The sequence below is a fragment of the Mytilus galloprovincialis genome, chromosome 7 (assembly GCF_965363235.1).
Source record: "Mytilus galloprovincialis chromosome 7, xbMytGall1.hap1.1, whole genome shotgun sequence".
NCBI lineage: Eukaryota > Metazoa > Mollusca > Bivalvia > Mytilida > Mytilidae > Mytilus > Mytilus galloprovincialis.
Genome location: NC_134844.1, coordinates 35,533,490 through 35,591,412, shown reverse-complemented (window position 1 = coordinate 35,591,412; position 57,923 = coordinate 35,533,490). Strand labels below are relative to the sequence as shown.

Here is a 57,923-nt window from a genome sequence, read left to right as displayed (position 1 = left end):
GTCCGTGTGCTCGTTTTTTCGATATAAGCCATTGAAAATTTGGCGGGAAATAATTCTCTCTAGACTTTTCATATGTTTAACATTGACACCTTTTCTCTTTCAAACAATGAAAAAATGACAAGGATTTTATAAGATTTTCAAAGAAGATATTTTAAACTATGATTAATCAAAAAATGGACAAAAAAGTAGGGGTTAATGGGCAGTTTGTTTTAATTGCACTACATGGATAAAACCTGAGGATTCCGAATAGCTGACAAAAATTTAAAAACATCAGAAGCGAACTTCCTTAAATATCGAATATGCTTGTTGCTCAGTGTGAGCCAAGGCTCCGTGTTGAAGGCCGTACATTGACCTATATGGTTAACTTTTATGAATTGTTATTTGGCATTCACACCACATCTTCCTATATCTATTTGATGAATTAAATAAAGGATTTGTAAACACCTCCACCTTGAGCAACAGTCGTAATTCACCCAGTCAAACCCTTTTTAAAAAATCGTGTGAGGCAAGTTCATAACTCTGTTATGTTGAATGTGTGTTCTTATCTATCGTAAATCAATTTTATGTGTTCGTATTTATCCTGAGGTTTACATGTTTAAATGTACTATTATATTATTTGTTTATGTAACATCTGTCCTGAGTGTTTTTTGCATTTATTTTTACTGTACTCCGGTCACGTAAAAGTTGTCATTTTAGCGCTATTTTTATATTTAACATTTACATATATGCGGGAGGTTTGACCAGCCAGAAAACTAGGTTCATCCAAACATTTGTTCTAAAAATGTTCTGTACCAAGTAAGGAATATGACAGTTGCTATCAAACAATTCAAATAATTCGTTGACGTTTTTTTTTTTTTTTTGCACTCTATATTTCTGTTGTTCCGTTGTTTTTCTCTTCTAGTTGATGTGTTTCCTTCGTTTTTTAGTTTGTAACCCGGATTTTTTTTTCTCTCAATCGATATATGACTTTTGAACAGCGGTATACTAATGTTGCCTTTATTTGTTCCTGATTATACTTATACAACAATACATGAAGTCAGTCTTCATTCCCGAGGGTATCGCCAGCTCATTCAAGTTGTTCGAACTGTTGCGTAAAATTGTTAATTTATCATAGGGGGTATTTTGAAATAAATTAACTGTTTATAAAAGGTTGAAGAAATTGAAAGACTTAGATATTTCTACCTTCAGATATATATAGCCTCCGCCGTATTTTGCACAACACATCTGAATGTTTGGTTTTCAATGTCCTCTAAATAAAGGCAACAGTAGTATACCTCTGTACTCATAAATCAATAGAGAAAAAAAACAAATCCGGGTTACAAACTAAAACTAAGGGAAACGCATCAAATATAAGAGGAGAACAACGACACAACAGAAACACATCATTAAAATGTAACAAAAGACAGCAACGAGCTATAATATAACAATGGCCATTTTCCTGACTTGGTACAGGACATTTTACGCAAAAACTTTGTATTAGATTTTCCAACTGTTTCCATTAGATGCCTGGCGTATCAACTTATAATCTTGGTACCTTGATTTGATTTTATGAGGCTTATGGTATTCCAAATATTCCGACCTGTTTTTTATTATCATATGAAGGAGATTTCAGTCATACAGAAACGTCTAAAGGAAAACGAATACAAGCTTACATTATTCTTTAACATCATTATTTAGTGTCTTGTTGAACGAATGTATCCATTCCAACTTGAAATAAAGGATACACCAGATAGTTGAGTCTTACATCTAAAATTTGACAGTGATTGTCGGTTGAGAACAAAACTTTACGACAGAAGAGACGATTTCAGCCTCCAAATTGGTAATTCAATTTCTGAGCAGAAACGTTCCTCCTTATTCAGCAAATGGAGTATATATCTATCAGTTTGTTCATATATTTCAGAGCTAGCATTTATGCAAAGAAAGAGTCTTGCGTTCACAATTTAAAGCCTGGTATCTGTGATTTTGGAATTTCCTATCATGATTTCTCTGCTTGTTGGTTACATGAAAACAGTTATGTTAATGGTTAAGTTAAAGTCATTTGTTAAAAAAAACATTTCTAGACTTATTTGTCACATGAAACATTTGTGAAAGCCTTTTCCTCAAATCTTCCCATTTCAATGCTTTAGCATCTAAAACCAACTTTCTGTACACACGATTATGTTGATTACCTTGAGTATCCAACAATTGGCTAATTTAGATCAGGCTAACTTAACCTTTTTCAATCGATAAATGACTTTCGAACAGTGATATATGCTATTGTTGCCATTTTTTGCATAAATCTGCACACAAAGCCAATAGAAAAATTGTACTTCACTAAAAATTTGAATTCGTGGGTTACCTGTACACACGAAACCACGAAAATTTGTATCCAACGAAAACTAATGAATCCACAGTATTTGCTTTATATCAATCAAAATGATAAGAAATAACACTCTGGAAAATTTTGCAATTATTAATCTTGGTAAAATGTATCTAATTCCACATAACATATGGAAAATACATTGCTTTGTATCGTTTCTTTTATTTCCTAAAATTGAGAAAGGAAATGAGGAATATGTCAAAGCGACAACAACCCGACCACTAGTATATAACTGATATATTTGAACAAAAAATAACCAGTTGAAACTAACTGACAATCAGAACATTATTAAGACTTGTTTTTTTCCCGTTAACTAAGGTTTATGCTGATCCATTAAAGAGGTAAATAAAATATATAATTTTATTGAAATTTATATAATGAATTAAGTACAAGTTATTTTTTACGTAATGATAATACCACGTGTACCAAACAGTCCAAAAACTCAAAAAGAGTTACTGCACTTGCGCCAACAAATAAACCAAGTGCTCCTCCAACATCGCCTGAAAATGTAATAAATTGATAGAAATATATAACATTAAATTAAAATATTGAGAAATAGATATAAAACTTTTTTTATATGTATTTGAGTTTGTAGGAAACGGGACTTAAACATTGATTTGTCGCAAGAGACTGGAATGGCCATGTAGCGTATTTTTTATTTGAATTTTTAGTAAATCTTTTAAATTAAATATGTCAGGAAATGATTGATATGAATGTGAAAAGTCTAAATAAAAATCTTGATGATTTCAAACTTATTTTATATAACATTATTTTGTTTATTGTGAGATTCGTCTTGCTCTGTCTTTAGTTTGTTGTATTTTATGTACTGTTGTTTCCTAAACGTTATTTTTCTCTTTTTTCCATTGTTTTAAGTTTGTTTTTGACTTCTGAGTTTTAATATACCTTGGTATGAATTTTGAAAAGAACAAAACCCATTGTCGGTACGCTGAATTTCGATTGTAATTCCGACTTCCGAAAGTAGCAATACAAAAATCTGTTTTTTCTTCTTAACATGCTACTTAATGACCGCAAGAAACCTTTAGTCAAATGAACGTAACATTCCATAAAGTTTAATAAATTAATTGATTGGAAACAAATTGTATTTTAACGTTTAGTGCAAATCAGTATTTTCATCCATTAGATAAAATACTTAAAATGAAAGAAACGTTATCAATATATTTCTAATTATCATAGAATCTTATAAAAAATAGTGTTTTGGTATTTAAAAAGCTTCTGTCTAAATTGAAGATCTAAATGGAAAATGGAAAACGAGCTTAGTCCTTTCATCAATAAATTAAGAAGAAAAAAACGTATTTTATTCTTAAATTATATGATAATGTTAAAAAAAAAAAAATAATAATAAATATAGTGTTTTGACATAAAAAAAAAAAAAAAAAAGCTTCTGTCAAAATGTTTGTAAAATTCCATTTAAGTTTGACAAAGTTATCCATGACCGAAAATTGTTGACCTGATACTGTATATAAATGTTGAATGGAAAACAAGCAGAGTCCTTTTATTGATACAAACAAAAAAAAACGAAAGGAAAAACATATTTTCAAATTTTGCTCTAGAAACCGTTTTTTGTTATAAAAAGCTTCTGTCCAAATTTCTTATAATTGCATGCAATGTTCAATGTGTAACGCGTTTTAATGATATGTACTTTAAATGCAAAACAAATATGTTACAGATGTGTCATGCTGACCTTGGCTAAACATTGAAATCAAATATCCTTGAGAAAGGTGTTTCTCCAATCCTTGAAAATTGGATCATACAAAATGAATGAATCCATAGTATATGACACCTTTGTATTTTTTCATTTGTTTTTCAATACTTTTATTTTGCAAAATTATAATCAACAATCAATGTATTTGCAGAATCAAGGCAATAGTAGCTTATCGTTGTTCAAATCGATTAGTTCGATCAAGAAGGAAAAAATCGAGGCAACAAATTGTAATATAGAAAATCGAATGAACACCAGATTGTGATTTCCAAAATTCTCATATAATTGGAATTGAAATGACCTGCTTGTCATATAATAGGGACGATAGGTCGTTATTATTTAACCAGGTTCAACTTGCACTTTGATTTACATTAGCAATTGTATTAAGTTTGGAATGTGACTGTCAATTATTTCAATCATTTGACTTCCTTTTAAGCGACTTATATATGGTGTAGTATGCTTTCCTTTTTTCATAGGTTATTTCAACACTTGATTCAAATTGTATTGCATGTACCTAAAGCCTTTTCTAAGTATAAATACACTATTTTCCATCTATATATTTATATAACTCATAAATCTAAAACAAACTGACAACGCCATGGCTAAAACTGAAAAAGACAAACAAACAACAGCACACATGACACAACATAGAAAACTAAAGAATAAACAACACGAAAAATACACAGAAAGAACATTGAAGTCCATTTCCATGATTCACTGTTTACATGTGTAGTATATGATTTAGGGACTTTCACTCAGCCATACGTTATTATCATGGGACCTGTTATATTATATAGACACTTGAACAAAGTCCTCTTTCATATTTTATGAACAGGTCCCTATTTTACGTATTGTCCTCGTCAAAAAGTCCTTATATGATAAATATTTGAAAAACGTCATCTGTTGTTACCTCTATTTGGATACTTACAAAAAAATGCCCATAAATCATAGGCTTCTTGTTGTTTTATTTCCATAAAGCTCAGCTCTCTGAAGAAAATATCTATTGGCAAAAAATTGGTCCTGCAAAAAAATAATATAATAAATTCGTGTTGTGATTTACAATTAAAATAATCGTCAGAACTTGTGTGGTGTCCCGTAAAGGTGGACAAATGGCGATATGATGTACTGCTGAATTGTATTACATATTTGACATGATTTTGAACAAAAACGTTTCTTATATTTGTTTTTGTTAAATCTCCTTTTAATAGTAGTAGGCTGTACATCATAGTGATTTGAAGTATTCAAAACTGAACAAATGCATTAGTCAATTCGTCAAAAATATAATACTTAATTCACAAAAGAAACGCCATGTAGCCACACAATAAACGTTTATAGTATACATTGTAAGTCTAAAAACTTGGACTTGAGAGATATATTGCACATACAAAACTTTCAGTGTTGAAGAAAAGAACGCCTACAATATTTCTTCAACGTTTTATATCATATAGAATTATCAAGAAAAAAACATTAAGGGACCAGACCCAATTATATAGCTGCATATATGGTTGTAATCACATTACATGTAGTTTCGTTATAATTCAAAACTTTGACTGTGTGTCAATAACTGAGAACTTCAATATAGAATAAGACTGCACTTACTAATAACATGACATGTATCATAGATATGTAATTATCAGAATTTAATGGCTTCTTTTTATAATATATTAGGGTTGTGATAGAGTTGATTATATGCACATATTAAATGTGAAGTTTAATAAAAATTAAGAATAATAAATAAAAATAATAGTAACAACTAATAACTTATCTTAAAAAAGGAACATATCAGTCAAGATTAACATATATATAAACGATTAATTAAAACCATTTCGCTTTTATGTTTTGTTCACTAAATATCTAAACTGATTTAGAAATCATTTGTAAAACTTACTTGTTAAAGTAATCATCAATTCTCGTTTGCTTCTTGAATAAATTCAAGTCTTCATATAAATCATCAAATCGTTTTTCTAAATTTGAAACACCATACACGACATCACTTGGTCTCCACCACCATTGAGCTAAACTGAAAATGTTACCAGATCCTCCATATCTAAACCCATTTTTAAAATATGTGAAATGAGTTTTTGAAAAAATGGATTTGTTCACTGAATTATAAAACGTCTTCATATTTTCATCGTATTTGATCACTCTCCAGATATCGGCTATTGGCTGTTTATTTTCGGACAATTTATCATATACAGTATTTTGTATTCTTTTCAATCCATCAAAATCTGATACAATTCTAGCTATGCTTAATTTGGTTAAGCGTGATTTTCTATACAAATCATCTTTAGTAATATTCGGTTTGATCAAGTAGTCTTGTAATAACAGTAAAAACTCTGTTAAATCAGGCTTCTCTACAAGTTTTGTTTTGAATTGGTTATATTTTTTCAAAACAAATTCCATTGATTTTAAATACTTATCTGTCAAAGAGGTGAAGTTTTTATAATTTGTTTTTAATATTTCAATTGGTCTATCAAGACATTCCTTATAGAAAACACGTTTATTGTACAAGAAAGCTTTACAGTTGTCTTTGTAATTTTTACTGACTTTAGACATGCGCTTTTCATTCAGATTTCCAGACTCCATCACGCTCTTAAGCAACGACAAGTATTCATTTAAGCTCACACGTACACTTTCAATGTCTCCATTTACTGCTGACGAATATTTCTGAGAATATTCAATATAATGGCGCATGGAATCTCTTAGTAACTTTTTTGGGACAATAAACATATTGTAGCTCTCGCTATAGTTTTTAAACGAGTAATGAAAAATAGGTTTTCCTAAGCTATACGAATTGAAAAGTGTTGATATGTTATCAGCAGCGTTGTCAACATTTTCCAATTTGCTTTGAAGAAACAGCTGTGTTGGGTAAAATAAAACATTTGATTTGCTCTCACGATTCTTCACGGATAAGGACATTAACGTATTTTCAATAATTGATCGGATTTCATTGTATCCTTGACACACATTTGATATCGTTTCTTCTTCCATTTCTTGACGAGCCAAAATAAAATTATATTCTAGGTTGTATATCTGAAATAAAAACAATTCTTTCATCTTTTCTATACATTTCCGATCATACTCTAGCATATTTGAGAACTTTGTTTTCCATTTATACATAAGCATGTCATGACCAATCATCAGTTTATAGTTTTTATACTCCTGCATAAAGTTGCTACGTATTTGATTGAATACTTTTCGTCTGACTATATTCTTTCTGTGTTTTATTTCAACTGCTTTTTGCACTTTGGCTTGTAAAGTGAGATTTCCTTGTATTTCAGTGCCACTAGAATGAATACTTGTTTGTTTATTTCCATCATCTTCTTTTTCCACGGTTGACGCATAAGACATCAACGGTTTATATAATCTGGCGGAACAAGGTGCAGGGCAGTTGCAATGCAAATTGTAATCAATGTATGCCAAATCTGCAAGCAGAGGTAATCTAATAAACACATTTATTATCTTAAGACTCAAAGGACATTTATTAAATCCACGCTGTATTTTTTTTGTAATAATTATCTATGTTACTTTCATCTTGATATTTTATAGTGCCCTGTTCAAATAAATTAAAGAAAAAACAAACACTCAATAACTTTACTCTAGCACGACGCTTACTTTACTCTTTAAGAAACTGCCATTTTTGTCGATTCGAGCTTTTCATGTGATATAAGTTAGGCTATCATTCATTGTATTGGTTAAAAAGTAAAATCACAAAAATACTAAACTTAGAGGAAAACCAGTTCGGAAAGTCCGTAATCACATGGCAAAATCAAATAACAAAACGCATCAAAAACGTATGGACAAGAACTGTCATATTCCTGACTTGGTACAGGCATTTTCAAATGTAGAAAATGGTGGATTAAATTATTGTGTTTAGTAATGATTTTTGTTTGTTTGTATGAGATTTTTTTTTTATCATTTATTATTTGTCAGTGTTGTTTCAATTTATTTAAGCTTTTTTTTTATAAAAGATAACGTTCTGATTTTATATACAATGTATACCAAAACAACTTATGAAATAGGAAAACAAAACACTATAATAATATAAGTAATTTATGAATGTGTAATCATGATATTAACAGTATCAAATTTACTGCTAGAGATTTGCATTTCTAGAATTAATTTCCTCTTCAGTGATGCTCGAACCCAAAATACTCAAATCCCAAATTTAATGTAGAAACATTGAATGGTTGATCAAACCAAAGAAAGACCCGAAGTATAGCAAATTTCAGTAAGGTTACCCACTCTCGTTTTCTGCAGCAATATTTTAGTGTTTTAGCTTATACAGTTTTCAGTTGAAGCACTTATGATAGGAACCAATTTGGTTATATATTGATTGATTAAATATATACTTAATAGTTCCAACTTGGTCTCTCATAACTCTTCATCTTGTGTTTTATTATGCTGTTTTGTTGCATATTTTATATCTTGGGAGACTGTAATGAAGTTTATGTCTCGTCTTGTCTATTTAATAAATGACTGTAATATTTTTTCTGTCTATGAAGAAATGACATAAAAAATGTGGTGCACACTTAATAACCAGCAAAGCGGGTTATTATAAAGTGTGCACCATATATTTTTTTTTGTTATTTCGAATAGAGGGATACATCATTTCTTTATTATTTAATTCTAAATTAAATTTTAACCCGGAGTAAACCCTAAAAAAACGTGGATGATGTCACGGTCACATGACTAAATTATGTCTATAGGCTAAAAAACAAATCAACGTCGGCCAATCAGAAGACGTGTTACATTCAAAATTAATTATCTGGTTTGATTATCTAGTAAGTATGAATAATTGAAATTGTGCGATTGTAAAAAGATCAAGTGAGCAGTGATTAAAATTGTTGTTAATTTAACAATTACAGATTAAAGAAAATCGTAGATAAAACTTTGTGAAAAACAAATATGAAAACTTTTCTAATGTCAAGTGAGAAGAATGCAAGAATACTGTTTAAGAAAAATAAAATTTTCATTTGTCAGAATATAATTTGTGTTCTTTATCTTCCGATGCAGGAATGCAAATTCATATTCGTTATAATGATTTAAAAGTGGAGATGCAAAACAGGCAAAATTCAATCATAATATTACAATTTGTTCTTTATTACAATTCATTATACTTCAGTATATATTATTCTTATTAGAATGTTTGCTATATATTCATATTGATATCTTGTTTGACAATTAGTTCTACAAATATTGGATGTCTAATAGCTTACTATTTAACAACTTACCATATTTTTTCTGATAACAATGCAAGTACTTTTTAATAGAACATGGCTCGATTTTATCTGAAATATTACATTATGTTAGAACTAAAGCATAACATACACACACATTAATAAACAACAGTTGTGTTTTTAAGAATAAAAAAAACCCTCATATCTGTACATTAATACATAGGCTAGCTATGTTTTTCAACATTTCTATTTTCTTATCCAAAAAATCACAAAATCCATAGTTACTACATCATGTACATGTGGTGCATATCTTTAAGTAAACAAATATAAATATAGAAAAATGCCAAGGAATATTGGCAAAGGATTGTCGTGAATTAGTTTTTATCTACAACTATATTCCTTGTTCTCTTTAGAATAGTTGTCCGATTGAATAGTTTGTTTGAATTTTACTTCACTTATTTCACAAGGGATAGTTATTGTGTATTTGAATGACTTGTATGTACCATAAGCCTAGTCTTTGGTCGTTATAAAGCCAACCGGCGTAGATAAAAACTTCACTATGTCAGTAAATCCGTGTTTTTCAATATCTTAAGTCTTCTTACATTTATGAAATAATACTAGTTTCAGTGTGTTTGTAATGTTTGAATTCTTCATATTGTCAGAAAAACATCTTCTGTACCTTTTTATGGTTGATATTATGTGCTACAGTTGAGTACGGATATTTTGAAATTTTTATTGTAGCTACAATCTAGTTATATTCCCCCAAGGTTTGACGTCGACTTGCAACGAATAACGCGATGGGTACCACTTACTAAACGGGAACTGAACATCCTCACGGAGTTCACAACCGTTTTTTTGTGGAGTTCATTTTGCGTAACATTACTTGTATAAGTTGTGTAGAGTTGGCCGTTATTTGACTTTCTTTTTTTATCATTTTGCCAAAGGGCTGTCTTTTTGTATTCTACTTGTAGGGTTCCCCCCTTTTATTTTGTATCTAATGCTTTTTTATGAATATCACTGCAATATAAAAATAACACAATTGTACCAACCATTATCTTTTCAAACCAGTTAAAAAATGAATGTGAAAACTATTTCTTAAAGTCAATGCAATATACATCTTCAATATATAGTTTACAACATAGAATATCAAGAAACGTCAAAGTGACCATCATAAATGTTGATGATGCCTATGTAATCATTCTTAAGGACATTTCAAAATTTAAAAAAGAAAAAGCCACATCCTTTGGATATATATCGATCATTTATCAAGCCTTTTTAATGAGGTCTATATTGTGCTTATATGTTAACACACCATCATACTTTCAAAGGAATATAAAAGAAGTAACAACAAGAAAAAACAAAAGGATATTTCGTTCTACGATATTCTAGTAAGTAAAAGAGAAAAAAAGTGAGGTCTATTTACTTTGAACATGTTTTCCAGAAGAAGCATGCACAGGGGACTCTGCTGGTACGAATTCTGGTTCCCCTATATCTATATCTTCTTCGTCATCTTCTTCATCATCTTCTTCATCAAAATCTTCATCATCAGAATCTTCATCATCAGTTGGCGATTTCAAATCTTTTCTGACACTCCCAGTTGGATGTTTCGGTTTAACTAAAAAAAAATAGAAAAGAACTGGTATGATAAAAACAAATCATGGAAAAACTGCTTAAAAGACATCAAGTGAAATTGTTTGTGATTACAAAATTTCTTTACTCTCCCAATTTTGTGTATCAAATGATGTCTTTTATACTTGTCTTATCAAATTTAAATGCATACAAAAGTAATAAGGATGTACATTTTGTATTAAACACAATATATGACTGTGGCTTTCAGTTTTGTTATGGTACACCGTCTCCGATAAATTAAATACTAAACAAGAATGTGTCCTCAGTACACGAATGCCCCACTCGCACTATCATTTTCTATGTTCAGTGGACCGTGAAATTGGGGTGAAATCTCTAATTTGGCATTAAAATTAGAAAGATCATATCATAGGGAACATGTGTACCAAGTTTGAAGTCGATTGGACTTCAACTTCATCAAAAACTACCTCGACCAAAAACTTTAACCTGAAGCGGGACAGACGGACGGACGAACGGACAGACGGACGAACGAACAGACAGACGGACGGACGGACGCACAGACCAGAAAACATAATGCCCCTCTACTATCGTAGGTGGGGCATAAAAATACCCCAGCACATGGACTTCCCTAATGACAAATACACCGGCAGGGAAAAGAAAATCTCAATACATCGAAATTGGTGAAAAATACCAAGTCTCTAACCCAATCAAACTACAGTATTATCACATAAGGTGGAATAATAACTTACTACTTTTGACTTTATCAGGTATTAATCAGTAAATAATTGATAAGATACTTCAAATATTGATATATATATGCGTATCATGCGCTTAGCACTGCTATATATTATGGTATACAATTGTCCGTCAATACTATAAAGGTAAAACACAACTATAATACTTCTAACCTGAACACTATATTAACTATCAACTTTAAAGAAGTTTGCATTTTTTTTCTTTGCCATTTTCTCATAATTGATAATGAAGTTGACAGAATTCAAAGATTATAACAAATAATGTTTATAATTAGTTTTTATGATCAATATTGATGTTTGAAACAATTTAAAATACATTTTGTAAACTGAGCCAAAAAATGGGAAATCACTCTCAACATATTTCTTTCAACAGTTTGATACATTGGAGACAAATCAGAATTTGTACTTTATCATGCAAATTTTTTAAATTTATAAAAATTATAAGCCTTATTTTTAGATGAGTTTTTACAATAATGGGAATATGGTTTTCTAAGCGGAACAAGGTGTTCAGTGTTCTGATGGTGTTGTTTTTTCCTAGAGTTAAATATTGGTTTATCTTTAATTTTTGCCGAGGATTAATTTTAGGGTTTTCTGAATTTCTTTCCCCAATGAGTTACATAAGGTGTTCCTTGTTTCTGAGAAAGTTTGCGGATTACAATGATGAAACCCTCATTTTAAGTCGTTGTTGTTCTATCTTCGGTGTGCAGTTTTTATGCCATTTTGTAGTTTCAGAGTGGCTATAGTTCAAGTATGATAGAACGAGGTACTATGAGCACAAGGGTTTCTAACCATTCAAGAAACCGGAAATTGTGGATGCTTTATACTCTTTACATGACAAATCTGTCGTTGATACAGCAAATTTCTTGTTTTTTTGTGATAATAATCTTATTTCGTTGAAACAAAACACTGATTCGATCAGATACAGAAATACAGGGTTTTTTTTTAATCGATAACTGTTGTTGAGTTTGAAGGATTGATATTTCAACACACTCGATTATCGAACGGAAACTTATTGTAAACCCTTACTGGCCAATATTTATTTGTATTCGTATGAAGCAGAATTCATTCAGAAACTTCTAAAAGACGAAAGGAAAAATCAACTTTCGGAATTCTTAATTTTGGCTTTCAGATATATTGATAATGTCCTTCAATGAATAACAAATATTTCAGTCAGTACTTATATCTCATATATATCTCAGTGAACGTGAAATTATGGATATTACTGATACTGGAAGGACTAATTCATGCCCTGGTCGTTTCCTTAATATCGACACCGATGGACGACTTCACACTAAAATTTATGACAAACGGGACAATTTTAACTTCCAAATCATAAATTCCCTTATTCTAACATTATACGGACCTTTCTAAACATGAGTGAGAACCTTACGCTGGAACTGCTACAACAAAGTTATAACTCTTAAGAAGGAAAGGTTAAAAATGACACTCCATAAATTATTTATTGACACAATCCACGCATTGATTGATATATTCGATATGTCTGTGACTTAACTATATAATGACAATTTTACCACGTCTAAGATCGTGGTTTACCATTTATGTCGTCTGGTCTGCCAAGTACCGATCGTGACATATTCAATTTGACTGGTTTACAGAATTCGCAATGTTATAAGACTTATTTTGGTATACATCCAACATTCACGTTTTCAGTTATGATGTTTCGTTTGCAAATCTCGTTAGATATTGTGCTTTTTTCTTATCGTTTGTGGTTTGAATTCTTTTTTCATTTTCTTTATGTATATAAAAGTGAAGATATCTAATCAGCTAGTTCATTTATATTATTTTAAGCTTAAAGTAACTATATGCACATGATGTATTTGATTTAACACAGTTTTGATTTAGAAGAAAAACCGTCATGAATGGAAAATACAAATAATTGCAGCACTACAAACACAATTCTATATAAACATTCGAACAAAAGGGTTAGAAATTACAGAAAACAACACCATTAAAAACATAATCCCAATTTCACATTCTATTTTTAGAAATTAACATGTGACGTCACGTATTGTGGCGTTGATACCTTTGTGTGTAACACGTTCATAATTTATCATGATGTTCTTGTGTACTGTTGTTTATAACTGGCAGGTGTTTTTTGTTATTCTGTGAAGTGGAATTCTTTATATGGTTATATAAGCAGAATGTTTGGCTAGCCATAAAATCAGGTTCAACCAGCAATTTTATTCTTGAAATGTCTTGTCCTAAGTCAGGAATATGGCAGTTTGTTATCAACTAGTCCGTTTCTATGTATGTTGGCGTTTGTTTTTGTAAAAGTTAAGTGGTTCTGTTGTTCCGTTGTTTTTCCCTCATCGTTGATGTGTTTCCCTCGGTTTTGGTCTGTGATCGGATTTATTTGAGGAAATCGATTTGTGACTATAATTGACCAGCGGTATACTACTATTGCATTGATATACATATGCCTTGAACATTCTATTGTAATATGATGACTTATTGTAGATTTTTATTGAAACATTTGTGTTGATTTTATTTTCTGTTATGTTTACTTTAAATATATATGAGAAGATTCTCTAAATAATCCCATTAATTCATCTTGTTATTTTGATCCAGGAAACTGGTTTACCTTTTATATTGGCAACAATACGCGCGTCTGGCGTAAATATAAAATTTTAATCCTGGTACCAAAACTTTTGTGAATAAACAGAAAAATTATTGTCTGTTCTTCCAAATGTTTTGTTCAATAGGTGATCATTCCTAGAAATGATATGCAAAATACAAAGTTTGGCCAATAACACCAAGAAATTAGACCATACATTATTATGCATATGAATGTGTTATGTTGACCTGTTCTGATTTTAAGTAATCTCGTTCCTTTGTTGTTTTTATCAATTTTTTTTAACTATTTAGTATTATGTAGAAGCAAGCATGGTCAGCAACCCAGCCATTATAGTTTGAAAACAAAAGAAATGGGATTGTCCGTCTATCAAAAACAACATCCGAAATTGAAATGTGCAATTTTATATGATTGCCATAAGTTATAAATCTACCAGATTTAATTTTTTATCCAAAAAAAAACAGACAACGCCTCACTTAAAAGCTAAACACACTGTCTATATTTTAACCAAATTGTCAGATATTGATAATTACATTTTCAGACTTTAATAATAAACCTGTTCTCCAAAATATCTTTATAATACGAGTGAAAATGTCTAATTTGGGCAAAAAAAATGTATTATTGCTTAAGACTAAGTCTAATGTCAAACACATTTACTGTTTCGCTTCTTTCTGAATGGTATTGAAATTTGAGCAACAGCCAAATTACAAACAGGTTAATTATATTAGGAAGTTATAGGGTCGATTCACAGACACCATTTTTTTTAAATAAAGCTTTTTATCATAATTTCACAAAATCAAAAAAAAGCCTTATCGATTATGATTTTAAGAAGCTCCAAATCATTTAACCCCAAAAATTGAATAGTAATGTACATGTACTTGTCTTATCTTTTGGTATCAGGTAATTGCTACAACCACATTGTTGTTCCGCAACTCTACTTAAACATTCAAACAAACAGTCATCCTTTGTATACTCTCTGCTGTAGTTGAGAGGTTTATCCTTGCAATTTCCATAAGGTTTTTGTAAACTCTCGATCTGCAAAAAAATCAAAGTTTAAGTATATCAAAATTAACCAGTGAAAAAGATTTTCTGAAATGAATACAATAAGAAACATAATAAATGTAATTGAATTATTGTCATTTCTTTGTGAAATTAGTTATATTAAAATAATTGTTTGTAGGCTTACTGTGGTAATGGTTATATTGCCTTTCCATATACAATTTGTAATACTTTAAATTCAGAAATTATTGCGATGTTTTTATTATTGTGAAAAATGCGACAGGGTCATAATCGCAATAATTTAAACTTGCATTTTCAAATTTTTTATATGAATTAAACAGGATATTTTTCAATATCGCAAAAATTACAATCGCATTTTAGTATAAAATTACAAAATCGCAATTATAAATGCACGCAATAATTTCTGTATTTACAGTTAATGTTTTTAATGGTTATTTTTTTGTTTGCATCTTCGTTTCTTTTTTCTTCGGGTTATAAAAACCTTTCCTGCTTTGGTGAATCTCAGAAAGAAAAGAAAATATCATCATTATTATCTTGCATGCAGTTTTGGTAATCTCTGGGATCAAAGATAGCAATAAATAAGTCAACATGTAGGGGTAATTAAATGTAATATTTACATAGAACCAGTGGGTCAATATGTTTGTTAATTTATGAGATTATGAATACTCCGATTCCGTTGAATTACTAACCATTGTTTTGAATTAATTTGTGTGGAGGCATTCAAAATGCATATGGTTATTTAAAATAATAGCAATAATGATACTGATGTTTATCTAATATAAAAAAAGATGAAAGGACGGAAAGACGGATAAAGTAAACATTAATTGCCCCAGTGGCTACGGTGGGGGCATACAAAAGATTATGTTTGTTTAATGGACTCATGAAAAGGGTAGCAAAGTCTGACTTGTTTGACACGATTATTGCTCTAAAATTTTATGTTTGATTTCAGGAAATTAAATATGTTGTATATAATCCGTATAGAATAAACTCCTTACTTAATATATGTATTACATGCTGATTCTATAGTGAACAGTTATTTTGTACTTACGACTGTCAAATCTACTCCTATCATAGCATACGAATGTGTTGGAACAGAAATCCCAAGTTCCTTCACTCTTGGTATGTCGGTGTCATGATGGGCAAGTAGTTTAATACCAGAAGCTATATTTGGACCGTCCATGTGTTCATATTGCTCCGTATTCAAAACTAATTTTAAGCCGTTGTCTGATCCTGCAAGCAAGAATTATCTTGATACAGTATAAATTAAAACGTATGGTGTAAAGATATAATTAGATTTCATATATATTACCATGAATTTTACTTTTTGTGAGTAATTTTAAATTTACCAACATGTCTAGTTCTCTAATAATTTATCATTCAGACTAATCAGCAATGTCGCATGAAAACAACATTATCTTAAAGAAAAAAATCATTAAAGATTACAAAATGCAGATATTTTCACGAAATTCTAACTTTAAAAACAAATGAGCCACGTAGTGAATAGGCTTAAATCAAAATATTCTTTGTACAAAGTAAACATACCTGTGTGCCATGATCGCAATTCGCGATAGTGTCTTAATTTAGAATTTTTGTCTGGCTTAAAGGTAAAACAAAGCCCTTGATCTGTTAATATAGTTTTAAAATCTTTAGCGCTACATTTTTTACCAGCAAACCTGCAACTATAAATTAAATTGCAACATTTATTAATACAATTATGAAATAATTTTATAGTTTTGCACGACGAGAATTCATTATAACATAAAAGGTATGTATGATTATAGTTAAACACATATAAAGACAACAGTAGTAAAACGCTTTTTAAAAGTCGTTAATCGTTTGAGAGAAAACAATTCAAGGCCACAAACCAAAACCGAGGGAATTACATCAATTACAAGAGGTAAACAACGGAAAAACAAAAACAAACGCCAATGCAACATACATAGAAACGAACTATTCAATAACAACTGACATAGTCATGACTTGGAACAGGACATTAAAAAAACAAATGAGTGGTAAAACCTGGTTTTATAGCTAGTCTAACTTCCCGCTTATATAACAATGAGTCGTATATAATTATAAGCAAGAGGATATCAAAACACACAGGTAAACAATTTTGTGACAAAAGTCAATTGAACAGATAAAATCATTGATTAAGGTCTATAAATCAACAACCTCAACACTTTAAATTGTATTGTGAAAATCGTTCTTGACCTCTATTTAATCATAGGAGACAACATACTTAAATTTGAAAAGATTTCAAATTATTATCAAGTTATTGCACGGCCAACGCTCTGAGTATCCTTTTTAGCTCACCTGGCCCGAAGGGCCAAGTGAGCTTTTCCCATCACTTGGCGTCCGTCGTCCGTCGTCGTCGTCGTCCGTCGTCCGTCGTCGTCCGTCGTCGTTAACTTTTACAAAAATCTTCTCCTCTGAAACTACTGGGCCAAATTAAACCAAACTTGGCCACAATCATCATTGGGGTATCTTGTTTAAAAAATGTGTGGCGTGACCCGGCCAACCAATCAAGATGGCCGCCATGGCTAAAAATAGAACATAGGGGTAAAATGCAGTTTTTGGCTTATAACTCAAAAACCAAAGCAGTTAGAGCAAATCTGACACGGAGTAAAATTGTTTATCAGGTCAAGATCTATCTGCCCTCAAATTTTCAGATGAATCTGACAACCCGTTATTGGGTTGCTGCCCCTGAACTGGTAATTTTAGGTAATTTTTGCTGTTTTTGGCTATTATCTTGAATATTATTATAGATAGAGATAAACTGTAAACAGCAATAATGTTCAGCAAAGTAAGATTTACAAATAAGTCAACATGACGGAAATGGTCAGTGGACCCCTTTAGGAGTTATTGACCTTTATAGTCAATTTTTAACCATTTTTCGTAAATCTTAGTAATCTTTTACAAAAATCTTCTTCTCTGAAACTACTGGGCCAAATTAATCCAAACTTGGCCACAATCATCTTTGGGATATCTAGTTTAAAAATGTGTGGCGTGACCCGGCCAACCAACCAACCAAGATGGCCGCCATGGCTAAAAATAGAACATAGGGGTCAAATGCAGTTTTTGGCTTATAACTCATAAACCAAAGCATTTAGAGCAAATCTGACAAGCAATAAAAGTGTTTATCAGGTCAAGATCTATCTGTCCTGAAATTTTCAGATGAATCGGACAACCTGTTGTTGGGTTGCTGCCCCTGAATTGATAATTTTAAGGAAATTTTGCTGTTTTTGGTTATTATCTTGAATATTATTATAGATAGAGATAAACTGTAAACAGCAATAATGTTCAGCAAAGTAAGATTTACAAATAAGTCAGCATGACCAAAATGGTCAGTTGACCCCTGAAGGAGTTATTGCTCTTTATAGTCAATTCTTAACCATTTTTTCGTAAATCTTAGTAATCTTTTACAAAAATCTTCTCCTCTGAAACTACTGGGCCAAATTAAACTAAACTTGGCCACAGTCATCATTGGGGTAACTTGTTTTAAAAATGTGTGGCGTGACCTGGCCAATCAACCAAAATGGCTGCCACGGCTAATAATAGAACATAGGGGTAAAATGCAGTTTTTGGCTTATAATTCAAAAACCGAAGCATAAAGAGAAAATCTGACAGGGTTGAATTGTTTATCAGGTCAAGATCTGTCTGCCCTGATGTTTTCACATGGATCGGACAACCCGTTGTTAGGTTACTGTCCTGAATTGGTAATTTTAAGGAAATTTTGCCGTTTTTTGTTATTATCTTGAATATTATCATAGATAGAGATAAACTGTATACAGCAATAACGTTTAGCAAAATAAGATCTACAAATAAGTATGCAAGACCAAAATAGTCAATTGACCCCTTAAGGAGTTATTGCCCTTTATAGTTAGTTTTTAACATTTTTCATAAATTTTTGTTAATTTTTAGAAAATATTTTCCACTGTAATTACTGGGCCAAGTTCATTATAGATAGAGATAATTGTAGCAACAAGAATGTTCAGTAAAGTAAGATCTACAAACACATCACTATCACCAAAACACAATTATGTCATGAATTTATACGTGTCCATTGTTTAATATGCACAAGACCAAGGTGAGCGACACAGGCTCTTTAGAGCCTCTAGTTATTGTTATCAAGTTATAGCACGGGCAACGCTCTGAGTATCAATATTCATAATTGTTATCAAATTATTGCACGGATAACGCTCAAAGTATCACTTTTCGCTATTGAAAGGTCTACAACTCAACAACGGTAAAAGATAAAATCGTGAAAAATCGAACTTGACCTTCATTTAGTCACTGGGAATAACATGTTTAAATTTAAAAAGAGTTCGTCAAAGCTTTATGTTAATGAACGGACACTGTTTGGCAGCCGTCTGCCGTACATCCCAAAAACAGTAACCGATTTTCCTTGGGAAATCAGTTTGAAAACGGTTACACAATATCAAGAATGGGACGTTTACAATAGCGAACATAAAATACTGCAAATCTTTGTTGGTTGTCAGTTGTCCGATCATTGGATCAGTTTCCATTAGTTCATGGATGTCAACAAATATGTTAAGGGCATACGATACAGTTTTGATCCCGTATTTAGATTCTGATAAAAATTTCCATATAGACTATTTTTAACCTGATTAAATCAAATAGGTAATAAAAAATTTACCTTCATGTGCTATTTTTTGAGTAAAATGAGGTCGAAATTTTGTATATTTGCTCAAAATCCGGATTTGTGACAGGATTTTCTCTTTCGAAAGAAAGACATAACTTTTTTTGTTTTAAAAGATAAACACAAATTGTTTTTTGTTTAATAATTTTTTATTTCTGAATCTTATAAGTATCATTAAAATTTATCTATTTTTTTATTCAGAAATAACTCATATTTATCAAATGTTCATGAATGTAGAAACAACATTATTTTTTGTTGTATATTTATCTTTTTTTTTAAATTGCACTATTTACGTTTTCATGAAAATTGGCACACATAATCTTCTCGCGTAAACAAACCAAATGGCATTTTAAAAAAGAGGGGTCCATGCACTCGTTTTCAAGTTAAATAAGTTTGAATGATAATAATCAGTCGAAAACTTAATCTTTTCCCAATAAGTCATAGTTTGACGTCGCAAAAATAACAATTTACGTTAACAACGTCATTACCTCCCCTGTAACTGTATCGTTTGCCCTAAAAACTTAATCAAGATAAACTTATCATATTCACACTGAAACATTTGAAGGCAAGTGTACCAAATCTTCAACTCAAAGTTGGCTATATTGTAATAAGTAGTGTATCCTGCGTGAAAAACCAAGGTGTATATTTTGATCAACATCTTGCGATGGAACGGCAAGTTTCTGCCATAGTAAAATCCTGTCATTTTCACATCAGTAATATTGGACGCATTCCCAGCTTTATAACAACAACCGATTGACAGACATTAGTGAACAGTCTAGTAACATCCAGACTTGATTATGTGAATATTCGCTGAACGGTATCAACAAGACTACATTGAACAGATTACAAAAAGTACAAAATACAGCAGCTCGTCTAATCACCAGGGGCCTGGTTTTCGAAAGTATCTTATGTCTAAGACATGTCTTAGATGGTCTTAGGACATGTCATAGTCGTAAGATATGTTTTCGAAAGTGTTCCAAGTTACGATTTGTCATAACTTTTGTCGTAAATTTAAGACCCCTCGCGACATGACTTATGAAGGTCATATGATTGTCAACTAAAATTTTAATTACTTTTCATGTATAATTTCATGTTCATTGCAATAAAAATATTAGTTGTGGTTCTCAGATAGCTAAATAGTAAAGGTGTTTTTTCTCAACTACGTTAATTAACAGACATTTGAATCTCCTGCGACATACAATTTGGATTTAATTTTTTTAACTCATGGTTTTGTATAATAAATATACATATTATTTCGTTCCTAGTATATTTAAAATAGTACTGTATTAACGTATGTGCACGGGCATTTCGTTAAACGGATACTCGATGTACCGAATCTAAAAATTATTCACAGTTAAATAACAATGCATGTATGATAATACACGAAAGCGAAGTTCAAGATTTATTATATATTACAAACTAAATTTAAACAAAATTTTAATTATCAACTCATGTTTCAATTCCTTTTTGTATAAAATTTCATGTTCATTATAATAAAATAAATAAAATATTCGTAAATATTAAGAATGGTAATCATTTATATGTTCATACTTTTCATTTTCATTTTTATTTTTTAATCATTATTTAAAATAATAGAACATAATGTTCACTCATGACAGACATAAGAGCATCATAGCTATGACTCTCTTAAGACAGCTTTGATTTACATCCTATGACATATCATATGATAGTCCTAAGATGATCATAAAATATGTCCTAAGATATATCTTATGACATATCTTATGATACTTTCGAAAACCAGGCCCCAGGACAAGAAAACATGAACATATTACGACGATACTCGCTGATGTACCTTGGTTATCCGTCCAATACAGACCACAATACAAAATACTGACTTATGTGTATGGCGTTGTCCCTGATTACATTCGAGAACTAGTCAATTTAAACGTGCCAAACCGATCTCTGAGTTCAAGCTCTACAAAACTACTTAGGTAGCAATACACAGTTAGGAGTTTAGTTTCGCATTTTGGCCCCTGTGGATTTTTAAAATAGGAAAGTTATTGTGTAATAAAATTCATTTTTAGACAGATGAGTGCTAATTTAGCCTTCAAAGATGGTTTATAAGTTCATCAAGATTATTTTTTACATGTTTTATGGACTGTTTTCTGTTTGACAATCCGTAATTTCATAGCTAGACCGGCCATCGGTCCAGAAATTAATGTACTGTTTACAAAGGTAAGCGGAAGAAGGGATCCCGTAGACCGCCCTACGTCACGAATCATGAATTATGCATATTCTATGTATAGGCTATTTTTAAACGATTCGGAAAATACTAATGCTAAAAATAGAATTTTCTTAACATGTAAAACTATCTTAAAAAAACGATGCAAAATCATCAACTTTCACGGAGAGTGGTAGAGGGTTATTTTCGTGGTACGTGATTGGGTTTTTTAAATTCACGTTCAACGTGTTTTTACTTTTTTATTTTACGTTCAGTCGTGCAAAACAGCGAGGTGTTCAACATGTTCTGATTATGTAATTTTTATACGTGCATGACGTGCTTCGTGATTCAAATGCTTATTTTGCGTGCTCAGTATTTTTCAAAAAAAAAACACTAGACAGGGATCGTCATCATGGACAAGAACGAAATTGATTTAATTTTGTTTCCGTGATAAGAAATGATAAGGCGGTAAGACCAATGATGTTGTTCCTTTATTGCATTTTAAAAGTTCAGAATATCTTTATATACTTTTTTAAAAGCTGTAAATTGTTTATATCATACACGTGTACACACTAAATAGGGAATATTAAGTAAAACCGAGAGTTCATATATACAAGAGGACAGTGACTCAGTCACAAAAGGTTCACCTTAAAAGTCTTTATTTTTCGTGCAACGTTCATGACAGAAATTATTTCACCTTCAACGTGAAATGGTGTCTTAAATAGGAAAATGTTCCGCATTACAGTAGCATATATCATTGTGCCCTCATTAAGCAAATACATATTCCTTTTTAAGTTATATATGATATTTCACATATATATGACACACAATAGTCAGTGGTGCCTTAATTATCAGATTATGTTGTAAAGACTTGCAAATGTCCCATGCACGTGATCCCATGGCTTTGAATATACTATGGAGTTAATAATATTTTTATTATCTGTTTAATGGAGTACTTTGATGAAGGCAAATTGAAAAAAAAACATGTAGCTAACAAGTTCTTAGACACGAGACATTACCTTTACGGGGTGTGAGGGGGTGGTGGTAGTGGGGGTGGGGGTGGGGGTGCTGGTTCCCCTGTTATTTGTTTATAATGAAGCTACATGTTCTATTAGGGCGTTCTACGGGATCTTCTGGGCGGTCTACATGATCCCCTGTTGTCTGAACATTATATATAAACTATAGAACGTTCTATAGGATACTCTATTGTTTGTTTTTGAAGTATCTAATAGAGGACTTTTTACGGGATCCCTTGGTCGGTCTGTGTGATCCCCTGCTTTCTCAACATTATGTATCTACTACAAGACGTTCTAAAGTATCCCCGTTGTTTGTTTTTCAAGTATATACTATAGGGCGTTCTACACGATCCCCTGGTCGGTCTACGGGATCCCCTGTTTTCTCAACATAATATATCTACTATAAGACGTTCTATAGGATCCCCTATTGTTTTTTAATCAATTATATCAAAGGGCGTTCTACAGAACGTCCTATAGTACCTATATTATGTTGAAAAGCAGGCATTCCTGCAGACCACCCATAGTTTCCTGCAGACCGCCCAAGGGATCATATAGAAAGTCGGGCCAATAGTATAAACATGAAAAACAGTCAACAGGGGGTCTTATAGAACGACCTTTAGTAGATATATAATGTTCAGACAACAAGGGATCCTGTAGACCGCACAGGGGATCCTCTAAGACCCCCTGTTGGTTGTTTTTCATGTTTATACTATAGGGATTTCTATATGATCCTTTGGGCGGTCTGCGGGAAACTTTGGGTGGTCTGCAGGAATCCCTATTTTTCAACATAATATATGTACTATAGGACGTTCTATTAGACCCCCTGTTGATTGTTTTTCATGTTTATACTAAAGGGCGTTCTAAAGGATAACCTGTTTTCTCAACATTATGTATCTACTATAAGACGTTCTATAGGATCCCATGTTGTTTGTTTATCATGTATATTCTAAAGGGCGTTCAATAGGATCCCCTAGGCAGTCTAGAGGATCCCTTTTTGTCTGAACATTATAATATAAACCATAGAACGTTCTATTGAATATCCTATTGTTTGTTTTTGATGTATCTACTAGAGGACTTTTTACGGGATCCCTTGGTCGGTCTGTGTGATCCCCTGCTTTCTCAACATCATGTATCTACTACAAGACTTTCTACAGGATCCCCTGTTGTTTGTTTTTCAAGTATATACTATAGGGCGTTCTACAGGATCCCCTGGGCGGTCTACAGGATGCCCTGTTGATTGTTTTTTTTATTTTTATATTATAGGGCTTTCTACAGGATCCACTGGGCGGTCTACAGGATCCCCATTTGTTTAAAAATATATATCTACTATAAGACGTTCTAAAGTATCCCCCGTTGTTTGTTTTTGATGTATCTACTAGAGGACTTTTTACGGGATCCCTTGGTCGGTCTGTGTAATCCCCTGCTTTTTCAACATCATGTCTCTACTACAATACGTTCTACAGGATCCCCTGTTGTTTGTTTTTCAAGTATATACTAAAGGGCGTTCTACAGGATCCCCTGGGCGGTCTACAGGATGCCCTGTTGATTGTTTTTTTTATTTTTATTTTATAGGGCTTTCTACAGGATCCACTGGGCGGTCTACAGGATCCCCATTTGTTTAAAAATATATATCTACTATAAGACGTTCTAAAGTATCCCCCGTTGTTTGTTTTTCATTTATATACTATAGGGCGTTCTACAGGATCCCCTGGGCGGTCTACAGGATCCCCTGTTTTCTCAACATAATATATCTACTATAAGACGTTCTATAGGATCCCCTATTGTTAGTTTATCAAGTATATACTAAAGGGCGTTCTACAGGATCCCCTGTTGTCTTTACATTATATATCTACTATAGGACGTTCTATAGGATCCCTATATTGTTTGTTTATTATTTATATACTAAAGGGCGTTCTACTGGATCCCCTGGGCGGTCTACAGGATGCCCTGTTGATTGTTTTTTTTTATGTTTATATTATAGGGCTTTCTACAGGATCCACTGGGCGGTCTACAGGATCCCCATTTGTTTAAAAATATATATCTACTATAAGACGTTCTAAAGTATCCCCCGTTGTTTGTTTTTCATTTATATACTATAGGGCGTTCTACAGGATCCCCTGGGCGGTCTACGGGATCCCCTGTTTTCTCAACATAATATATCTACCATAAGACGTTCTATAGGATCCCCTATTGTCAGTTAATCAAGTATATACTAAAGGGCGTTCTACAGGATCCCCTGGGCGGTCTACAGGAGCCCCTGTTGTCTTTACATTAGATATCTACTATAGGACGTTCTATAGGATCCCTATATTGTTTGTTTAATATTTATATACTAAAGGGCGTTCTACTGGATCCCCTGGGCGGTCTACAGGAGCCCCTGTTGTCTTTACATTAGATATATACTATAGGACGTTCTATAGGATCCCTATATTGTTTGTTTAATATTTATATACTAAAGGGCGTTCTACTAGATCCCCTGGGCGGTCTACAGGATGCCCTGTTGATTGTTTTTTTTTTATGTTTATATTATAGGGCTTTCTACAGGATCCACTGGACGGTCTACAGGATCCCCATTTGTTTAAAAATATATATCTACTATAAGACGTTCTAAAGTATCCCCCGTTGTTTGTTTTTCATAAGATACTATAGGGCGTTCTACAAGATCCCCTGGGCGGTCTACAGGATCCCCTGTTTTCTCAACATAATATATCTACTATAAGACGTTCTATAGGATCCCCTATTGTTTGTTAGTCATGTATATACTAAAGGGCTGTCTAAAGGATCCCTTGGGCGGTCTAAAGGATACCCTGTTGTCTTTACATTATATATGTACTAAATGGCGTTCTATAAGACCCCCTGATTGTTTTTCATGTTTATACTATAGGGCTTTCTATATGATCCCTTCCGGGCTTGGGCGCTCTGCGGGAAACTTTTGGTGGTCTGCAGGAATCTCTGTTTTTCAACATGATATATGTACTATATATAGGACGTTCTATAAGACCCCCTGTTGATTGTTTTTCATGTTTATACTATAGGGCGTTCTAAAGGATCACCTGTTTTCTCAACATTATTTATCTACTATGAGACGTTCTATAGGATCCCATGTTGTTTGTTAATCATTTATATACTAAAGGGCGTTCAATAGGATCCCTTTTGTCTGAACATTATATATTTACTATAGGACGTTCTATAGGATCCCCTGTTGTTTGTTTATCATGTATAGACTAAAGGGCGTCCAATAGGATCCCCTGAGCGGTCTACAGGATCCCCTTTTGTCTTTACATTATATATCTACTATAGGACGTTCTATGGGATCCCTATATTGTTTGTTTATTATTTATATACTAAAGGGCGTTCTACTGGATCCCCTGGGCGGTCTACAGGATGCCCTGTTGATTGTTTTTTTTATGTTTATATTATAAGGCTTTCTACAGGTCCACTGGGCGGTCTACAGGATCCCCGTTTGTTTAAAAATATATATCTACTATAAGACGTTCTAAAGTATCCCCCGTTGTTTGTTTTTCATTTATAAACTATAGGGCGTTCTACAGGATCCCCTGGGCGGTCTACGGGATCCCCTGTTTTCTCAACATAATATATCTACAATAAGACGTTCTATAGGATCCCCTATTGTCAGTTAATCAAGTATATACTAAAGGGCGTTCTACAGGATCCCCTGGGCGGTCTTCAGGATCCCCTGTTGTCATTACATTATATATGTACTAAATGGCGTTCTATATATAAGACCCCCTGTTGATTGTTTTTCATGTTTATACTATAGGGCTTTCTATATGATCCCTTGGACGGTCTGCAGGTAACTTTGGGCGGTCTGCAGGAATCTTTGTTTTTCAACATAATATATGTACTATAGGACGTTCTATTGATTGTTTTTCATGTTTATACTAAAGGGCGTTCTACAAAATACCATGGGCGGTCTACAGGATCCACTGTTGTCTTTACATTATATATCTAGTATAGGACGTTCTATAGGATCCCTATATTGTTTGTTTATTATTTATATACTAAAGGGCGTTCTGCTGAATCCCCTGGGCGGTCTACAGGATGCCCTGTTGATTGTTTTTTTATGTTTATATTCTAGGGCTTTCTACAGGATCCACTGGGCGGTCTACAGGATCCCCATTTGTTTAAAAATATATATATCTACTATAAGACGTTCTAAAGTATCCCCCGTTGTTTGTTTTTCATAATATACTATAGGGCGTTCTACAAGATCCCCTGGGCGGTCTACAGGATCCCCTGTTTTCTCAACATAGTATATATACTATAAGACGTTCTATAGGATCCCCTATTGTCAGTTAATCAAGTATATACTAAAGGGCGTTCTACAGGATCCCCTGGGAGGTCTACAGGATGCCCTGTTGATTGTTTTTTTATGTTTATACTATCGGGCGTTCTACAGGATTCCCTGGGCGGTCTACAGAATCCCCTTTTGTTAAAAAAAATATGCATCTGAGATAGGAAATTCTATAGGTTCCCCTGTTCTTTGTTTATTATGTATATATAATAGGGCGTTTATGATCCCTTGGGCGGTCTGCAGGATGCCCTGTTTTCTCAACATTATATATCTATCATAGGACGTTCTATAGGATCCCCTGTTTATTGTTTTTCATGTTTATACTAAAGGCCCATCTGCACGATCTCGTGTTTTCTGAGCATTATATATTCTTCAGGATCCCCTGTTTGATTTGTATGCATCTAGGATAGAACCTTCTATAGGTTCCCCTGGCTTTTTAAACATGTATCTACTTTACGTATATACTAGAGGGCGTTTTATAGGATCCCCTGTTGTGCAATAGTCGTGTATCTGCATGCTGAAGGGCGTTCTACAGGATCTCCGGGGCGGTCTTTATAACAACCTGCTGTTTGTTCATTATGTTTCTAGTATACGACGTTCTTTAAGATCCTCGGGGCCGTCTTTATGTTCCCCTGTTGGTTGGTATTGTTTAATAATCGTGCATCTGCTATAGGGCGTTCTTTAAGATCCCCGGGTCGGTCCATATAATCTCTAAGTCGGTCTATAGGAGCCCTGTTGTTTGTTCATAATGTATCTATTGGAGGGCGTTCTACAGGATCCCCTGGGCGGTCTATAGGATTCCCTGTGGTTTAATAATTGTGTATCTGCTATAGGGTGTTCTATAGGATCCCGTTGTTAAGTAATCATGTATCTACTAGGGAGCGTTCTATGGGATCCCTTGTTGGGTCTATAGGATCACCTGTTGTGCAATATTCGTGTATCTGCTATAGGGCGTTTTATAGGATCCCCAGGGCGGTCTATAGGATCACCTGTTCGTTGTTCATGTATCTATAACAGGGTGTTCTATACGATACCCTGGGCGGTTTATAGGATCCCCGGGTCGGTCTTAGGATCCCCTCTTGTTTAATAGTCGTGCATCTGCTATAGGACGTTCTTTGTTATCCCTTTCAAAGGGGGCATATTATATTGTTATTGTTCGTTTCTTTTTTTTTCATTTCGTTTATAATATATCTTCTTAAGTGTATAGTATATCTTATTGAATTAATAAGATATCTTATAAAGTAAAAAAGCTATCTTTTAAAGTTGATAAGATGTCTTATAAAGAGTAAATTATATAAAATATCTTATATATTATATATTATATGAGATATCTTGTATATTATATATGAGAGAGAGATTTCATATATCATTTAAAATATCTGATATATTGTATGAGCTATTTTGAAGTTAGAATAAATAGTAAAACGGCTTGACAGTACATCATCAATATATCGGAAAGGGATATTAAAAGACGGGTCAATTTCTTTTCTCCTGTCTGTACAAATCCATAAGAATACGAAAACAAATAGAATTGCCATTGCTATTGCGAGCAAAGGCGGATGTCACACTGTTGTCAAGTTGCCAGACGACCTTGCCATTGCTAGGTTACCGTCAGCAATTTTGAAATAAAATTTATACTAAAAAAACACAACTACCTACTGCTAGGTACATGTAGTTCTGAGGATTATACAAATTGTTGACACCTACTTTGTATATTGAATATAATGGTTCTATGCTCAGGAATACTAGAATTATATACAAAAAACATAAAAAAAAATACTGTTGACCAGTGTTTATAGTAATCGAGACCATCTTGGACCATCCCCTTATTAAAAAGCACAACTTTATATAATGGTTTACATTATGCCATACTTCCATAAAGATGAATGTGTCTATCCTTTTCCGAGAATTTGTCAGGACAATAAAATTATTGGGAAAAAGAAAAGAAAAAGAACAAAAACAACCAATAACAATATGCCCCCTCGACCTTTGAAAGGGATAACATAGAACCCCCTTTAGCAGATGCAAGGTTATTAAACAATAGGGGATCCTATAGACAGACACAGGGATCCTATAAAACGCACTATAGAATATGCGCTATTGTTAAACAAAAGGGGATCATATAGACCGCCAAGGTATACACAATAGGGGATCCTATAAACAGACCCGGGGATCCTATAGAACGCACTATAGAATATGCGCGATTATTAAACAAAAGGGGATCTTATAGACCGCCCAGGGGATCGTATAGAACAACCTGTTATAGATACATGATGAACAACCAACAGGGTATCCTATAGACAGCCCAGGGAATCGTATAGAACAACCTGTTATAGATACATTATAAACAAACAACAGGGGATCCTATAGACCGCCCCGGGGATCCTTTAGAACGCCCTATAGCAGATACACAATTATTAAACCACAAGGGATCATAAATAACGCCTATGGGAGCATATATAACGCCCTCTAATAGATACATGATGAAAAAACTACAGGGCTCCTATAGACCGACCCTGGGATTTTATGGAACACCCTCTAGAAGAAACATGTTGAACAAACAACAGAGGATCCTATGGACCGACCCGGGGATCCCAAAGAATTCCCTATAGCAAATATGCGATTATTAAACAATACGGGGTCCTATAGACCGCACAGGGGATCCTATAGAACAACCTGTTATAGATTCATGATTAACAACCAAAAAGAAGATCCTATAGACCGCCCCGGGGAACCTATAGAACGCCCTATAGCAGATACACGATTATAACACAACAGGTGATCCTATAGACCCAACAGGGGATCCCATAGAACGCTCTCTAGTAGATAAATCTAGTGAATACATGATAACCAAACAATGGGAGCCTATAGACCGCCCCGGGGACCCTATAGAACGCCCTATACAGATACAAAACTATTAAACCACAGGGGATAATATCGACCGCCCATGGGCGCATATATATAACGACCTCTAATATATACATAAAAAACAAACAACAGTCTAACATATAGAACGTCCCATAGTAGATATATAATATTCAAACAACAGGGGATCCTGTAGAGCGTCCTTTAGTATGAATATAATGTTCAGACAACAGGGAATCCTGAAGACCGCCCAGGGGATACTGTAGAACGCCCCTTAGTATATACACGATAAACAAACAATAGGGGATCATATAGAACGTTCTATAGTAAGTATATAATGTTCAAACTACAGGGGATCCTGTAGAACGACCTTTTGTATATACATAATAAACAAACAATATATGGGATCCTATAAAACGTTCTATAGTAGATATATAATGTTCAGACAAAAGAGGAAACTGTAGAACGCCCTATAAAATAAACACGAACAACACCAACAGGGAACCCTATAGAACGTCCTCTTTTAGATATATAACGTTGAGAAAACAGGAGATCCTGCAGACCGCCCAAGGGATCATAAACGCCTTATAGTATATATATAATGTTTAGACAACAGGGGATCGTGTAGACCGCCCAGTGAATAACCAACAAACAACAGGAGATCCTATAGAAAGTCTTATAGTAGATATATAATGTTGAGAAAACAGGGGATCCTGCAGACCGCCCAGGGGATACTGTAGAACGCCCTATAGTATAAACATGAACAACAAACAACAGGGGACTCTATAGAACGTCCTATAGTAGATATATAGTGTTGAGAAAACAGAGGATCCTGTAGAATGCCCTTTAGTATATACATAATAAACAAACAATATATGGGATCCTATAAAACGTTCTATAGTAGATATATAATGTTCAGACAAAAAAGGATACTGTAGAACACCCTATAAAATAAACACGAACAACACCAACAGGGGACCCTATAGAACGTCCTATTTTAGATATATAACGTTGGAAAAACAGGAGATCCTGCAGACCGCCCAAGGGATCATATAAGCCTTATAGTATATACATGAAAAGCAAACTACAGGGGGACCTATAGAATTTCCTTTCTTAGATGCATAATTTTTAACAAAAGAGGACTCTGTAGACCGCCCTGGGGATCCTGTAGAACGACCTATAGTATAAACATTCAAAACAATCAATAGGGGGTCTTATAGAACATCCTTTAGTATATATATAATGTTCAGACAACAGGGGATCGTGTAGACCGCCCAGTGAATGAACAACAAACAGGAGATCCTATAGAAAGTATTATAGTGGATATATAATGTTGAGAAAACAGGGGATCCTGTAGACCGCCCAGTGGATACTGTAGAACGCCCTAAAGTATAAACATGAACAACACACAACAGGGGACCCTGTAGAACGTCCTATAGTAGATATATTATGTTGAGAAAACAGAGGATTCTGTAGAACGCCCTTTAATAGCATATACATAATAAACAAACAATATATGGGATCCTATAAAACGTTCTATAGTAGATATATAATGTTCAGACAAAAAAGGATACTGTAGAACACCCTATAAAATAAACACGAACAACACCAACAGGGGACCCTATAGAACGTCCTATTTTAGATATATAACGTTGGAAAAACAGGAGATCCTGCAGACCGCCCAAGGGATCATATAAGCCTTATAGTATATACATGAAAAGCAAAGTACAGGGGGACCTATAGAATTTCCTTTCTTAGATGCATAATTTTTAACAAAAGAGGACTCTGTAGACCGCCCTGGGGATCCTGTAGAACGACCTATAGTATAAACATTCAAAACAATCAATAGGGGGTCTTATAGAACATCCTTTAGTATATATATAATGTTCAGACAACAGGGGATCGTGTAGACCGCCCAGTGAATGAACAACAAACAGGAGATCCTATAGAAAGTATTATAGTGGATATATAATGTTGAGAAAACAGGGGATCCTGTAGACCGCCCAGTGGATACTGTAGAACGCCCTAAAGTATAAACATGAACAACACACAACAGGGGACCCTGTAGAACGTCCTATAGTAGATATATTATGTTGAGAAAACAGAGGATTCTGTAGAACGCCCTTTAATAGTATATACATAATAAACAAACAATATATGGGATCCTATAAAACGTTCTATAGTAGATATATAATGTTCAGACAAAAGAGGATACTGTAGAACGCCCTATAAAATAAACACGAACAACACCAACAGGGGACCCTATAGAACGTCCTTTTTTAGATATATAACGTTGGGAAAACAGGAGATCCTGCAGACCGCCCAAGGGATCATAAAAGCCTTATAGTATATACATGATAAGCAAACTACAGGGGACCTATAGAATTTACTTTCTTAGATTTTTAACAAAAGAGGACCCTGTAGACCGCCCTGGGGATCCTGTAGAACGACCTATAGTATAAACATTCAAAACAATCAATAGAGGGTCTTATAGAACATCCTTTAGTATATATATAATGTCAAGACAGCAGGGGATCGTGTAGACCGCCCAGTGAATGAATAACAAACAACAGGGGATCCTATAGAAAGTCTTATAGTGGATATATAATGTTGAGAAAACAGGGGATCCTGTAGAACGCCCTTTAGTATACACTTGAAAAACAAACAACAGGGGATCCTGTAGAACGTCTTATAGTAAATAAATGATGTTTAGAAAACTGGGGATCCTGTAGATCGCTTAGGGGTACCTGTAGAACGCCCTATAGTATAAAATGAACAAAGAACAACAGGGGGCCCTATAGTTGATATATAATGTTTAGAAAAAACGGGATCCGACAGACCGACCATGGTATCCTATAGAAAATATATAGATATATAATGTTAAGAAAACAGGGGATCTTGTAGACCGCCTAGGGGATCCTGTAGAACGCCCTATAGTATACACTTGAAAAACAAACAACAGGGGGTCCTATAGAACGTCTAATAGTAGATAAATAATGTTGAGAAAAAAGGGGATCCTGCAGACCGCCCAGGGGATACTGTAGAACGCCCTATAGTATACACTTGAAAAACAAACAACAGGGGATCCTATAGAACGTCTTATAGTAGATAAATAATGTTGAGAAAACAGGGGATCCTGCAGACCGCCATGGGGATACTGTAGAACGCCCTATAGTATAAACCTGAACAACAAACAACAGTGGATCATATAGAACGTCATATAGTAGATAAATAATGTTGAGAAAACAAGGGATCCTGTAGACCGCCTATTGGGATCCTGTAGAACGCTCTATAGTATACACTTGAAAAACAAACAGCAGGGGATCCGGTAGAACGTTATCTTAGCCTAATAATTACATCAAAAACAAACAATAGGGTATCCTATAGAACGTTCTATAGTTTAAATATAATGTTGAGAAAACAGGGGATCCCACAGACCGACCAAGGGATCCAGTAGAACGCCCTATAATATACACTTGAAAAACAAACAACAGGGGATCCTGTAGAACGTCTTATAGTAAATAAATGATGTTGAGAAAACTGGGGATCCTGCAGACCGTCCAGGGGATCGTGCAGAACGCCCTATAGTATAAACATGAACAACAAACAACAGGGAGCCCTATATATAGTAGCTATATTATGTTGTGAAAACAGGGGATCATGTAGACCGCCTAGGGGATCCTGTAGAACGCCCTATAATATACACTTGAAAAACAAACAACAGGGGATCCTGTAGAACGTCTTATAGTACATAAATGATGTTGAGAAAACTGGGGATCCTGCATACCGTCCAGGGGATCGTGCAGAACGCCCTATAGTATAAACATGAACAACAAACAACAGGGGGCCCTATAGAACGTCATATAGTAGATATATTATGTTGTGAAAACAGGGGATCATGTAGACCGCCTAGGGGATCCTGTAGAACGCCCTATAGTATACACTTGAAAAACAAACAACAAGGGATCATGCAGACCGCCCAAGGCATCTTAAAAGCCCTATAGTATATACATGATAAACAAATAACAGGGGAACCTGTAGAATTTCCTATCTCAGATGCATAATTTTTTAACAAAAGAGGATCCTGTAGACCGATCAGGGGATACTGTAGAACGCCCTATAGTATAAACATGAACAACAAACAACAGGGGAACCTATTGAAAGTATTATCTTAAATGCATAATTTTTATAAACAGGGTATTCTGTAGATCGATCGCTCAGGTATTCTGTAGAACGCCCTATAGTATATACTTGTAAAATAAACAACAGGGGAACCTTTAGAAGGTCCTATCTTAAATACATAACTTTCATAAACAACAGGGGACCCTGTAGACCGTCCAGGGAATCATGTAGAATGCCCTATAGTATAGACTTGAAAAATAAATAACAGGGGATCCTATAGAACGTCATATAGTAGATAAATAATGTTGATAAAACAGGGGATCCTGCAGACTGCCCAGGGGATACTGTAGAACGCCCTATAGTATAAACATGAACACCAAACAACAGGGGGCCCTATAGAACGTCATATTGTAGATATATAATGTTGAGAAAACAGGGGATCTTGTAGACCACCTAGGGGATCCTGTAGAACGCCCTATAGTATACACTTGAAAAACAAACAACAGGGGGTCCTATAGAACGTCTAATAGTAGATATATAATGTTGAGAAAACAAGGGATCCTGCAGACCAACCAAGTGATCCTATAGAAAGCCTTATAGTATATACATGATAAATTAACAACAGGGGAACCTTTAGAAGGTCCTATCTTGAATGCATAATTTTCATAAACAATAGGAGACCCTGTAGACCGTCAAGGGGATCGTGTAGAACGCCCTATAGTATAGACTTGAAAAATAAACAACAGGGGATCCTAAAGAACGTCTTATAGTAGATACATAATTTTGAGAAAACAGGGGATCCTGCAGACCGCCCAGAGGATACTGTAGAACGCCCTTTAGTATAAACATGAAAACCAAACAACAGGGGGTCCTATAGAACGTCTAATAGTAGATAAATAATGTTGAGAAAACAGGGGATCCTGCAAACCGCCTATGGGATACTGTAGAACGCCCTATAGTATAAAACTGAACAACAAACAATAGGGGATCATATAGAACGTCATATAGTAGATATATAATGTTGAGAAAACAAGGGATCCTGTAGACCGCCTATGGGATCCTGTAGAACGCCCTATAGTATACACTTGAAAAACAAACAACAGGGAGTCCGGTAGAACGTTCTCTTAGCCTAGTAGATACATCAAAAACAAACAATAGGGTATCCTATAGAACGTTCTATAGTTTAAATATAATGTTGAGAAAACAGGGGATCCCACAGACCGACTAAAGGATCCAGTAGAGAGTCCTCTAGTATACACATGATAAACAAACAACAGGGAATTCTATAGAACGTTCTCTTAGATTGGTAGATACATCAAAAACAAACAATAGGGTATCCTATAGAACGTTCTATAGTTTATATATAATGTTCAGACAACAGGGGATCTGGAGAACACGCCCTTTAGTATATACATTATAAACAAACAATATGAGATCCTATATATATTTTTTTCCCAAAATTACAGGGCCCATAAAGGGCATAAAATCAGATACAATTGATTTACATAATTGGTAACAACAACAATTATAGAGGCATATACATATATATTTGGAATATAAGCATTGGTCAGAATCAAGCCAACAACCACATATATATTGTGAATAAAAGAATAATAAAATTACATTATATATGTATTTATTCTCAAATTGTTTACTTGACTTAGTGTCAGTGTTCATACCTGATCTCCTTAATTCAAAACCGTCACCAATATAACAGCCCATAGAGTAACATTTTCTTTGGTCAAGAGCCATAAAAATTTAGAAGATTTATTCAAATTTATAAAATTATAACAATTGTTAGAAATGTCTTGGAAAAAATCGTCCCTTTGAATATCATAAAGAGGGCATTCTAATAAAACATGAAGCTCATCTTCAACTTTACCGAATGAGCAATTAGAACAAAGACGCTCAGATCTTTCTATATGTTTTTTTGAATATCTGTTTGTCTCAATTTTTAAATGAGCGCTTATTCTTAATTTACAAATTGACTGTCTTTTTTTGAAGTCCTGTAATTCTAAATATTTTTCTTTTTTTAAACAATTTTTTCCCTTTTTCGGAGTTAATTGTTTGATACTTCAGTTTATTCCAAAATATGAAAGAACTTTTACATAGTTTATTTTTAACATACTGACATAAAGAACCAATTGATTGGTCAAAATTTGGTAATTGAATCTCTCTCTGGATATAATCTATACTATAGAATACCATGTATTAACATTAGAACTATGTAACTGTATGTTTACAACATATAAATGCATCAAATAATAATCCTTCTTTCAAACGTTCCAGTCTATGACAATATTTTAACATTGATAAAATTATAGTAAAATACATAGGAAATCTACCAATCTCTGACATTACAGCTATATTACTTGACTTTCTGTTTACACCAATAATATATTTCATAAATTTGGTATGATCGAGCTTTTTCAGAAGAATCCTGACCAAAAACTTGTTCCTATAGAGAACGTTCTATACTATAGTAGATATATAATATTCAGACAACAAGGGATCCTGAAGACTGCCCAGGGGATCCTGTAGAACGTCCTTTAGTGTATGCATGATAAACAAACAATATAAGTGATCCTATAGAACGTTCTGTAGTAGATATATAAGGTTCAGACAACAGGGGATCATGTAGAACGACCAGGGGATCCTGTAGAACGCCCTAACAGTAGCTTTATTGTAAACAAGAATCAATGGTTCCTATAGAACGTCCAGCTATAGTAGAATGGTCAGACAACAGCGGGTCAGATTACAGATTCGTTTCTTTAAACGCAGACCAGTTTAAACACCCTCTCATCACACTCCTGTAAAGCCTTAGTACTTGTAACATGTTTAACATGTGTAAGCTACATCTTTTTTCAATTTGCCTACATAAAAATACTCTTTTAAACGGATAATAAAAAATATTATTAACTCCATAGTATATCCAAAGCCATGGGACCACGTGCATGTGACATTTGCAGGTCTTTACAACATAATTAAGGCACTTAATACTACAGTACTGTTGATCATATCTATATGAAATGTATCATGTGTATTTTAAAAAGGAATCTGTATATATTTGCACAATGATATATGCTACTGTAATGCGGTCCTTTTTCCTTTTTTTTCATGTGATAAAAAATAAATAAAGCAAATTCACCGTGTTTCATGAAAGTTAATGATTTTGAATCGGTTTTTTTTTAATAGTTGTACATGGTGAGAATATTCTATTTTTAGAATAAGTATTTTCAGAATCGTTTATAAATAGCCTATAAATAGAATATGCATAATTCATGAATCGTGACGTAGGGCGGTCTACGGGATCCCTTCTTCCGCTTACCGTTTACAAACACTCTTTTTCTACGCAAAGTTTTTGACGCAATTTTACAAAAAAATGCGATGAAAGACATATGATTATCATTGGATTTGCTGAATGATATATGTACACAGTTTCAGAAAAGGTATTACTTCAAGCGATTGAAATTCTACTTTTAGCCAAATTTTGGGGAAATATACGACATCTTTCCCCCCCTTTTTGCAATATTTTATAACAAATAAATGCAGATTGTTGCCATGGATACACCAAAAAGAAATTATATTTTTCCATTTTATATACTGGATATAAAATCTATGGAAGATTCTGATTACATACATATGCCCATATATAACACAAACAGTAAGCTTGATATTGCAAGAAAGCAATGAAAAGGGGATGGTAAAATTCATAAGGGCAAATTTTAGTATTTTTTCCTAACTGTTTATTGCTACCTTACCGTTCCAAAAGTGAGGACGTAGACGTACGTTGAAGACGATTTGATTGGGTAGCGGCATCTCCATGGAACAATCTCCCGAACAGTTTAAGATAATGCAAGTCCATAGAGTGTTTGAAATCTCAGCTAAAAGGTTATTTTATATCGTATTTCTTTTTAATTAGATTTTTGTCTGTTTTCTTTTACGGTTTTTTTACTAGTTTTGTTTCAACTTTTAATGCAACTGTTTATATTTCATTTTAGAATATGTGCTTGTTGTGTATGCTCTTAGCCTTTATTGTTAATTTTTACTTCTTTGACCAAATTGTTTTATTTTATGGTAGGCATTTTAGTTGTACTTTTTATTTCAGTATTTGAATCCGACACGATGTAAGTTTTATGTTTTTGTCATTGATTTGTCATAATTACTAAGTACCTTGTAAATGTTCAGCGCCTTAGAGTAATTTTTATTTTTTATATAAGGCGCTTTTTAAATTTTCATTACTTTTATCATTATTATATATATATATTGAGGGATGTTCACTTCCCCTTAACTATATTTATTTTACATTGCTATAAAAAGATATATGCAGTAATTCTCTTTTTATATTCTACCTCCATTATTTTCGACCATTACAGTTTACCTGATTACAGATTTTCAATTACAAAATGTGCTTCTGGATATTATCTTATGATCATAAACAAGCTTCTGTCCAAGTTTAGCGGAAGTTTAGGATATTATAAAAAAAAGTTATTAAACTTTTAAAAACTAAAACCACAGATTGAATGTAATGTTAATTGGCAAAAAAACTAGGTCCATTAAAAAGTAAAATACGGATAAACAGGATTTTTTTTTACAAAATTTACTTCTGGATTACTATCTTATGATCATAAACATTCTCCAATCCAAGTTTGGTATAAATCGGAATGTAGGATCGCTATGTCTCGATTTTGTGAAAAAAAAGTCGCAAGTTTGAAAAAAATGGTTTACACAAAAAAAAATCTTTCATATAAAAGCTGAAAGCTGAAAGATATCAAAGGTACATTTAAACCCAATTCAAAGTCAAAAATAAACTGACGTCGCCATGGAGAAAAAAAAATGTTTTCTATAAGGGAACATTTCATATAGTGACGAGGAGGATGAATTGGTGTTAAACTGCCAGTGTCAAATATCACATGCATTTCAGGAGATATGAGAACATGTATATCTGATTTGAATATGAATGATGCTTTGTACACTAAACCAGCACGTTAATCCGTTAACGTGCTTCATTTTTTTTTTGGTTAACAGTCCGCAGGAAGACATGTCAACACTCCCGAACACGTTATTCTGATTCCGAGCTAAACAGTCTTTTAACTCTCTTGTATAATTGTACAATTAACACTGATTACGTTAATTATACAGAGAAGCAAAACATACCAATATATAAAATTTTGGTTTTACCCTGTCGGAAATCGAACTCACTGCACTAGCGACAAGCACACTAGAGTAATAATAACGTTCTAAATATTCTAACACAAAGAATAAGCATTTTCAAGACAACTAATTCAAATAAATTCATAAATACTAGTACCTGTGTATCATATCTTCCTTTGTGTGGCCTGTTTTTAAATACAATTCACTAAAGGTGAGATCTGTAGCATTGTATTTTTTCCAATCTATACCAGTTGATGTTCTGTTTGAGGTGTACAATGTTTCTATAAAATCATACCAATTATGCTCGTTCGCTGCTGTAAGTCTGTAAACATAATATTATAATTACACATGTACCTGTGATACTTGCTCAATACAAGCGCAGGCGCGGATCCAGAGGGGGGGTTCCGGGGGTTGGAACCCCCCCCCTTTTTTTGGCCGATCAATGCATTTGAATGGGAGCATATAGCTGGAACCCACCCCCCCCCCCCTTTACTCTGAGTTGGGAACCCCCCCTTTTTAAAATGGCTGGATCCGCCCCTGAAGCGCATTGATTTGTGTAGAATAATGCTAGTGATTTGTTTTTTTTTCTGAAATTAATCATAACTCTTTCAAAGAAAAGATGGATTATCTATTACACTCGTTATATTACTTTTCAACTGGCTTGTCCAAACCAAGCCCCTTTGTTTAACCCCTAATTGTAGGATAGTTTAAGATAACTCTAACAGAGTTAACCTATAAATGTTCTCCCCGCTATTAAGTATTCGATAAACAGGATCTGGATTAACAATGAATGTGTAAACACAAAACACCATATAGGATAATGTTTATTTCAGATCGAAAGGTCCATATACACGACACAAAATTATAGCAAGACAAATTGAGAAACAGCACGGCCTTTTTACAGCGGATGGCCGTGATCGCATTCCAGTGTATTGCTATCGCCTAGATTTCCATTACGTAACATTCGTTTCGGTTTTTAACCGATCTATAAACATAATTACTACGTAAACATCATCAAGTGCAAACTAACATTCCTTATCCCTTGTTATTAATTCATTTCTTCAATGAAAACTCATCAAATATTTTTTTAAGAGGATAAATTAATAATATTAAAATGTTTTGTTGTATGTATATACATATAAGTAAAAAAAAATCATTAATATCTATGCACACGTATGCGGAAGAATATCTTAAGAACGTTTGCAATCTCAAGGAACGATAACTCTGCATGGATGATTAAACATTTTTGCGGGACAATACGAATGTCTACTCATATCCATTCTATTATTATTAGAAAAATCGAATTATTACAGAAGAGTGTCCAACATGCATTTTCACTGCATTATTATTAATATAGTAGAATAGAATGATATGCAAATGCATTCAAATTATATATACATGTAACTGTAATACAAGTATAATTTTAATATAATATATATAACCAAAAAATTGTATCTGTATATTAACCTCACTTTCAGGTATAGAGATGTGATTTGTTTTCTGAGACAAGTGCTTGTCGAACTATCCACAAAAACTTGCGGTCATCCAATTTTCAGTACTTCAGTACTTTGATTATTTATTAATACATTGATGTTATGTATACGAATTACGGAATATACGAGGTACCAAGCAGCCAGCATAAAATGATGGGAGAAATTTGCAATGCTGATAAAACTTAAACATAGTACTGTTCTAGCTGGTAGGTAATACATAATAGTCCCAAGGTTAGAGCAGCGTGTCAGTCTGGTAGAAGCCCCAATGAGTATAAGAAACACAAACCTGAATGCATTCTGATTGCAGATGGTGACTGATGGAAATATGAGCGAGGTGTTGTGGTGAACCTTCACATTGACATTCACTGGAGATTGTAGATAATACATCAGTCTGTCCGACATATTGTATGCCATGATACCACCACACAAACATATCACGCAAACCCATAACACTCTAAAATACCAACACAGATGAGATGAGCTTATTAAATGCAAAATACTATTATATTTTAGATGTTAAGATAGTTTTTGTTATTCCTGTTATGTTATGGTTACCGAACCTCTAATTTTGAGTAATTTTTTCTGCATAACAATAATTTTGGAGGGATATGGTCGCCTCATTTGGTCTGCTTTGGTAAATTTGTTGTTCAGTACCATCTTATGTAAGTCGACTTCAAACTGCAATGGTAATTTATTAGTCTATATTGTTTAGTGCAAAAACTAGAGGTTCTCAAGAGCCTGTATCGCTCACCTGACTCTACTATCATATGGTTTTTGAAATCATACAAAAAAAAGATAAAATTTGGCTACAAAGTAACACTTGGCCAGCACCTCATAAATAAAGGAACATTCATGCTATGTTTGGTTTCATTCAATTCAGTGGTTCTCTAGAAGAAGACTTTTGTATGCATTTCCCATAGGGTCCTATGTTAAACTAAGCCTCCGCTGGCGGCCATCTTGGATGATGGATCGGCTACAAAGTAACAACACTTGGTCAGCATCTCATAAGAAACATTCATGCTATGTTTCGTTTCATACCATCCAGTGGTTCTCTAAAAGAAGTCATTTGTATGTATTTCCCTTAGGGTCCTATGTTAAACTAAGTCCCCCCCCACTGGCGGCCATCTTTGATGTTGGATCGGCGACAAAGTAACAACACTTGGTCACCATCTGATAAGGAACATTCATGCAATGTTTGATTTCATTCCATTTAGTGGTTCTTTAAAAAAAAAAGACATTTGTATGTATTTCCCATAGGGTCCTTTGTTAAACTAAGTTCCCCCACTGGCGGCCATCTTGGATGATGGATCAGCTACAAAGTAACAGCACTTGGTCAGCACCTCATAAGAAACATTCGTGCTATGTTTGGTTTCATTCCATTCAGTGGTTCTCTAAAAGAAGTCAATTGTATAAATTTCCCATAGGGTCCTACGATAAAAAAAAAAGCTGGTGGCCATCTTGGATGATGGATCGGCTACAAAGTAACCTCATAAGGAACATTCATGTCATGTTTGGTGTCATTCCATTCAGTGGTTCTCTAGAAGAAGTTCAAAATGTAAAAAGTTAACGACGACGACGGACAACAAGTGATGATAAATGCTCACTTGGCACTTTGGGGACCATACATTTTACAAAGATTTCTTTTTTAAATATCCGCATATAAGTAAATGATCTAATAAACTAGAAAGTGTCCATAGTACACGGATACTCCCACTCGCAATATTATTTTCTCTATTCAGTGGACCGTGGAGTTGGGGTCAAAACTCTAGTATGGCATTAAAATTAGAAATATCATGTCATAGGGAACACGTGTACTAAGTTTTATGTTGATTGGACTTCAGCTTCATCAAAAACTACCTTGACGAAAACTTTATCCTGAAACGGGACAGACGGACGAACGAACGCACAGACCGAAAAACATAATGCCCTTAAGTGAGGCATACAACTATTCTTGACTATCTTTAAACTTCAGCCCTAAATGAAAATTCAAAGGATTTTTTAACGTTTGAACATACTAGTAGGCTAAATTGGTATATGGTTTTGAACAGCGTGGTACAAACGAGGTATAGTCTTTGTAAAAACATGGTTATGTCGCAGTGAGAACGTGGTGGTCGTAGTGAGTGAGGTCTTAGTAACGTCGATTTGAGATCTATCACACTCTCTCTGAATACGACCTTACTGCGATCGTGTAACGATCGTCAAATGCATATTTTTCGTAATGTGATCGTGGCATAGTGTGACGGTGCTATTTTTACTAGGACACGAAAAAGTTATCGAAAATACTCATTGTGTTATCCCAAATGCAAACATAAAAACTATTTCCATGATTTTTTTGATTTTTTGAAGGGGCCTTTTATGGAATTTTGATATATGGTATCGGTATTTCGATATAACTGCATAATTCTCAGATGAAATTTATCAAGACGTCGTTTTAATTTTAAGTGACAGTTAATGGATATTGCTACCTTGGAAAACTCCGTTTTTCAGGTTGAAACTATAGAATTTTTTTATTATTCTTAGTTCAAAACAGTATTCAAATAAAAACCACAAAAAAACATAAAATCTCATTTAAAAACGTTACAAACTTTAAAATGTAAAATTGTCGGTTAAACAATAAAATAGAAATATCGGTTTTGTTTGGCTGTGCCTATATTTGACGAGCAGGTCACGTTAAAACAAAATTGAGAAAGGGTCGGTCAGGTTCGACCAAATTTGAAGAATTTGCTGCTTTTCCTCCTTAGCACGCTGTCATAATAATGGAATTAGAGCAAGACTGGTTGGACTTAGGTCATCATAACGGGGTCGGGTAGAGTGACCTGTCATCTTTGGGATTGTTTCTTTGTGAACTAGCACGTTCAAAAAATCTAGATCAGGCTGTCGGCCCGGAAAAAAGCAGGGTTCATATTTGTATCACATTAATAAGTTCTCGTTTTAAACATGCACTCAATTTGCAACTGGACATTAAACAGCTCTCCGTCATCATAATAATTATAATCCAAATTTTAATCATAATGACAACTTATTGTTAATACGAGAATTTGTCTTACATTTATGTTATTTTTGTTACTAACTTAAATGCAAATGTTGAAATTATAAAATTGCAAAACATGGAAACTATGCAAAATTTTCAAAGTCTAGGAACCATGATAGTTGATTGAGGGCCAAATAATCTCCACCTCAGTTCAATTCTTTTATTACTTTGACACCTAAATGATAGGTGCCAATGCTGATTTCAAAACTGCATACCAAATATTATTGACCTACATTTTGTATAAGTGCTGTCCCTTTAACTCACATAATGTTTGTCTTAACAGCACTTCGTCTAGACTAGAAAACAAGTATTAAAAAAACTAAACAAAAGGCTAGAGTTTTTCTTAAGATCCTGTGCCGCTCACTTGGATATATTTGTATTTTAAAAATTGAACTTGAAAACTGAAATCGAATTCAAGATCTCTTTTTTTACAGTCATTTTTCCTGCAGTTTCCCTCTATCTACTAAATAGGATTAATAAGAATGGGTAAACATAAATCAAAGGGCAATAGATCTAACTCGTTATAAAAAGACGACTGGCAATTTCAGCTTTACTGACCTCTGTTGCATACAGTTTTTCTTTCTCTGTTATAATGTTTGCGAAAATTAGGATGACGGAAATCACCGAAGGGTACCTTCTGTAGAGACTTTTAAGAAATAAAATGCACATTGAATTATTGTCTTTGTATATCTCGCAATATATAGAAATGTAGCCTTAATTAAAATTAAGATTCTAAAAATAGGTCAAGGTAACATAGACAAACAGGTACACTGGTCAGTTTAACAGTATTCAGACTGAGCAAATTAAATACAATTCAATGTGTAACTTATATTAATAATATTGATCAATAAACTGAAAAGTATGAAAATCATTTTATTCCAATACATTTAATCAATATAATAATATACAAACTTACAATTACAAAAATATACTCATACATAATAGAAACATCATCATGTGTCAATTTAAAGGGGGAAAAACACATGTATTTTACCAAACTCGGTAACACGATCACATTCAAAACAATAAGAAGTCGGACGGAATGCATATGGAAGTTGGATTTTTTTGGAGATTGTAAATATTGTTGGGCATACACGGGGGCGTACATGTGGGTTAAAGATCCGAACTTATCGTATTGTTCTTACTTGCTGATTATCGATGTATCTTTCATCCCGAGATACCGAACTCCATGTAATGTGGTACATTGACTTAAATCATATATGTGTTCCTTCCATCGACTTTCTTTTTTCTGTGCCTGTGGTATCAACAACATACTGCTTTCTTTATCGGTAGCATCTTGTTCAGAACCACTTGTTTGGTTTTCAATGCTTTTTCCAAATTCTTCAATGTCCTGTTGTTCCAAATTGTGTTGTTCATCATGACTATTTTGTTTATATAAACTGTGCCTGCTATTCATTTTTCCTTAAATTTGTATTAGTGCGGCCATAAAAACTTTTTTGATTGGTTGTTAGTGTCTTTATTCTCCAATCAAAATAAGTCATTCAAAGGGCTACACCTCGGTCCGTAACAAACTCGAAATAACACAAATTCGTCCTCACAATCTCGGCCTATAACAAACTCGGACAACTAGAAGAATTTAAGTGACATAAACGACAAATAATTGACACCTTCTTTTACCATTAATAAAATACCAGTTAAATTTAACATGTGTAAGAACTAACCATATGATATATATTTATATCCTTAATTTTATGGTACTGTTAAAAAAAACTTGTTTGAGTTATTCCTCTTTGCTTGTATTATATCAAAAATAACGCTTTATAAAGTTCATACGTTATATATGATCATATATGTACATTGTCCTAAACATTGTTTTGAATTTACCTCAACATTTCCAATCCCTAGAATACTCAATAGAAGACAAAATAAAGCTCTTAAAACATCACTTTTTTATATCACAATCTACATATTCAGTTAGTACTGTCAAATGGATTGTCATTTTTTTTTTCAAACATAGCCATTTTCAAATTTATGTTCTCATCGTTCAATTTTACAACTTAACATTTTCTAGCACGTGGGTTCGATTCACACTTATAGTTTTACTAGGTCTAAAACCATACACCATTATTTAGTTAGTATTTCCACAAATTTTTTTATTAGTTCTTTAATTTTGTATGGGTTAAATAGATCTAAAAATATTTAAATATCTTTCATACAAAAAGTTATTTAATACTTTACAGTATTGAGTAACTTTATAATCATTATTGCTTCAATGTTTCCTGAATGTCCAATAGTATCTCACGGGGGCGGATCCAGCCATTTTAAAAAGGGGGGTCCTAACCCAGGACAAAGTGGGGGTTCCAACTACATGTCCCCATTCAAATTTAAGATAGTCAAAAAAGGGGGTTCCATCCCCCGGACAAGGCCCCCCTCCCCCCGGCCCTGGATCCGCCACTGTCTCGTGTTTCTGTAAATTGAATTTGTCACCGGTTTCTTTCTGGCAATCATTACAAGATCATATTACACATAATTTATATACTATTAACTTATTAGCTTAGAAATAATGGAAATAAATCGTAACATTTTTATGACTTAACGTATATTTTGTTTAAAGCCGGCAATACGGTAACCTAACTATAGTTGCTCAACTTCTTCGTCATTTGGTCTGTGATGGAGACTTGTCTCATTGGCAAACATATCAAATCTTTTTTTTTACATAAATATTAAATTGTAAATTTGAATGCACGTTGTGAATTAGTTTTTGTGAGTTGTTCAATATGTTTTATCTGTCATTATACTGTATATTCGGCATTAAAATCCATTAATTTATGAATTAATTATTGTATTACATAATTTTATAGACAGATTGATGATCATATAAAATAACACTATAAATATTATAAAACGTTTTACAGGTTTTTGCTGCCAGCACATGTTTTGGTAATAAATTTTGTTCAGGGACATGTATGCATATACTCATGGTCAATTTAATTAAACGGCAGACACAACAGTGCAATTAGTAGATAAAGTCCATACATTGTTCAATCATATATACATGTATACAGTTTATAATAAATAATAATGCTCCGTGATGAAGGCATTATTGTGACATTGAGATGACAGCAACAAAAGAGCTGATCCTTTGCTTTTTGTGATTTTTTTTCTGTGCATGAACTGATGGTGTTACAAAAAAATATACGAACCTAAACACACACTTAAAGTACTGTGCTTTTTTGCTATGTTTCCAGAATATTAAATATGTTTGAACTTAACTTCCTTTCAGTATAGGATTTATTTAAGAGAAACCTTGGAAATAATTTCCCATTCCTTCAAATGAGAAAACACAACTTTCACACGAAAAGAGATAATTTCCACCGAACTGTTTTAATTAACATTACAATAATAAAATGTCATGCATTGAACACTATTTTTTTCTCAGACTGACTATTATATATTTGTTTAAATGTGGAACTTGTTGACATTTTAGTCTTTGAATACTCGGTATACTTGTCAATGTGAATAGATAGTTTTGTACTAGTAAACAGTCATACCAAATATCCTTCTTATTATATAAAACTGTAACGTTGAAGATATAGAAGAGTTATTACAATAAGTTTATTGAGAAATGATGTCAGTAATTATTAGAGTTGCAAACCAATGCTACTGACTTAGTATGGTTTTATGAGGGATTCGATGTTCGCTCTACCGCAGTTTAGTTAAACGGATTGTATGACAATATCACTGAACTCACCAAAATGATTGTTTTTGCAATGTTTTATGCAATTATTCTTCTTTTATCTTACCTTTTATTAGCTAACAATAATGTGACTTCAATCATAATGCAAATGTTCTATATGAATCTAATAGTGTATTATGCTTTCGAAGCCAACACCGTTTTTTTCCTCGATGTTTTTAAAGAAATTAATATCGAAAACGAACGGTAACTATACAAACATAATTCTCAATTCTATATCAATGGGTTTTTAAATAGTGACAAACGTTTGACTAATATTTGATCGGTCGTTTTTGCAACAAATAGGTTTTATGTTGTTTTTTTTTTTTTAATATACTGTAATTACTCAATACCTTATATTGTGGAGACGTCATTTTTAGCTCATCTGGCCCGAAGGGCCAAGCGAGCTTTTCCCATCACTTGGCGTCCGTCGTCCGTCGTCGTCGTCGTCCGTCGTCCGTCGTCCGTCGTCGTTAACTTTTACAAAAATCTTCTCCTCTGAAACTACTAGGCCAAATTTAACCAAACTTGGCCACAATTATCATTGGGGTATCTAGTTTAAAAAATGTGTCCGGTGACCCGCCCAACCAACCAAGATGGCCGCCATGGCTAAAATAGAACATAGGGGTAAAATGCAGTTTTTGGCCTATAACTCAAAAACTAAAGCATTTAGAGCAAATCTGACATGGGGGTAAAATTGTTCATCAGGTCAAGATCTATCTGCCCTGAAATTTTTAGATGAATCGGACATTCCGTTGTTGGGTTGCTGCCCCTGAAATGGTAATTTTAAGGAAATTTTGCTGTTTTTGGTTATTATCTTGAATATTATTATAGATAGAGATAAACTGTAAACAGCAATAATGTTCAGCAAAGTAAGATCTACAAATGTGTCAACATAACCAAAATGGTCAGTTGACCACTTTAGGAGTTATTGCCCTTTATAGTCAATTTTCAACCATTTTTCGTAAATCTTAGTAATCTTTTAGAAAAATCTTCTCCTCTGAAACTACTGGGCCAAATTTAACCAAACTTGGCCATAATCATCATAGGGGTATCTAGTTTAAAAAATGTGTCCGGTGACCCGGCCAATCAACCAAGATGGCCGCCATGGCTAAAAATAGAACATAGGGGTAAAATGCAGTTTTTGGCTTATAATTTAAAAACCAAAGCATTTAGAGCAAATTTGATCCGTGTAAAATTGTTTATCAGGTCAAGATCTATCTGCCCTGAAATTTTCAGATGAATCGGACATTCCGTTGTTGGGTTGCTGCCCCTGAAATGGTAATTTTAAGGAAATTTTGCTGTTTTTGGTTATTATCTTGAATATTATTATAGATAGAGATAAACTGTAAACAGCAATAATGTTCAGCAAAGTAAGATCTACAAATAAGTCAACATGACCAAAATGGTCAATTGACCACTTTAGGAGTTATTGCCCTTTATAGTCAATTTTTAACCATTTTTCGTAAATCTTAGTAATCTTTTAGAAAAATCTTGTCCTCTGAAACTACTGGGCCAAATTTAACCAAACTTAGCCATAATCATCATTGGGGTATCTAGTTAAAAAAATGTGTCCGGTAACTCGGCCAACAAACCAAGATGGCCGCCATGGCTAAAAATAGAACAAGGGGGTAAAATGCAGTTTTTGGCCTATAACTCAAAAACCAAAGCATTAAGAGCAAATCTGACAGGAAGTAAAATTGTTGATCAGGTCACGATCTATCTGCCCTGGAACTTTCAGATGAATCGGATAATCGGTTGTTAGGTTGCTGCCCCTGAATTGGTAATTTTGAAGAAATTTTGCTGTTTTTTTGTTATTATCTTGAATATTATTATAGATAGGCAAAAACTGTAAACAGCAATAATGTACAGCAAAGTAAGAACTAAAGATAAGTCAGTATGACCAAAATAGTCAATTGACTGACCCCCTAAGGAGTAATTGCCCTTCATAGTAAATTTTTAACAATTTTCTTAAAATTTGAAGATTTTCAAAAACATTTTCCACAGAAAGTACTGTTATAGATAGAGGTAATTGTAAGCAGCAAGAATGTTTAGTAAAGTAAGATCTACAAACACATCACCATCACCAAAACACAATTTTGTCATGAATCCATCTGTGTCCATTGTTTAATATTCACATAGACCAAGGTGAGCCTCTAGTATTGTATCCTACTCATTTCAATTGCGTTAAGTGAAAATATCTTTATTCTCATAAAGCCAGTGCATTACATCAGTACAGAGATAACAACAATAACTATTTACAATATATACAAAACAAGGAGAGAGGTTACAGAAGTCACTAGCCAGGAGGACAAACACAAGTATTAATATTTTTTATAAATAAACAAAGTTTCTTCAGGACTGGTTTTCGTGTACTCGACATAAGTTCCGAAAATTTAAATGTATTATGTCGTTGTACAACATAGGAGGATAAATACTCTGTACGTTTTTGATCGAAAAAAGTACATTCCAATATATAGTGATATTCGTCACCAATTTGTCGATTTTTACATAGATGGCAAACACGGTTTTCTCTCAGTAAATTTTGCCACCTTCCTGTTTCAATCGGCAATTTGTGATTGGTCGTTCGAAATCGACAAAGAACAACAGCATCTTTAAAGTTCAAAATATTAAAATATTCCTCAAATTCCCAGTTTTTCTTAAAAATTTTGTAGTTAATAGCTTTTAACGAATTTTGAATTAGCGAATTCCAATTCTGAAGAAACTGGTCTAACAGTCTTTGCTTTATAACACATTTTAACCAATCTTTATCTATAAAATGTTGTGTTTCCCATATATATGAGAAACCCTATCTTGAAATATTTTTTTGACAAAAAGAATCCATTTAGTCTGCATGTTAAAATGAACATTCATATGGCGAGAAAGTTGATACAATATACAGGAAAATTTTGCTTGTTTGCCGGATATCAAATTTGCCCAAAATAATACTGCTCGAATTTTTATATCGATGTCAACCGGATGGCGACCTAGTTCCCCGTAAACCATATAGTTTGGTGTTGAGGATTTCAGATTTAAAAGTAATTTACAGAATTTTAAATGTATCTTTTCTAATACCTCATTATTACTAAAACCCCATACTTCAGACCCATACAACAATATGGGCTTGACAATTTTGTCAAAAAGATCTAGCTGACATTTTATGGAAAGCTGATACATCCTTCCCATTTTCAGGACTACGTACATGGCTTTTAAGGCCTTATCGGATAAATGTTTTTTTGTCATATTAAAATTCCCCGTTTTAGTAAAAATAATTCCCAAATAGTTACACTGCTTTACTATCTCAATGTTAGTGTTATTGTAAGAAAATCTAAGATTTTTTGGCAAACGTCCAAAACCAAACACTAAAGCTTTGGTTTTGTCAACGTTTACTTTCAATTTCCAAACCTTACAATAATCATGAAAGGCATTGAGTTGAGTCTGCAGGTCCTGTGCTGTTTCGGCCAGCAATACCGTGTCATCTGCGTACAAAATTATAAAAAACTTTTAAGTATATTTCCAATTCTCTTTCCAGATCTTCTGAAATAGTTTAAAGTCCTGTGATATTTTTACTGACTAAGAAATTTAGTAAATTTAGTAAAACCTGCGGAAATTATTTGTTCCAGTATTAATATGTCGGGCGTCTGAATAGTCAAGAAAGGATCAAATAGCTCGCTTGTAAAAAAAATCGGACGTTTGGTCGTTTAAAAAGGCATGACCGTACGACATTGTCCGTTCATGTAATATATTTAGACATCATTCTATTATGTTTGACATCTAAAGAGGCAGGGAAGTACTACACAAACTTACAAAACTAAGCTTGTTAGAGTCACCCTACTAACAATCTTAAATTACTGTAATTTTGATTATGAAACATTTTTCTCTACAGTACTTATCTTGTTTAAGCTAGGTTCACACTTCCGATCAGATCAACTCAATCAAGCCCGATCTAGCCAAATTACGTGATCGGGAGACTGATCTGACTCAATCGACAAGAATGTTCGGGATAGTCTACCTTGCTCGTCATCGATCTGACTTTCTACCCGAGAGTTTTTGACATGTCAAAAACATTCGAGTTAGGATCGAGAAGCAATTCACTCGAGAAGAGATCGAGAAGTAGGAGGTTATAGTTTCCCGATTAAAATTCGAATATTTTATCTCAAACTACGGTATGATAACATATTATTTTTTTTTTTTTTCTGTTGTTATATTCTAAGACAGATGAGCCAAACCGAACAGTTGACAATTATTCTGCATCTAATTTCCATACTAATAACTACGAGCGTCTTTTACTATAGCCGATGAAAATAGTCATAACAATTATAACACAATCTTTAATTTTCAGTAGAAACGTCTTCTATTTTAATAGTACAAGTTGATTACAATTATACATGTTTGATCTGTTATAAATAACAAAACGTGAGGAGGTTGCAAAGACATGCATTTAGATTTTCTTAAAATACGTCATATGCGATACAGCAGATTTGAAACATGTGTATTCAATATGACATCTGTTAAGTTAAAACAAAAAAAGTATGAAGTATTTGTAGTGCTCAATTAAAATTTGGCAAGCCTTGAAAAATCAAATCAATCTTGACAGACGTATTAACAACATAGTTAACTAACAATGACATTATAAATTGTTATAGTTTGTAAAAAGTAGTTTTTATTTTTATTTTAGAAGACTATAAATAAAGTGACTGTTTTCAAGTCAATTTAAACTTACTTTAATACTATATATATATTATCTTTTTTACCTAGTGGATTGTGTTTATTCTTTCAGATCGGGATCAGTTACCTTCTGTTGTTATTGATTTGTTTTGAAGAATGATGAGTTTATTGACGTGCATCTATTTAACTGCACATTTCTCCTGGTGAAGCCTTTTTTTTCACATGTTTTACTAAATCATTGATGTTGAATTTTTTTTATTGCACCATCTTTCATTCATCCGTGTTCATTTTAATGAAAGTTTTGAGATATACGATAACAAATTATATAACTTCAGTTGCAAAGCACATATATTAGACAGAAGTACAAAGATAAAGAGAGTATACCAAGTGGGCAGTTAAAAATCATTAGTCCAATAAAATAACAGCACGTATCATGAACATCAATAACCAAACATGTCATAGAATTTAAACAATACTGAGCAAAACAAATTCTAGAAAATCGATGGTGCTCCTGAAGGGTAAGCTGTTCCTGCTCCATGTTCTGCACATGTCGTGTTGCATTTGCACTGTTCGGATTGAGCCAATGCTCCGCGTTGAATGCCGTGATTTGACCTGTACTAGTTCACTGATTTACTTTTTACACATTGTGACATGGATGGAGATTTGTGTCATTGGTTCTCATACTACATCTTTTTATTTCTTTATCTTCAAACAACTATGTGTCAATTATCAACATCCATGGCAATTGTATCGTGACTTAGATCTTTGACCTCGGGTCAAGTTTTCTATATACAGGCTTGTCCAGGTCAGAAAGCAGAAATTTGTTATCTTGAGACATAGGTCTTAACATCCTCAATCTTTGGTCACTAGTTAACAGTTGTCCAATTGGCAATCACACCACACCGCATTTTATTTTATATATTCCTAGATAGATATTCAGCATGTTGGCATAAATTATGTTCATATGCAAATGTTCCGTTAAATCACAACTGACGAAATTGTCATTTTCCCTCGAGTTGTCGCATTGGCAATCATACCACATCTTCTTTTTATATAAAGAAGATTTCATGAAATTAAAGTATTTCATGAATTTCTTCACTCAATTATATCCAAATTTTGGTTTTATATGAGATTAGTGAATCCGAATGTCTAAGGTGCGCGGATACACATGACTGCACTGTATGTCCATGCAGGACATAGGTTTTCGTTATCTTTTGACGTAGAAGTGTTGCATGTAGTTGTGTGTCACAATACAAAAACGAATGACATACCATTACGATCGATATTTATTTTTGAACTTAGATCTAATGTGTCCTATCACGATATAAAAAATGGATATTTGGCGAGTTTGTATTTCACTACAGAACACAATCTAATTAAAATAGTGATCTCTGATCTCGTTATATTACATATATGTCATATGTAGTGTAACGAAATCAGAGATCAATATTTTAATTAGATTGTACAGAACACAAACAAAAACTTAGAATATTTGGCATTTGAGTGTCTCACCTAAAGAATCAATTCTATCAAGACCGACATATTACTCGACCATTGACCGATAGGACAGATAATCTTTTTTCATATGAAAGAGCGTCTGACAGCACTGGTTGAATGAAAGGGTCTATCTAATACAACCTCCTTGGTCAGACATAGACATATCATATATATTTGGAATGGTGTTGCACGAGTTACTAGGACAAGTACCATGTTATCAATAATTGCATAGATCCTGATATTATTAGTTACATAGTGTGCTAGTGACCTAATACGGTATATATGGAATTTACTGACCCCATATATATACCGTATTACGTCACTAGCACACTATGTAACGAATTTATCTTACCGACTATCTTAACGTGTGAAATTAAGACTAGTCATTTTCAAAATGAGCAAGTCTTCAATACTGTAAGCATTAAGAAAATACTTCCATTGATCCTATGAAAGCAGATGCCAACAATAACGACTTGTATAAACGTTTAAATGTGTACCGTTTTGTTTTTATAGAGGGACATAACACCATTACTAACCGTGTATGAAATAAGCCCCGCCCCTTCTTACCTAATATGGAATATAAAGGGACTTAACTCCACTACTAACCGTGTATGAGATAAGCCCCGCCTCCCTACTAACCTAATATCAAATATACACGGTTTGCACGCGGACGCTTTTAACCAATCACATTCCTGGAAATGTATAAGAGGTAAGATAAATAGGAATATCCCCATCAAAGATGCGATGCCTAATTTCAAGACTGGCATATAATTTGTACATGTAACATTAAACTTTACCTCAAAATTGATTTTTTTTTATCATTTTTAAACGTGGAATTTTGAAATTAACTTTTTTGTGTTATACCTTGACAATGTGTGTCATTATAGAATCAGTTTCATAACAGCGTAGACAACTGCAATACTTATGGTGGTAAAATACTGAATCATTTACCTTTAAATTGTTTGTCATCGGCTATCGATAACATTGATTTGACAATCACTCTGTCTGTCAGAGGCCTTTCAGTGGAGATTAAAATACTTCGTAAAATAAAAGAGTAAAGTACATGCCGGTACACGGGTATTGAACATTTAAATCGTCCTGAACATGAATGAAATATTTGCCACTCAACATGAAGCAACCAACAATCAATCAATCAATCAATATTTAAATTTACACTCAAGGTTCAGTCCTCTACTAGTTATTCGTATTATTTAATTTAGGTGTTTAGAACATTTAGTGACCCCACAGATTAAATGTTTATAACACGTACGATATGGCAAGTGGACATTACAGACGTACGTTGTAACCAATTTAGTTGATAACCTGAGCGGGTCAAGAAATGGTTTTGTCTACGCTGTTATGAAAAGTATTCCAAATAACATACGTCATTGACCTTTCATACGGCAACATTATGTAACAAGGTACTTTACCAAGGCCAAAATCATTTCATTACTGATACTTTAACTAACCAGATTAAAGATGTTATTCTACCCTTGCAGCAATGTACATGTATGCACCAAATTAACTAGTAGGAGAGACATATGGTTTTGTTGACTAAATCTTGAAAGAGTAGATATTTTATCAAGTTCAGTTTTTATTTCATGCCCATTGAGAGATCAGCTACAATCACATCATCACCATTTGAAATTGATTGTACTGACGGCCTTACCCTTCTTACATTGCTCTTAGGGAATTATAGACGATTTCAAATAATGTTTTCAAATTATTTTATACTGATTTATGATTACATAATATAAGTAATAAATAATCTATTTTGATACGTTTTATTACTCAAAAATAGTCAGACAGACATCAAAATCAACATATTAAAGTTATATTTCGTAGGCAGGTCAAAAGTCGTCTCATCCCAACCCTGATTTATTTGCCATCACGAGAAATAAGTGTTTATTCTCAGTGCATACTCATCTGCCCTTGTGAATAGTATTCATAAGATAAGAACATTTTATGATGATTATACTAAGATAAGGGGTTAATGCTATTAAAAAGAAATGAACGTCAACAGGTTCAGAAAATTGCAAAATCCGTAACATATAACAAATACCATTTAAATGGTTTCGTGTCTTTTTAAACAACCATTGTACTTATAAAGACCGAATATATATTTTTATATTTAAGAAATTAACACTAAGTCTTGTTCAGTGCAAAAGTACAAAATATTAGAGCATCGTGTATAATCTGTACCGGGACGGTATATAGAAACCGTTTTAAAACAGCGTTTAAAAGTTAATCGAGTGTCTATAAGTATAAGGGGACTACCATTTGATACTTTAACGGCGTTTTAGAAATTGCTATTCTGGTCTTGTAAATAAATAATGAATACAAATGTAAAAAGGTGTGACGAGTAAAATGGGAAAATAATATTCCGTAGGATAGAAAAATCCTTCTGTTCCTCCCCCCAGAATATGACAAAGTCGTCATCCAAAGAAGTCCCAAATTTAGTCTTTCATATTTGACCTTGTGTTTTTTTTTTTTTTTTTTTTTTTTTTATTGCAATAGATAATAAACAATCTGATATCAGACAAAAAGGAAAACATATTTACATAAATACATTAGCATTGTAATGAAAAGATATAAATGACAACGTAAATAATAGATTCTCCAATCAATATCATCATATTTTTGTGGTACAAGTTGATTTATATACCATCATCAAGATTTCATAAAATCTTGAATTTCGGTGCAAATTCATTAAGATAACAACAAATAACATTGTTCATTTATGATTATATAATATATCAAATATTGTTTTTAAGCGAAAACCACAGATAAAGTTTGATGCGTTTCTTAAGTATTGTAATGAGATCAATATCATAAGTAAACATCAAAGATACCAGGACTCAATTTTGTATATACGCCAGACACGTGTTTCGTCTACAAAAGACTCATCAGTGACGGTCGAATCCAAAAAGGTTAAAAATGCCAAATAAAGTACGAAGTTGAAGAGCATTGAGTACCAAAATTCCTAAAAGTTTTGCCAAATACAGCTCATTATAGATCAGGAAATTATATACACTTAAACTTTTCTCATAGTTGCTTTCTAAAGTGCGATTATAATAGTAACAATTTTAACGTTTTGTGTTTCCTTGGTAAACTTCGTGGCAGCACAGAGAAGATATAGAGACACTTCTCTGTTTTGTAAATTTGGCCTTTCTCTCAGTTGTTTCGATTCGACCCAACTGATCATGATTCTAAAGTCTTGTGTAGACCACATGCGCTTGATTATGTACCTTTTCTTTTCCTTTTGCATAGGAGTTTAATTATTTATTTTTCTAAGAAAATTTACCAAATGCGGGAAAATTATACCCGAGAGACAGCATGTATATATAACCATGATTAAGAGTAAAGAATACATCAATTGAGTGAAAACAATAAAAATAATTTACACAAATAATAATTTAAAAAGAAAAAAAGTTTGCTTCGTGTCCCAACCGCCATGTGATGAATATGAAACACGGCCATGCGTATTAAATTCAACACCTGGTATCCGTGTTTTCTGAACAGACCGTCAGACGAAATAATTTTGTAAGTGTTTTCTATTTGAATGTTTCTTTTCCGGTGCATATTATTGGTATTTCAAGTAATAAAGGTAATTTTTACGTATTTTATTTAATTTTTGAGTTACAAGGTTGAGTTTACACTTCAAGGTCAAAAACGTTTTCCCATTCAAAGTAACCTCTATTATTACCGAGGTTTTTTTTTTCTTCGTATATTGGATCATATAAAAATAAGAAGATGTGGTAAGACAACTCTCGAAAAGAGGCAAAATTATATCGAAATTAACAAATGTAGTTCACTGTGTGTCTGCATTCATTGTATTTATGAAGAACTGTCTTAATCCTTAATTTAAAACTCGTGTTTGTCTGCACTTTTATGAAGAGCTGTTTTAATCTTTACCATGAAAGACGTGCTTATCTGCACATTTATGAATTTTTATTACCTACTTAACAGATGGTGGTATTCTGCTTTTCTGCTTAAATTCTCATCTTCCCTC

General features: G+C 33.3%; 1 protein-coding gene across 1 annotated transcript; it reads right to left on the bottom strand.

Moving 5' to 3' along the window:
• Positions 1-2,705: 2,705 nt before the first annotated feature.
• On the bottom strand, positions 2,706-45,492 carry LOC143082873 (uncharacterized). Its single transcript, XM_076258842.1, has 11 exons — positions 45,198-45,492; positions 41,308-41,475; positions 39,686-39,850; positions 16,757-16,893; positions 16,263-16,444; positions 15,073-15,229; positions 10,683-10,874; positions 9,314-9,370; positions 5,968-7,504; positions 5,008-5,099; positions 2,706-2,859 (listed from the first exon to the last, which is right to left on the bottom strand). Exons 1-11 carry the CDS (start codon positions 45,467-45,469, stop codon positions 2,753-2,755), a joined length of 3,066 nt encoding a protein of 1,021 aa, XP_076114957.1. The 5' UTR covers positions 45,470-45,492; the 3' UTR covers positions 2,706-2,752.
• Positions 45,493-57,923: the final 12,431 nt, after the last annotated feature.

What these genes read in the sequence shown, in the direction of transcription:
- LOC143082873 (XM_076258842.1), bottom strand. Translation starts at nt 45,469, where the DNA reads ATGAATAGCAGGCACAGTTTATATAAACAAAATAGTCATGATGAACAA. An exon ending in AAGGAAGATATGATACACAG is followed by an intron (nt 16,894 to 39,685) that starts GTACTAGTATTT and finishes TTTAATTTATAG; the next exon opens with TTGCAGGTTTGCTGGTAAAA. An exon ending in TGATTTATGGGCATTTTTTT is followed by an intron (nt 2,860 to 5,007) that starts GTAAGTATCCAA and finishes TTACATTTTCAG; the next exon opens with GCGATGTTGGAGGAGCACTT.